At 45.3% G+C, this 71,831-nt stretch overlaps 2 protein-coding genes and 2 long non-coding RNA genes across 11 annotated transcripts in view; 3 read left to right on the top strand and 1 right to left on the bottom strand.

Annotated features, from left to right (window-relative positions):
- ZNF516 (zinc finger protein 516) overlaps positions 1-4,960 on the bottom strand; it is a 135,507-nt gene extending 130,547 nt beyond the window's left edge. For 2 of the 6 annotated variants that reach the window (XM_023224785.2, XM_023224793.2), the window contains exon 1: positions 1,150-1,225. The gene's annotated coding sequence lies outside the window, so the exon portion shown is untranslated. Of the gene's footprint in view, positions 1-878; positions 970-1,149; positions 1,226-1,664; positions 2,469-4,398; positions 4,514-4,844 lie in introns of those variants that run through there. The other 4 variants (XM_023224788.2, XM_023224787.2, XM_023224792.3 and 1 more) reach the window with 4 other exon arrangements.
- LOC113225018 lies at positions 1,324-3,618 on the top strand. Of its 3 annotated transcripts, none has more exons than XR_004228578.1 (3): positions 1,324-1,385; positions 1,873-2,030; positions 2,452-3,618. It is a non-coding gene; the product is annotated as an uncharacterized LOC113225018 (long non-coding RNA). The 3 variants fall into 3 exon arrangements; XR_004228577.1 differs by lacking the exon at positions 1,324-1,385 and having other exon boundaries at positions 1,408-2,030; positions 2,452-2,998; positions 3,519-3,563; XR_004228576.1 differs by lacking the exon at positions 1,324-1,385 and having other exon boundaries at positions 1,408-2,030.
- Positions 4,961-5,230: 270 nt separating the features above from the next.
- ZNF516-DT lies at positions 5,231-6,382 on the top strand. Its single transcript, XM_023224784.2, is given in 5 exon segments — positions 5,231-5,487; positions 5,984-6,062; positions 6,065-6,229; positions 6,232-6,291; positions 6,294-6,382. Coding segments are annotated over 5 exon segments (471 nt in total). The 5' UTR covers positions 5,231-5,409.
- A 22,056-nt stretch (positions 6,383-28,438) lies between these two features.
- Positions 28,439-52,074, top strand: LOC111551034. The gene is made up of 3 exons (XR_002734248.2): positions 28,439-28,467; positions 41,179-41,259; positions 51,214-52,074. It is a non-coding gene; the product is annotated as an uncharacterized LOC111551034 (long non-coding RNA).
- Positions 52,075-71,831: the final 19,757 nt, after the last annotated feature.

Below are 71,831 nucleotides of genomic sequence, written 5' to 3'. Positions count from 1 at the left end.
CTCCAATTTTACTAAGAGGGGGTTCTCAGACCCACGCACAATAGTGGTGTGTGGTATATTTAATTCTGGCTGGTCTGTGTAAATATAAGTAACAGTTACTTGACGACATAATCAAAGAATGCAAGTGAAAATGAAGCTGGAACAAATGACAAAATGAGCTCTTTTTATTTTACACGGTAGTAGCCAGTATCCTATCAAATAACAGGCATGCCTAGCTCTTTTAAGTAACACATCCCTAAACCAAAATACTTCAATCATATTAATAGGGTGGTTTTTAAAATAAGCTGAAAACGCTCCTTTTGGGAGGCTAGCCACCTTTGCATCTACTCGAGTCATTATCTTTAATAGTATTGAGTCCATAGCCCCATGGTGAACGTACATCACTCAGCTTTTAAATCACCTTCAATCAAGATTCGAGCCTGCATGGCAGGTTGACAGGGGCAATGCCTTTCTGCCGTATGTGTAAGTAGGATCCCCACTAAAGTTCCTTTTGTGACTTGCTGGTTAAGTCAACACGGCGAGTGGACCGGAGGGTCCGAGGGCTCCGTCCTTTGTTACGCAGGGGACACCCCTGGAAGGCCAGCTCTACGCCCACGGGCACATCTGGGCTTTTCCAGGCAGTCCACAGAGCCATCCCCGGCCTCTTTACCGCCGAGACACTGTGAGGTCACACAGGCAGGACACAAAACACGCACGCAGCAGCCCCTCGCGAGGCGCCCCGAGCCCGGGTGCCCACCGCCAGCTCCCACCCCAAATCCGCTCGCGGGCGCAGGACCGGTTCAGGTGTGAACACTTATGTAATCGTCCTCGGGGCCACGCCTTTCCCACCGCCCCACCTCCGCCAGAACAAAGTGAAGTTTAAAATAGAAACCAATTACCTGGCCTCTGCCGTGCCTCGGCCCCCGGAGGCCAGTCCACACCGCCGCGCGGACCCCCGCCTGGCCCGCAGCCCCGCGCAGACCCCAGTTCCGGACCGGACCCGCCCCCCTCCCGGGCCCCGGCCCTCCACACCCCCATCCGCTCGCTCCCCCCTCACCCCGCGGCCTGCCCTTCCCCCCGCAGCCCCCTCTCCTCCTCCGGGCCTCGCTCCCGCCCCCGCCGGCTCCCCGCGCCCGCCCCGCTCGCCCCCGCCCCCCGGCCAGCACAGACCCCCGCCTTTGTTATGGTGCGAAGTTGGGCTGTGGGTCCGTCTCTTTCACTTCTTGGGTTACAGTGCAGCCGTGTGACGTCCGCTCCACATGACGGGGGCGGGGGGCGGGCGCCGGGGGGCGGGGGCGGCGGGCCAGGCCCTCCCCGTGCTTCTCCGCCCCTTCCCGCCCCGCCCACGGCCCGCCTCCTGGCAGCCCAGCAACAAGCGGCCACCGCCCCCACCCCGGGGCGGGCAGGTGAGTCCCCCCGCCCCGACCCGCCCCCAGCCCACACGGGCGCCCCGCGCTCCCGCCCCCGGCCCCTGGCCACGCGAGCCCCAGGACCCTCAGTAGCGCCCCAGCGCCGCTGCAGCTCAGACACACCGAAATAGGAATGATTTAATCCAACGACACCTCCCAGGGCTGCCTAGTCCCGGTTCCGCCAGCTCCTGAGATTGGGGAGGGGAATCAGGTGGAACTCGGATTGGGGGGCGGAAAAGGCCCGAGTGGGAGGGAACGCGCGGGGTCGGCTGCTACCTTGTAAGCGAGTTAGGTTCCTGCAGAAAGGAAAGACGAAGGTCGCCCACGGACCCTCGGATGACCTCGGCGCGGCCTGGTGGCCAGGAACAGCCGCGCGTGGACGAGGTCCCTTCCAGGGGTTCTCCCTGCAGGAGTCTCCAGGGAGGAAGTGGGCACGTGGGTCCTTAACCTCTCCATTGCATCATCCCCATCCCGGTGGGTACAGAAGCGCAGTAACCCCGCGATACTCCCGGAAGACACCGCGTCTCCAACATTTACACGGAGATGCTGCTCGGCTCAGGTCGGGTCCGTACGCTTCCCGAGGTGCGTACTACGAGAGCCACACACATCACTACCGATATTCCTGGGAAAGTCGGTGCCACAGTAAGTCAGCTGCAAGCGTGGGGTGGCCGGTGACGCGCTCTGCCCGTGAATACGCCCATTGTGCAGGGCCGACGCGGCCAGGGCGCAGCGTTCAGGAGGCGGGTGGGCAGCCGAACTTTCACTAGCCACGAGCGCTTCACCTTCTAGAATTTGCCAGGGACTAAGCATCAACTCCCAGTGAGAAAATAAAATGTGGAGTTGGAAGACACATGCTGCCCTTCACTTTTCTACGGAGTTCACATCAGTTTCAGCAATCCGCGTTCTCAGTTCGCTTTGCCCGGGCGAGTGAGCTCCATCACCTGGACCAAAAACGCACCAGGGCGCGCCTGCCCGGGACAACGAGGCCGAAGAAACCGCACGTTTCGAGTCCCCAGTTGCTGAGAAACAATCACAGCCCTCCTCTTTTCTTTCCCTTCTGCAGGTTCCGACCTGAATCCGAAAGTGCTTCTAAATCCCATGCTTCACAGAACGTTCGGAAGGGGAGGCGCTCCGTGGGGGCTGCTGCCTGCCCATGTAGCTGAACTGACTCGAATAAAAGGGTGTCCACGTCTACATCACACATCTGTGTAAATGCAGAAGCCTGCGGATGCGCGGGGCTGGCCAGACTTCACAGTGTGCAGACACATGGGCTCATGCACGCGCGCGCGCTCACACACACTCACACCCCAAATTACCTCCGGGATGGAGAAAGCCGCTGCGGATTGGCCAGCAGAGCCGTCACTCATGCCCAGGGGGCAGGGAGACTTCGCAAAGCTGTTTCCTTTTTTTTTTTTTTCTCTGCTCTCCTCCCTACTGTTTCATTTAATGGTAAAACAACAGCAGAGCTCTGAAAGTTAGCCATCTGCGCGGAGTTTGCCTTCTTTAAGGAGGGAGGCGTCAGACGATATCCATTTAAATATATTTTGTACTTCCACAAAGGATGGAAAGGGAAATTAACGAAGGGAGTGGAGGCGGAAAGGGAGCTCCGAGTAAGAAGGAGGGGTCATCCCGCGGGGGGTTGGGGGGGCGGGGGCTGAGGGCCAACGCCAGGGAAAGAGTTGTTCTCTACACCGAAAAGGGACTTTGACCTTCCATTGATCTCTCAGAATTAAAAAATGTTTCTTCACAGGTCGGATTGTAACAAACGCTCGTTCCTAATTTATGAACTCGTCGTTTTGATTTTATTATTTAAGCATGCGCCAGCAATCGTGTTTCCTTAAGAAAGAACTGACCTATTTTTGGCTGGAGATAAACGATCATGTTAACAGATGTTAATCTTGTAATCTGTTTTTCCTGTAAGCACTTTACCTACCCGGGTTTCAGACCTTAAAAATAACATCTTTTCCAAAAAGACCTGACGTCACAATTCACTCCCTGAAAAATCACACTCCCCCTCCAGTTTCTTCCCCTGCAATGATTTCAAAGACATTAAATCTTTTCCACTTTATAAATGCTGATCTGTTCTGCCTCTACTCCCACAGGCTCTTATTTGCATTTCAAATTCCACAGGTTACACCAGTCGCCTTTTCAAAAAAATGTAAACCAACAATGAAGCAGCAAATGGCTTTTTGTGCATCTGGATTAAATAAAGCACAGAATGAATATATTTGAAAAGAGGACTGCGCAAGTTGATCTTTGCACACCCAGAGACCCAGTGACTCCTTATCAGCGGAATGAGTAAGACACACAGCCCCCAGAGCTCCCTGTCTGATCCCGGTCTGCTGCGGGAAGCTTATTAACGCTGATAATAGATGGGGCTGACTTACAGACCCACATTTTTCGGGTAAAAGGCTAGTTCCCTCTGGTCCCTAATTGCGGGGGTCCACTGGCTTTCCTCACCGCACACATAAACTGCTGCTTTTAAATACCCCACTCGACTGCAGTTTAACAAACTTATTCATACAAAGTTTCTTTAAAACTTGAGGCGGTTTAATCTAAATACTGATCGTAACTATTCAGTCTGTTAGTTCTCCCTGGAAATGGCAGCGGAGGCGCCTCCCCCCCCCCCCCGCCCCACCACACACACCCCACCGCATTCTTCCTTCATACACCCGGGTTCATCTCGCCACCGAGGCCTCCCCCACCCGCACCCGGCTCCGAGGAGTCCCTGCCCACCCCTCTCTGAGTCGGTGCCAGACCCTCGCCCCCACCCCCACCCCCGCCCGAACTTCCCTTCCAGGACCTCTCACTTCTTTAACGTTAGGGTCACTTAGAAGCTCCCCGCAGACTGGCAAGCAGCCGGGGAGGGGGCCGTAAAAAACAAGGCCACCCCCCCTCCACGCAAATACGTCCCCTAGGCAGCAGCGCGCGGTGCCCACAGGCATCGATCCCATCCGCCAAACCCTTAATAATTGAAGCGGCTCCTCGAGCCCGCAGCCCCATCACCCACCTTCATTAGCCGGAGCGTTTTACTTTAAAGTAAGGCAATTTGCTCTTTGTCTCCTAATGGATGGAGAGCGCATCCGAGCTCCCCTCCTCCCGCGTCGCCTTTGACGAAGTGTACAAAGCCAGAGCCTCTTCCGCGCTCCCACCCCGGCCCCCACCCCGCCCCTCCACTGCGGTAAAAACCACCTCCCGGGCGCTCGCCCCGCCGCCCGAAGTTGCATCTTCCCCTATCCTGGAATTGCAGAGCAGAGCAACTACCCACAGGGAAAGCCAAGTAGCCCTCCCCGCGCCCGGGGGGGCCCCTCCCCGGCGCACCCCCCTCCCCGGCGCCTCCCCACCACCCCCAGCGGCGCACACCAGAGTCCGGGGCACGTCGGGGCTCCGGGCCCCGCGCCCACGGCCCGCCGGCGGCCCCTGCGGCGCAGCCCTCCCCCCGCCCGCGGCCCCTACCTTGGCGGGGAGGCGGCGGGCCTGGAGAGGAGGACGCGCACGCCCCGCGCATCTGAAGGTGAAGCCGAGCGCCCGCGGCGCGGAGCCGAGCGCTGCACTAGACCGACCGCGCCAGCTGCGCCCGGGCGCGGGGGACGCGCGAGGGCGCGCGGGGCCCACCACGCGCCCGGCCCCCTCCCCGCGCCGCCCGCGCGCGCCCTGGACGCGCTCGCCCTGCGGGGGCCTCGGCGCCGGCCGGGCTCGGGGGGCTGCGCAGCACGGAGAGGGGGCCGGGCGCCCACGGCCCGGCGCAGGCCGGAGGCTTCCCCCAGCCCGGGAATGGTCTGCCCTGTAGGAAACGCACACTCCACTATTGTCTCATCAGCACAAAGTTCTGCCACACTGCGGGGTCAGTCTGGAGGCTTGCAGTGACTCAGACACAGCCAATTCCTCCCCTAATAGCACTGAATCACGATTCCAGCGGCCAGTGGTCGCCCCTCGTCAAGGTCTAAGGCTGCGGCAGCCCCGGCTCCCGGAGGCCGTTTCCGCGCGCACACGCGCATCCATACGTACAGACGTGCTCGGGATGCGGGTCCCGCCGGCGGGCACCTGGGCACTGCGCCCCATTTGGACTGAAATGGGGACACCCCTTCGGGGGTCCCAGGTGCGTGTGCATTACACACGAAGTAGCGTGTGCGTGTCACTCAACTTCCTGGTAAATGCCTCTGGGGGTGTTCAGACGCAGGATCAATACATTAAGTCCTGAATCAAGGGTCACAGAGGTCCCGCTGGAAAGACTTCAAACAGCGGCTCTGCCACATGGCCATTTAAAAATGAAGGGGTTGTTTACTGGTAGCCTTCAAAGTTCAACTCTATTTTTCTGTTCTTAAAACTTCATTTCTTCACCTCACCTACTCCCCAGGGGCAGTAGTTAGTTGTAGGAAGTTGAGTCCGGGACTAGAAATCCTAATTTGACTCCAGAATGCTCTCCTGGTACAGGGCAGGGAGGGCTGGGGTGGGGGAGGGGAGGGAGGGCGCGCGGGGGCGGGGGAGGGGCGGGGCGGGTCGGAGCGAGCAAGGGCGAGCGCCCCTTCACCGCCGGTGACGTAGACCCGGGGAGCGGCGGCCTGCGGAGGGGTAACACTAGCTTCTCCCACCAGGCTCCTGGCCATATTGTTCTCCTTCCCCTCGTGATAACTCCGCAGTGGAGGTGGATTCCGTCCAAGACGCCCAACGTGGCTCGCGTAGCAGTCAGCGCTGCAATCCTGGCGGTTACCTCCGCGGCGGCGTCTCCCTTTGCGCCTCACACTCGCAGCCCGCGGCCCTCCCCAACTTAGGGCGTTTACAAAAGAAACTACTCCAGACGCGCTGCAAAGGGAGGCGCTTGTGCCCGAATGCTGGAGATCAGCCTCGGGGCCATTCTGCCTGTGTGATGTTTGGGGGGGGGTGTCGGGGTCGGGGGGCGGGGGGAGTCAGGCAGAAAGACAGGGAGAACCTCTGCGATGAAGGATCCGCGAGTCCTCAAATGTAAGCTCCGTGTGACTGACGATCTGCACTGATTTGGAGAGCAGGCGTGTTAAAGGTCACGGACAATTGTTGCTGGCTTCAGCATGAATGCCTAAGTGGGATGTATTCTTCAACAGTCACATTTAAGTCTGATTCACCGAAAGGTATTGACGTGCCCACCATTCATTTCAGTACACTGTGAAAATGCACAAAGAAAGTATCCCCAAATTCAATTAATTACAAAGCTATAAATGGCTTGTATACACATATTATTACATACATGTAGGTAGTAACAAAGATTAAAAATTGAAGACTTGACACTTTAATAGCTTTTTGGTAGGATTTTGGAATGAATATGAGTCAGTGCTATAAACCTACATTCATCTGCATTCTTGGGTCTATTTTTAAAAAGTACAATCTTGCACTAATAATTTCCATGTGTTGAAAATGGGCAAGGTAGATCATTGAATGGTGATCAAGACTTCCAAACCCCTCCACATAAAACTGTGAAATGTTCATGACTTGGTTCCTTTTTGTAGCCGGTTTAGGGCCCTGTCTTAAGTCACCCACGTGTGATTTCACTCAGGGCATTGTCTGTCTACAATAATATTGTGCTTTTAAACGATTTCCTTTCTTACACATTTATCTACAACGCATGCGAAATCTGAGAGCGTAATTTGATGGATGAGCAAGAGTTAAGTCCTGGTGTCTGGTGTGGCAGACCTAGAAAATGGCAGCTGGAGGGCCCGCATCATTTTGTTACAACTGAAACATGTTCACATTGATTGTACACAAGTCTCTCGTGGTTGTTCATTTGTCAATGCACTATTCCTAGCTCACTCCACACACGAAAAAAAAGGTGTAAAAATCAAATATTTAATACAAGTTTCCATACTATTCCTGTAACCATATTTAGCGTTGCCAACATTTCAACTGTCTTAATAGCTTCAAACACTTAAAGTAACCGTTAGGGAGTAAGGACACTGCCCCTGGAATGGCCCAGGAGAGCTTCTCCTATTTTGAAATGTTTAAGTAAATTATAGTATTTGGATGGAGCAAAGTCAGCAGTATTAATGGTTGAATATTAATGGTTGATTTGGGCTACTTGTTTTCTTTTAGTGATATGTGATATTTTACACATGTATGGAGTACATGTATTTGTAACAAGCGTAGAATGTGTAATGATTAAGTCGGGGTGCTTAGGGTACTCATCACCTGGGATATTTATTGTTTCTATGCGTTGGGAACATTTCAAGTTCTGTCTTCTATTTTGAAATACACAATCCATTGTTATTAATTGTAGTCACTCTAGTCTGCTACCAAGTATTAGAACTACTCATTCTATCTAACTGTATGTTTATACCCATTCACCAACCTCTTCATTTCCCCCTCCCACCCTCTATAATTTTATAACAGACAATAATTTTGGTTAATGAAATAAATGGGGGAAAAAAGCATTTTCCCTTGCTATTGTCTAATGAATTATTTGTTCAGCCTTTGGGACTCCACTACTTTCAACTTGTGATGAAATGGTGTTCAATGGTTATGGAGTGATTGAGGACATTTAGATTAGAAAGGTTCTTGAGGACTTCCATTAAAAAAAATAGCTCAGAGTAAAAACCAAAAAGAATTCCCCCCCCCCCCGCAAAAAAAAAGAAAAAACAAGGCCTTGAGTGCGTAAAAGCTGGAAGTGAAACTGCCTATACTATAGCATAAAATCTAAGACAAACTAAAAAATATGTATTAAATACTCATGCTCAAAAATTTAAGTGCTCTGATTAGACAGTTGGGTGTGCTACTCATTAGTAAATAATATTAATCCTATCTTTGTGTAAATTTATTAGGATTGTCTAAATTATATCTGAGAAAGAAGAATTATATTATGAAACTAAGTCAAGGAATAATCTTTTGTTTTCTGAACTAAAATTTAGAGATTTCAGAGTGGATTAGGGATAAATTTGATTTAAATTATCAAGAAGTATTCCTAGGTGAAGACGGGTTTAGGAGTACAGCTGTTCACTCCCTTTGTATTGTTTGGAATAGGTAACTAGTTTGTGTATAAATGGAAATTGGCTGTTTGTTTAATCACTGATGCTTTCAAAAATATTACACTCATCCTAATGTGTTGGGTTTGTTTGTTTGTTTGTTTTTCCTAAAATCTTTCCTTTTCATGGAACTAAAAAATTCAGAGAATACACTGCATTTGAACATGGAGGAGGGAAGAAACAGCGTATCGATACGGAATTTAACATAGGATAATCCCCTTCGTGGATGGTGTGGCAAAATTATGATTATATTTTAAATAGAGTCTTCTATGAAGTGGTTTCAGACTGCTTGAATCTAAAGTTAACAGAATATTTTAAATCTTAATTTAGGAAACTATCTCAGTTCTTGTACACATTTCTTAAAAACACACACACACGCACACAAAAGAAACCACTTCTAATGTGGTCTACACCCAGAGTCTTCCGTGTTTACCCTAAGATAGCTTCTTACCGAGCTTTCTCATGTGGAGTCTTTTATTTACAGGATAATTTCAGGTCAAACTGACGGTGACTGAGGTTTAATCATGATTGAGACTTGTACGTTGCTTGAAACACTTTTGTGAAAAATTTGTTCCTCCCTCTTCTGTATTCAGGTGTAAGGATGCCTTCAACAGATTCTATGCCTGAATTTTTAGTTTGCTGAATAATCCACAAAGCATCGCCTCAAGATTGGATGCAAAATGCACCCATGTGTGTGGGACAGAGAACGCCTTACTCGTTTTCCCAGTAGCAGAAATCTTAAGAACTTTCCCACGGAACCAGCATTGTTAACAATCTGTCCTTGTTTTCCACACAGAAAAAAAAAAAAAACAACCCTTGCTGACCCATACACTATTGTTATTGCAACATAGATTTTCCTCTTACTGATTTTTGTGCATATATTTTGAATAATGATAAAGACGACATGAACAAACACAAATCTTGGATCACAGAGTTAGGGTATTTTTGCAATGGCGGCGAAAGCATTGTAGAAAATGTACTAGCAGTTCAAGCAAGGCAGTCACATTTTCTCACCATTTGCAGTTTTTGGTAACTCCATCAGGACTTCACAGCAGGTAGACGACCCTCAAATCTGTTCTTAATTTCAACTTAAGTAAAAGACTCTCAGCAACAGCTGGCTTCACAATTGCTGATACAGAATTCCACAGATGTGGTTGAGAACGGTTTGAAGAATAAAAGGAACTAGGCCACAGAGCAGAATTCATTTAAGGAAAGACAAATTCAATAAAGATTCCTCTTTTGAAAGATTGCCCATGTTACGGAAGAGAAGGACTTGTTTTTCTTATTACCTTTTCTTACAATCCTACAGTATGTTAATTACTTAGCAGACAGGTTGTGACCTGTTAACACCACACTTTCTTACAACAGCAAAACCATTGACTTTCTCTGCCCCCAAAGCTCATTATGGCTCACCATGCATAACTGATTACATGTGCATGTTTATGCAAACTTTTCTAACGGAACTGAAAATGAAATAAGGGAACCAGCAATACCTCCTTTGCTGTGGGCAGGCTAGGTACACTTGTAATGAAACTGAGTAGGGAAGACCTTTGCGTGAGATCTCATTTGACACGTACATGATACAGTTCGAAGAAAGGCCGACTTGGCATTCAGGGGGTTCGCTGGTGTAAGAAACAGAACCAAAAGAAAAGAAGTGGTCAGCATATGAATGAGTTGTCATCATTAAGGAATAAAGACACTTTGTTGATGGAGAGGTCAGCCACAATTTTGGCGGGGGTTGGGGGGGTCTTTTTAATACACATAATATAAAATTAACCATTGTAGCCTTTTTTTTTTTTTCTTTTCTTTTTTTTTTTTGAGACGGAGTCTCTCTCCCTCTGTCGCCAGGTTGCCAGGTGTTTTGAGACGGAGTCTCGCTCTGTTGCCAGGCTGGAGTGCAATGCAGTGGTGCCATCTGGGCTCACTGCAACCTGCCTTCCGTATTCAAGCTATTCTCCTGTCTCTGCCTTCCGAGTAGCTGGGACTACAGGCGTGTGCCTCCATGCCCGGCTAATTTTTAGTATAGCGTCCTCAAGCTCATCCATGCTGTAGCATGTAGCTGGGTATAATTTTGCCTATCTTAAAGACACATTGATTGTACACGCAGGAGATAACGTTTAGAAAAAAAATGATTAATAGAGTGACTATAGGCCAGGCACAGTGGCTCACACCTATAATCACAGCACTTTGGAAGGTCGAGGCGGGCGGATCATGAGGTCGGGAGATCGAGACCATCCTGGCTAACACAGTGAAACTCCGTATCTACCAAAAATACATAAAATTAGCCGGGCATGGTGGCGGGCGCCTGTGGTCCCAGCTACTCGGGAGGCTGAGGCAGGAGAATTGCTTGAACCAGGGAGACAGAGGTTGCAGTGAGCGAGATCACACCACTGCACTCCAGCCTGGGTAACAGGGCAAGGCTCCATCTCAAAAAAAAAAAAGAGGAGGAGGAAAGATGTAACGCCCAGGCATACTAAAAATCAGAAAACTAAAATTACAATCAATATAAAGGAACAGAGTGGTTGACAGGTCAGGCACTTGAGATGGGTTCATGAACGTGGCCGAGCACCAACACACCCCCAGGCTTCCTGGCCCTAAAGAAAAACCTTCATTGAGAAATTTATCTTTGTGGGGACTGAACTAGGACAGGTGTGGGTCCTGGGCATGACTGAAACATTCCATTTTAGGATAGATGGAGGTGGTTTGGTGTGCCCCAAACAGATGTTAAACCAATGGCATTAAGTTAAACTTGGGGGATCCAAATGGAATTTTTGTAAAGAGACAGTTTGATCATGCTAATTGAGTGAGTAAACAGTACAGATTCTCACGCTTTTGTGCACTTTTGTTTTTCTATTTTTATTTATTTTTTATTTTTTGAGACGGAGTCTCGCCCTGTCACCCAGGCTGGAGTGCAATGGCCGGATCTCAGCTCACTGCAAGCTCCGCCTCCCGGGTTCACGCCATTCTCCAGCCTCAGCCTCCCGAGTAGCTGGGACTACAGGCACCCGCCACCTCGCCCGGCTAGTTTTTTTGCATTTTTTAGTAGAGACGGGGTTTCACCGTGTCAGCCAGGATGGTCTCCATCTCCTGACCTCGTGATCCGCCCGTCTCGGCCTCCCAAAGTGCTGGGATTACAGGCTTGAGCCACCGCGCCCGGCCGCACTTTTGTTTTTCATGGCAGCATTATAGTGACAAAAGGAAAATGTGGGGAAGTGATACGAGACGGCTAAAACATTTTATACACTGAAAATCTTAAAAAAGCGTTTCAGGCAGGCAGTCAGCATTTACAAAATCACAGAAGTTTAAGACACTTCCACATCTTAATTTTTCACATCTGCGCATTTACTTATTTATTCCACATTTACTATGTAAGCCAGGCACTAGATCAAGTGCTCATTTTAAAAGCTGTATGTATTACGTGCTTATTATGGAGGGAATCTTCCTAAGAGCTTACATTTTATGTCACTTAATATATCACAATAACCCATGAGGTAGGCGCCACTATTGTCCCATTTGGCAGATGCTGACGGAGAGACCCAGAGTTCACAGCCCCGCCCACCTCCCAGAGCTGGCGAATGTCAGCCACGGATTCAGAAAGAGCCTTGACCATGCCGCCAACCCATACATCCACCTACACTGGGCTGTACGCAGCCGCAACACCACAGCCCTGGCTATTTTAAAGATAATTTTCTAGATGGGCAGAGCCAAATACGTGTTTTCTCACAATGTTTAGGAACTTGTCACACACTCTCATGTCCAGTTCTCGTTCTGCTTACTGGTCATTTGCACTTGGGTAAGCTACGCAACTTCTGGTTCTGTTGACGTCATCACACACTTTGGCATTTGCCATTTATCACGGAGTGTTGTTAGTCTTCCACACACCTAATGTGTTACATATTTGTGCAAGAATACCTACTCACTAGCTGGTGGAGACAGAATCTCCATGAAAATGTTTCATTTGGTTTCTCAAAGGAGTTGAGCTGGCTTTTAAAAATATATAAAATACAAAAGAAAAGCTTCAGCAGTGGGAGGAATGAGGTCAGGAATAATAAGAGTGGAAAAACAGAAAAATCAGGATCAATTTCAGCTCAATCAGTCTTAACACCAGCACACGTGGATACATGTCTAGTCACCCTTTGAACTGTCAGAAGCGGCAGAATTTTCCCCTGAGCTTCCTAGTACCCAAAGCAAAGAGGAAAGCACTATCTTTACAAGATTTGTGCTGTCTGTGAAATGAGAGTGTAACGGACTGTCTTCACAACCACAGTGTCACCAAATAAATTCTGAGAGTGTGCCGCACAATGATTTGGAGACAAAAACTATCAACCCATAATTTAATGAGAATTTATAGCAATTACTTTATCTGCAAAGTGGGAATCACACAGAGTTATTTTTAATGAGAAAAATTTAAATGTGAAAATCACTTAAAACTGTTTTCGTACTATACTATATGAGCAAATGTAAGTTATTTTCTTAATAGCACAGGTCCCCTCCCCAAATAGCTGTTGATGTAATCAATAGTATAAAACTATGTGTTAATTTAAGATGTTTTAAAATATCTGAAGGCATAAAAAAGTTATCTCTAATTGTGCTAATACTCTTGAAATGGAAGTCATTTCTAGAGCCGTTCCTTTCTCCCGCAGATTTTAAAATTGTGTTTGTTTTCAGAATGTCCTTGGTATGGTCATGCCTAGCAGAATCTGAGATTCACACCTCAAAGTGTGAATGTTTACAAACTGTTTTCACTCAAGACTCAGTCATGCTCTTCCCCTGTGACTGCAGCCTGCCTCCTCCTCCCAAGGCACCCTGTCTACTCCGAGGCAGGGCCCCTGGAGAGCAGTGCTTGGGTTTCAACAGACAGGAGTCCAGAGGCTTCCTGGTACAGAACTCGTCAGCACTTTGCTTTTTCCCCGTTAAATTCCAAAGCTAACCAGCCCTGCACCTCTGGAAGACAGCGGGAGGCCTCTGGACAGGCTCCTTGGTGTGCAGAAACTTCTGGGGTGTGGACTTCAAGGCATTTGAGTGAGATGCAGCGTGTGCAGGACCTGGATGGGCAGTCTCACTTCTTTATTTCCTACAGCTTAAGCCCTTTGGCTTCTAGAAAGCCTTTCTTTAAAATAAATACAGAAAAGATGTGTTACACTGTGAGTTACAATACAATACAATCATCCATTAAGTACCAAACTCTGTTCAAACAAAGTTCATGGATGGACTGACAAATTTACAAAAGCAAGGAAATCCAAAGAGGAGGGGCTGCCACTCAGCCCGGGATCTCCCTGTAGCGCTGGGCAGGCTGCTTGTGAAAGTGGGCCAACAGAAAAGCTGCAGGACGGTTGTTTTTCTTCCCTCTCGTTCGCTCCTGAGTTTTAATACCTCAGTAAATTCAGGGCATTAGCAAAAGTGAAAAGGAATCCTTAAGCACAGCTAATTTTCTATACGTTTCTTTATTTCCAGAAAATCAATTACCCCATCCTTACATGGTGGGGAAAACAATATTCCACCGCCCCACCCTTCCCCCACATCTCACCAGCCCACCCCTCCCCCACATCTCAATTTTTTTTTTTTTGAACTTGCAATTGAGCTTATCCGGTTTTTTTATATTGGGGCTTCGCCTCACTGGAGCAGAGAAGAAATTTTAGGCAAACTAATAATAAACTTCTATAAGAAAATTCTACGTCTTGTATTCTTTAGGAAACCTTCTTTGATAATACGATTTTACCAACATTTCCACTTGTAGAAAACATTTCTTTAGAGCGATACAAAAAAGTCTAATAGGCCATATTTGTGAAGTATTATATAGACAATTGCTAAACTATTCTCACCTTTTCAATGCTAGGAAATTTCATCTTATTTTTAAATACAATAGTGTGCACACATACTCCTATATTAAAAACTTTGATAAAACTTTGTTTCAAATTACCAATGCCACAAAAAGAATTTCAAAAACTGAAGTTGGCTTTGTAAGGACCCGTAACAATATTATTTTCATTTTATATAACATCCTTCTTTCCCACCATGAGACGTTACTGTGCAATATTACATCACCCTTTCTTTATTATTTTCATTTTATATAATGTCCTTCTTTCCCACCATGAGACATTACTGTGCAATATTACCTCACCCTTTCTTGTTATCCAAAATTGCAAGGCAGTTTAATAGTGCGAATATCCTATTCATTTCAGTACCTCTTTGCTCTTGACGAACCTAGGCAGAGAATAAAGCTAACACTGCTCATCCATATAAGGGGACTGGAAAAAGCCTGGTTATCTAGCGTGCTAAAAATATATATATATATAGAAACCAAGTAAAAAACAAATTCTGATTGGAAATGTTTGAAATACTGCACCAAAAAGTGATTTCCAAAACGCGATGTCCACATACGGACAGTTATACATCTACACAATCGTTTCTCTCTTTCGTGTATGAAGATGCCCATTTTCAAAGACAACATGCAGACAGTGCCATAGATGTGAAGGTGGGAACAATAAATTATCAATGATTATTTACAAGACAAAAAACATATAAAATGAGTGTATTAATTTTTGAAATGTCTAATCTTCCAGCGACCGGAGTAGTGGTGTTTGTGTGAGTTTATGTGTCCTCATACCCGCTGTGCAGAACAGGGGATCACAATATTCCTTTTGAAATAGGAAAGGAGGGTCTATTTTGTGGACTCATAATAATCACATGTGCTATTCTGAAGTGTTTTCTTATTCATTCTCTTTAACTCTGCTCACAACAGCAAAACGGAATGGTTCAGAATTATTCACACCATTTACAAGTTTAAAACTCATGGCAAAGTTGTTCTGTTTCTTACATGTCACAGTCAATTGGTTTTGAATGGTTTTGAATCCATACATGGTTTTAAAAATTATGTGTCTCAGAGTATAGTTCTTAAAATCTATCTTCCCCCTCGATGTACTATAAGGAGCTTTCCTACAGGCTTTATGAGTTTCACCCTGCTGTATGATGCAATCAAGGCAGAACAGTGTCTTCAGCAATGATGTATAATTTCTAAATCCCCTGATATATGGCCACTGGGAAATTTTAGTAAGAATGAGGATTCTCTAACCAAGATTTTCTTGTGAAACGTATCAGTGATAAACTGCAAATCTGTGACAATTCCTGGATGGACTCAGCTTAATCGACCAACGTCAATTGCATGCATGATTATAACTTTAACAGTCTCCAAATAATGAATCATGTTAAACAATATTTAAGAGGCTAAGGGAACACAAGGAACATTGTGCGTGGTGCCAGTAAAACCACCAGTCATATAACCTAAAGTGTTAATTTTGATATGGTCATGGCACTTGGCATTATCACAATGATAATATTAGACACATAAGATGAGCAGAGACCAGTCGTTCATTCATTCAACTGATATGAGTATTTGTTGAATTCATATTCCCTGCAAGTCATGGCACTAGGCCCGAGTCTTCTTCAGTGCAGACAGTGTCTCAGCCAGCAAGGAGCTTACCAGGCCTGCACAGATTTTGTACTAGGCCAGGGGACTTTGCCAAGCATTGGATTTTGACTGGAACCCCAGGCACAGGTCCCACAGCACTGTCCCTGCCTCTGACCAATTGGCTGAAATATCTGCTGTGGACCCTGTGGGTCGCTCCTTCCTCCATCCTGCATGGTGTCCACTGTGCATGGCCAGTGGCTGCAGGAATGTGGACTAAAACCCCAGCCTGCAAAAGGAGGAGGCAAGATTGATCTAAGCCAATGCGGTTGTCCCAGCCCTGGACTCCCGGCCCCTGCCCTGCCGGCATTTGGAGTAGATACGTCCACATGATGTAATTATGGCAATGGGACAGCAGGGAAAGTTGGCTGGGGTGGGACAGGGGGCTTCTAGCAAGGGGTCTTCTTGTGGAGAAAAGGAATCCCACGTGGGGAAATGGTGACTGGCTAGTCCTGGGGCCAGTCACCGGGAGTAGCCATAATGTGGAGCAGGACGCCAGTGGCTGTGCCACCCCAGGGGAGAGGGGAGCCCGGGGAGCCAGCCAGGAGGCAGAGGAAAAAGAGGGGAGGAAAATGTGGTTCTGAAGCCACCAATGTCACCCAGCTTGGAACAGAAAACCTCCATTGGACTTTAACGTATTTTCCTTATTGTTTTAGCCATTTTGTTCATGGACTTCCATTTCTTTTCATTGAAAACAACCTAAACCTGTGCTGAAATGGTGGTTTGCTTTGCTCTCTTCCTCACCAGTCTGTGAACCCAGTGAGTGGCAGGGACAGTGCAGGCGGAGAGGGCAGTGTGCGATGGTCAGAGGGAGCCGAGGTCAGATCACCGAGGGGCTAGGGCTGACAGTGAAGAGGCAACATGGCCGGAAGCACGGCCAGGGGTCACAGACGGCCTCTGAGCAAGAGAAGACACAGACCCATGTGTTTTTAAAGACTGCTCTGTCCTTTGAAACAGATATGTTGTAACAGTTGCTTTCTCCTCTCACTGAGGAGAAGGGTGTGGTGGCAGAGTCAGGAAGTCAGATCATCAACCTGCAGGTCAAAATCCTGAGTTATCTCACAGACAGGTGGAGAAAAGGCTGTCTCTGGAGGAGACTGGGGAGGCACAAGGAAGAGCCGCTGGGAATCAGGGAGGTCGGGAGAGACATTCACCGGGAGACCTGACTCTTTGTTTTTTTTTTGTTTTGTTTTTTTGTTTTTTTTTGAGGCGGAGTCTCGCTCTGTCGCCCAGACTGGAGTGCAGTGGCCGGATCTCAGCTCACTGCAAGCTCCGCCTCCGGGTTTACGCCATTCTCCTGCCTCAGCCTCCCGAGTAGCTGGGACGACAGGCGCCCGCCACCTCGCCCGGCTAGTTTTTGTATTTTTAGTAGAGACGGGGTTTCACCGTGTTAGCCAGGATGGTCTCGATCTCCTGACCTCGTGATCCGCCCGTCTCGGCCTCCCAAAGTGCTGGGATTACAGGCTTGAGCCACCGCGCCCGGCCAGAGACCTGACTCTTATCACCTTTTCCTCGAAGACCCTTGGAAGACGTGCCCACGAGTGTCAGATGCCACAGACGGGGCAGTTGGGGAGCGAACAGCAGCGCTTCCGTTCAATCCACCAACAAGGACATGGCAGGGGCTGCAGGCGAGTAGCTTCAAAGGGAGCTTCAAACAGAGCAGCCACCAGAGCCCTGCCATGGAGAAAGCGGGTGGTGGGGTCAGCGGACCCTCAGAGCTATACTTCCAAGGGTCTTGGGATGATGGACTTCTGTCTCCTATTATGGTTGTTTTAAGATGGGAGAGATGAACACAGACACAAAGGCATCAGCAGAGATGAAGAAGATGGATGATTTTAGAGAAGGAAGACAGCACTGCAGATGGTAGCGGGACCCCTGGATCCCCACACTCAGCTCTTCCTGCTCCTCCTTGGCAGAGCCACCTGACTGACCACAGTGTGCAAAACACTATGACTCATGGGGCGAGGAGCCGATGTCGCTCCCATGAGTGAGTTTTCAGAGAGCACTGGCCAGTGTTTGGGTGAGCCGGGCTCCCCCGCCATGAGCAGGTGTCTCCTCCGTTCATAGGATCCTTCCTTGAAAGGCCCGTTCTGAATACTGTGGAAGCAGAAGTGAACTTGCCCTTGCGCTGCTGCAGGGACCTGTCCTAGCAACCATCCTTCTGTCCTTGCAGGCCTGAGACTGGTCTGCATGCCATTCCAGACAGGAGCGGCCCCAGCGGCCCCTCCGTACCTGCGACCTGGAGGAGGGAAAGCCCCTCAAGGTGCAGGATTGCAACAGTTGCCTTTCCTTTCGCCAAGTTTTGTTTGAGCAACCTCAGGGCCTAGAGTTCTTCTTCTGAACTCCAGACTAGAGGAAGCTGGGAATAACTTATATATTTTTAAAAAAGAAAACAGAAAAAAATAGTAGTGAGGAAAGAAACCAGGAAAACATTGCCCCATTTAAATAGGTGTTGGCTGTGAAACTATAACTATCTAGGATGGCAATCCCCCATAGTCTGAAAATAAGAAGAGGAAGAAAAGACACAATAAGGTTTTTTATTTTTGTTGGATGGAAAACAGGAAAAGTTTGTTAATACTGGACATTGACAGAAAGTCCGAATATATGAGTTTAAAAATTATGAGTAACAGCTAGGAAAAATAAGAAGAAAAGTTTATTAAAAACTTGAAGGAAGCATGGCAAATAGAAGCACAGTTGCAGAATAAGTTAAAGCACATTGGTGATAAATGAGAAGGCTCAAAGACTGGCTTTAAAATCTAGTTATATGCTCTGCATGAGAGACAACCCTGAAACAAAACAAGAAGGGTGAATACGAAAGGAGAGACACGAGGCAATATTAACAAATACAAATAAAACATAATAGTATAAACCACAGGCAAAACAGAATTCGTGATGAAAAGAAATAAGACAGCTCATGTTGATTAAATTAAAAGAAGATTAAAGTTATGTCCATTTATTTAGCTAATATTATAGCTTCAAAGCATATAGAGACCAGGCACCATGGTTTAATCTGTAATCCCAGCACTTTGTGAGGCCAAGTGGGGTGGATCAGTTGAGCCCAGGAGTTCAAGACCAGCCTGGGCAATGTGGCAAAATCCCAAAAAATATAAAAAATATAAAACTTAGCTAGGCATGGTGGCACGTGCCTGTGGTCCCCAGCTACTTGAGAAGCTAAGGTGGGAGGATCACCTGAGGCTGGGAGTTTGAGGCTACAGTAAGCCATGATCACACCACCACACTCCAGCCTAGGCAACAGAATGAAACTTGTCTCAAAAAACCCCAAAACAAAACCATATAAAGCTAATAAATATCAAGAAAAAAGTGGACAAATCATCAATTATATTGATGGACTCTAACATCTAACAGAAATAATGGATCAAGTATGCAAAAATAGGTGGGAATAACAATGAGTAAGCTTCAGCTAATAACACACAGAATACTATTGCTAATGAACAGAGAATACAGCCTCCTTGCAAATACATATGAAGCAGTTACTTAAATGAAGACCCTGAGAACTTACTGACAAATTCCCAGGTGCAGAAACCATGAAGGCATTGTTCTAAACCACAAGACAAATAACTAGGAATTAACAATAAGAAAATAGCAAACCCTTCACTAAAAAAAGAGTAATTAAAAAATTGATGGGCCGGGCGCGGTGGCTCAAGCCTGTAATCCCAGCACTTTGGGAGGCCGAGGCGGGCAGATCACGAGGTCAGGAGATCGAGACCATCCTGGCTAACACGGTGAAACCCCGTCTCTACTAAAAAATACAAAAAAAACTAGCCGGGCGAGGCGATGGGCACCTGTAGTCCCAGCTACTCGGGAGGCTGAGGCAGGAGAATGGCGTGAACCCAGGAGGTGGAGCTTGCAGTGAGCCGAGATCGCGCCACTGCACTCCAGCCTGGGCAACAGAGCGAGACTCTGTCTCAAAAAAAAAAAAAAAAAAAATTGAGGCCCTGAACCTGAAATAAAAAGTGGAAAGAAGGCCGGGCGTGGTGGCTCAAGCCTGTAATCCCAGCACTTTGGGAGGCCGAGGCGGGCGGATCACAAGGTCAGGAGATCGAGACCATCCTGGCTAACATGGTGAAACCCCGTCTCTACTAAAAAATACAAAAAACTAGCCGGGCGAGGTGGCGGCGCCTGTAGTCCCAGCTACTCGGGAGGCTGAGGCAGGAGAATGGCGTGAACCCGGGAGGCGGAGCTTGCAGTGAGCTGAGATCTGGCCAGTGCACTCCAGCTTGGGTGACAGAGCAAGACTCCGTCTCAAAAAAAAAAAAAAAGGAGAAAGAAAAAAACAGAGCAAAAACTTAAAATACCTTACTTTTGAAAATACCTATTTACCTACAAATTTAAAAATTTTAAGAGAAAAAAGTTAATCAGAAATTAGAAAGTATTTAGAGAAAAAATAAATGAGGGATCCAGGTATCAAATATATGGGGTCTGCCAAAGCAAAACCCAGAAAAGTCTTAAACAAAAATTCATTATAAAATACATGAATGAGGGTTTCAACTCAGGAAGTTAATAACAGAAGTTGATGTCAACAGAAGTTATCAACAGTTATCCACATTTATTTTCAAACACAATTTAATGAAGTAAATAGAAATAATAATCATTCAGTTGAACAATAAAATCTAAAGCTATTTATTTTAGTAAGTAAATTATCAGATAAACTTTGCCAAGTCTAAACAATTGAACAAAATAGAATAAACATAATAAGTCAGTAGGAATAAATAATATAAAAATATTTTTATATTATAAAAGAATAATGTATTTATACCAACATGCTTAAAAACAAATGTTTCTAAAATTATTTTAAGAAATATAAACTACTGGCTGGGCATGGTGGCTCATGCCTATAATCCCAGCACTTTGGGAGGCCAAGGCGGGTGGATCACGAGGTCAGGAGATTGAGACCATCTTGGCCAACGTAGTGAAACCCAGTCTCTATTAAAACACAAAAAATTAGCTGGGCGTGGTGGTGCATGCCTGTAATCCCAGCTACTTGGGAGGCTGAGGCAAGGGAATCGCTTGAACCCGGGAGGTAGAGGTTGCAGTGAGCTGAGATCGTGCCACTGCACTCTAGCCTGGCGACAGAGCGAGACTACGTCAAAAAAAAAAAAAAAAAAAAAAAAAAAAAAGGAAGGAAGGAAGGAAGGAACGAAGGAAGGAAGATAAACTACCAAAATTGACTTGAAGAATAAGGCCGGGCTCAGTGGCTCACACTTGTCATCCCAGCACTTTGGGAGGCTGAGGCAGTTTGATCACTTGAGGTCAGGAGTTCGAGACCAGCCTGGCCAACATGCTGAAACCCTATTTCTACTAAAATACAAAAATTAGCTGGGTGTGGTGGTGGGTGCCTATAATCCCAGCTGCTCGGGAGGCTGAGGCTGGGAGAATCACTTGAACCCGGGAGTCAGAGGTTGCAGTGAGCCGAGATAGCGCCACTGCGCTCCAGCCTGGGCGACAGACCAAGACTACATCTTAAAAAACAACAACAACAAAAGGCCAGGCGCAGTGGCTCAAGCCTGTAATCCCAGCACTTTGGGAGGCTGGAGGCGGGCGGATCACGAGGTCAGGAGATCGAGACCATCCTGGCTAACATGGTGAAACCCCGTCTCTACTAAAAATACAAAAAAAATTAGCCAGGCATGGTGGCAGGCGCCTATAGTCCCAGCTACTCGGGAGGCTAAGGCAGGAGAATGGCATAAACCCGGGAGGTGGAGCTTGCAGTGAGCCGAGATCGTGCCACTGCACTCCAGCCTGGACGACAGAGCAAGACTCCATCTCAAAAACAATAACAACAAAAAAAGTAATGACCTTAAGTAAACAAATAATTATAGGAAAAAAATTGAAAATCTAGTTAGGCCTGGCCAGACACGGTGGCTCAAGCCTGTAATCCCAGCACTTTGGGAGGCTGAGGTGGGTGCATCATTTAAGGTCAGGAGTTTGACACCAGCCTGGCCAACATGGTGAAACCCCACCTCTACTAAAAATACAAAAATTAGCTGGGTGTGGTGGTATGCACCTGTAGTCCCACCTAGTTGGGAGGCTGAGGCAGGAGAATCTTTGAACCAGGGAGGCAGAGATTGCCGTGAGCAGAGATTGTGCCATTGCACTCCAGCCTGGGTGACAAGAGTGAGACTCTGTCTCTCAAGAAAAGAAAAAAAAAGAAAATATAGTTAGGTCCTGAATCTTAAAAGACATCAGATTAAATGATTGTATGCAGTTGGATAATTTAAACTTTTTAAAATTATAGCAATAATACATGCCCATTTTAATTAATGCAAACATACGTAAGTAAAAGCATACCTCAGAAACATTGCAGGTTCATCTCTGGACCATCCTAATAAGGCAAATATCAAAAAAATGAGTCACACAAATGTTTTTAGTTCCCAGTGTATATAAAGTTATGTTTACACTATACTGTAGTCTATTAAATATGCAATAGCATAGTGTCTAAAAAACTAATGTACATATTTTAATTAAAAATTACTTTGTTACTAAAAAGTGCTAACAATCATCTGAACCTTCAGTGAGTCGTGATCTTTTTGCTGGTAGAGGGTCTTGCCTGGAGGCTGACGGCAGCTGACTGATCAGGGTGGCAGTTGCCAACGGTTGCGATGGCTGTGACAATTTCTTAAAATAAGACAACAATGAAGTTCGCCACAAAAATTGACTCTTCCTTTTGTGAAGGACTTCTCTGTAGCATGCAATGCTCTTTGATAGTATTTTACCCACCTAGAACTACTTTCAAAATTAAGTCAATTTTCTCAAACTCTGACCCAGCTTTATCAACTAACTTTCTGGAATATTCTAAATCCTTTGTTGTTATTTCAACAATTTCACGGCATCTTCAGCAGAAGTAGATTCCATCTCAAGAAACCATCTTCTTTGTTCATTCAAAAGAAGCAACTCCTTATCTGTTTAATTTATACCATGAGATGGCAGCAATTTCGTCCCAGCTTCAGGTTCCACTTCTCATTGGAGTTTTCTCGTTATTTCTACCATGTCTGTAGTTACTTCCTCCACTGAAGTCTTGAACCTGAAGTTAATTCCCACCCTCCAAGTCATGCATGAGGGTTGGAATTAACTTCTTTCAAACTTCTGTTAATATTTTGACCTCCTTCCATGAATCACGAGTATTCTAGAATGGGGAATCCTTTCCAGAAGGTTTTCAAATTACCTTGCCCAAATCCATCACATATATTACTACCTATGGCAGCTATGGCCTTATGTATTTCTTTTTTTTTTTTTTTTTTTTTCTGAGACGGAGTCTCACTCTGTCGCCCAGGCTGGAGTGCAGTGGCGTGATCTCCGCTCACTGCAAGCTCTGCCTCCCGGGTTCATGCCACTCTCCTGCCTTAGCCTCCGGAGTAGCTGGAACCACAGGCACCTGCCACCACACCCAGATAATTTTTTGTATTTTTAGTAGAGATGGCGTTTCACCGTGTTCGCCAGGATGGTCTCGATCTCCTGACCTTGTGATCCGTCTGCCTTGGCCTCCCAAAGTGCTGGGATTACAGGCGTGAGCCACCACGCCTGGCCCCCAGAATGTATTTCTTAAATAACAAGAATTGAAAGTTGAAATTACTCCTTCATCAATGAGCTACAGAATGAATGCATGTCAGCAGGCATGAGAATAACATTAGTCTCTTTGTACATCACCATCAGAGCTCTTTGGTGACCAGGTACATTGTCAATGAACAGTAATATATTGAAATAAATCATTTTTTCTGAGTGGTAAATCTTAACAGTGGGCTTAAAATATTCAGTAAATGACACTGTAAACAGATGTGCCGTCATCCAGGCTTTGTTGTTCCATTTCTAGAGCACAGGCAGAGTAGATTTCCCATGGTTCTTAGGGGCCCTAGGGTTTTCAGGATGGTAAATGAGCACTGGCTTCAAGTGAAAGTCAGCAGCTGCACTGGCCCCTACTAAGAGAGTCAGCCTGTCCCTCAAAGCTTTGATGCCAGGAATTGACTTCTCTTTAGCTATGAATGTCCCACATGGCATGTTTTTTCTTTTTCTTCTTTTTTTTTTTTTTTTTTTTTTTTGTCGCCCAGGCTGGAGTGCAGTGGCACGATCTCTGCTCACTGCAAGCTCCACCTCCCAGGTTCATGCCATTCTCCTGCCTCAGCCTCCCAAGTAGCTGGGACTACAGGCGCCCGCCAACGCGCCCAGCTAATTTTTTGTATTTTTAGTAAAGACGAGGTTTCACCATGTTAGCCAGGATGGTCTCGATCTCCTGACCTCGTGATCCACCCACCTCAGCCTCCCAAAGTGCTGGGATTACAGGCATGAGCCACCGTGCCCGGCCCATCTTTTTTCAATATAAAGCTGTTCTGTCCACACTGAAAATCTGCTGTTTAGTGGAGCCACTTTCATAAATTATCTCAGCCAGATCTTCTGGGTAACTTGCTGCAGCTTCTCCATCTGCACGCGCTGCTTCGCCTTGTGGAGGTGGCCTCTTTCCTTAACCCTAGTGAACCAATCTCTGCAGGCTTCCAGCTTTTATTCTGCAGCTTCCTCACCTCTCTCAGCCTTCGCAGAGGTGAAGACAGTTAGGTCCTTGCTCTGTAACAGGCTTTAGCTTAAGGGAATGCTCTGACTGGCTTGATCTTCTATCTAGACCACTCAAGCTTTCTCCATATCAGCAGTGAGGCTGCTTTCCTATCATTCATGTGTTTACTGGAGTCGCACTTTAAATTTGCTGCAAGAACTTTTCCTTTGCATTCATGATTTGTCTAACCATTCAGCACTACAGGCCTACCTTTAGATCTTTCTGGGCTTTGGGCATGCCTTTCTTACTAAGCTTAATCATTCCTAGCTTCTGATTTAAAAGCAGAGATGTAGCCAGGTACAGTGGTTCATGCCTGTAATCCTAGCACTTTGAGAGGCTGAGGCAGAAGGATCACTTGAAACCAGGAGTTTGAGACCAGCCTGGGCAACATGGCAAGATTCTGTCTCTACGAAAAGAAAACAAAATTTAATTAGCCAGACATGGCGGTCACCGCCTGTAGTCCCAGCTACTCAGAAGACTGAGGTGCAAAGATTGCTTGAGCCCAGGAGATTGAGGCTGCAGTGAGCTGGGATCGTGCCACTGTACTCCAGTCTGGGAAACACAGTGACATCATGTCTCAAAAAAGTAAATACATAGTCAGTAAAAATATTTATGTGATCACGTGAACACTCAGAGGCCATTGCAGAGTTACTAATTGGCCTAAGTTCAATATTGTTGTGTTTCGGAGAATAGGGAGGCCAGAGGAGTGGAGGGACGGGCCTGCCATTGGAGCGGTCAGAGCAAACCCAACATCTGTCCCTCACGTTTGCCAGCCTATATGGGCATGGTTGGTGAAGCCCCTAAACAATGACCATAACCACAAACCTCACTGATCACAGGTGACCATAATAACGGACATAACAGAATGCAAAACTTTGAAACACTGTGAGAATTACCAAAATGTGACACAGAGACACAAAGTGAGCACCTCTGTTAGAAAAATGGCGCTGATAGACTTGCTCAATGCAGGATTGCCACAAGCCTCCATTTGTAAAAACAAAAACACAAAAACACAGCAAAGTGCAATAAAACAAGGTATTACCTGCATGTAGACAACGAAGAGAGAATGCCTCACCCCCTGCTTCATCCTAATCCCGATGCCTGGGACTATGAACTACAGATCTTTTCCTGTGGGTGTGAAACTACATGTATCTATGTAAAATTTACAAAAATGGATCTCATGACATTTTGCTTTGCAACTTTTTCACTTTAACCACATACAATGATGTCATGCCATATTAAAATATGATAGATTTGTAGTACTGAATTGTATGAATGTTCTGTCATACACTGTAGAATATTTAGCTTCAGTTTTTCCCTTGCTTCAGTGAAATAACATGTATAGACAATTTTGTTTTTTTTTTTTTTTGAGACGGAGTTTCACTCTTGTTGCCCAGGCTGGAGTACAATGGCATAATCTCAGCTCACTGCAACCTTCACCTCCCAGGTTCAAGAGATTCTCCTGCCTCAGCCTCCTGAGTAGCTGGGATTACAGGCGCCCGCCATCATGCCCAGCTAAATTTTTGTATTTTTAGTAGAGACGGGGTTTCACCATGTTGGCCAGGCTGGTCTTGAGCTCCTGACCTCAAGTGATCCACCCGCCTCAGCCTTCCAGAGTGCTGGGATTACAGATGTGAGCCACCACGCCTGGCCCAGTATCTGACTAGATATTTTCCAAAGGAAATATGCAAATGGCCAACAAGCTCATAATACATGCTCAAAAGCATTAGCCTTCAGGGAGATACAAATAAAAACCACAATGAGATACCACTTCACACCCACTAGGCTGGCTGGAGTCAAAAGGCAGATAATAATAAGGATTGACAAGGATGTGGTGAAATGGGAAGCCTCATATACTGCTGTTGGGAATGGAAAATGATGCAGCCACTTGGAAGATAGACAGGGTCCCCGAAAGGTTCAACATGGAGTTACCAGGTGACCCAGAAATTCTGCTTCTAGGTATACACCTAATATAAATGAAAACACGCATTCACACAAAAACTGGTACACAGGTCAGTGCCCGGTGTCTCACGCCTGTAATCCCAGCACTTTGGGAAGCCCAGGTGGGCGGATCACAAGGTCAGGAGATTGAGGCCATCCTGGCTAACATGGTGAAACCCAGTCTCTACTAAAAATATAAAAAATTAGCCAGGCGTGGTGGCGGCACCTGTAGTCCCAGCTACTTGGGAGGCTGAGGCAGGAGAATGGCGTGAACCCAGGAGGCGGAGCTTACAGTGAGCTGAGATGGCGCCACTGCACTCCAGCCTGGGCGACAGAGTGAGACTCCGTCTCAGGAAAAAAAAAAAAAAAAAACTGGTACACAGATGTTCACAGCAGCATGATTCATAATAGCCAAAAAGTGAAAACAAGTCAAATGTCCATCCACTGATGAACGGATAAAGAAAATGTGGTATAATTGATGGAACACTACTCAGCCATGAAAAGGGGTAAAGGACACGCGCCACCACACGGATGAGCTTCTAAGAACAGTATGCTGAGTGGAAGAAGCCAGGCATGAAAGAATGTGTCGTGTCTGAGTCCGTTCATATGAAATGTCCTGAACAGGCAGATCCAGAGGGGCCAGAAAAGTCCGTTCATATGAAATGTCCTGAACAGGCCGATCCAGAGGGGCCAGAAAGTGGATTCGTGGTTGACTGGAGTTGAGGACCTTTGGCGGGGAAATGAGAGTGACAACTGATGGATATGTGGTTTCTTTTCGGGGTGTTGAAAATATTTTGGTACTGGAGAGAGGCCATGGTTACATGACATTGTGTATATGCAAAAAGCCATTGAATTGTACACTTCCAATGGGTGCACTCTATGGTAGGTAAAGTTATACCTTAAAAAAGCTGTTGTTTTAAATGACAGGGCTGTTAAATACACACACACACACACACACACACACACACACACACACATACGTCAAGTGGTCGGAAAGACAGTGTATCTTCCTAGATACCCAGGAGGAGAGAGACGGAAGGGCTGGCTTCTTGCCCTGACTTTGCCATTTACCAGCTGTGTGATTTTTCGTAAGTTCTTTAACTTCTCTGGGCTTTAGATAGCTCATCTGGAAAACGAGAGGCTGGAACTAAATAAATCCTCCCACATAAGACCATGTAAGAGTTCTATGATCTAGGTTTAAAGTGGAGCTGTATCTGCTCATATGGAAATACGAGCATAACTATGAAAATAGTACATATTGTACCTATTTATTTTTAAGATCTATAACAATATATAAATTGTGACTGTCTTATATGATGGGTGTTTCAGGTTTTGTTTTTATCCTTACATGCTTCCTAATTCTTTCATAGCAAGCATATTTTATGTTATACTTGGAAAAGCCTTATAAAAACCAAAAAACAGTGTTGTATCGCATAGGTTAAAATGTGATAGCCGGATAGAAATACAAGCCTGTTAAATCTATAAATACAGATGCGAGACATTTGTAATTCCCCCGTGATGTATGGAGATACTTGAAATCCCTCCGTGTTTTTAAAATTGGGATTTTTTTTGTTTGTTTTTGGATGGAGTCTCACTCTGTTGCCCAGACTGGAGTGCCGTGGCACAATCTCAGCTCACACTGCAAGCTCCGCCTCCCTGGTTCAAGGGATTCTCCTGCCTCAGCCTTCGGAGTAGCTGGGGCTATAGGCGCCCAACACCACTCCTGGCTAATTTTTCTGTTTTTTAGTAGAGACGGGGTTTCACCATATTGGCCAGGCTGGTCTTGAACTCCTGACCTCGTGATTGGCCCACCTTGGCCTCCCAAAGTGCTGGGATTACAGGTGTGAGCCACGATGCCCAGCCACAATTGGGATTCTTCCATATGAATGAAGTTCTCTGTTTAAAGGTGATCTTTGTTTTCAAATTGAATGTGGTCCTTGGCACATAGTTTTGATTTGTATAATGTATGTGCATGTGCTGAGTTAACTCACTTAGACATCAAGGTAGCGAGGGGGCCTCTGGTGCCTCTTTCCCAATAAAAGGGAAATGGAGAAATACTGAGTCTCGCAATTTCATATGCAAAGCTCCGTTACTTACAATGAGTCTGGACTGAGAACAAGACGAAAGGTATGGTGAGTAAGTTATACTATGCAATCAGTAATTTTTCTATGAAGGAGGTGATAGAACGGTGAAGACTTTCTTTTTATTTTAGGATTCCAAACTCGGAAGGTAAGATTTACAAGAGCACTTCGATTAAATTTTAAAAAAGCCTTTCTTTAACTGAAGTAATTTTAGTGAATATATTTGAAGTGGCATTGTATCTCTATGAGCACGAAACAAAGGTCATGTATGTTAAAAAGTGAATACAAACATAATGGAAGATCTTACATATAAGGGTGGGTTTTGGGGGGACCTCAAAAATCCATCCACATGCGTCCCTCCAGGTGTTTGCTTGTTATGACTGGAAAGGGATCTGGAGGTCATGGTGGACCTCAGAAACCCCTGAGCAAATAAATGTGGCTGTGGCTGCCTTTTACGCTAGGAGACAAACTGCCCCTTCCAGTGTGAAGGGGCCCAAGATAAACACTCGTCCCTTTGCCTGTTACCCTGCACAATTGGAGGCAAGCAACAGGATTCTAAGTATGTTGGTTATTTCTGCAACTCGAACACATAGAGATGGAATTGGAGATGGATATGTTGTGTTAGCAGCACCCCTTTTTTTTGCCTGGCGTCTTGTCTTTGTTATTTAAATATCCTGTTGTGTACTTATAAAGACAGGAAGTGAGTTATACAAAACCTTACAACAGTATTGAGTGTCAGACAAGCAGATGTGCCTGGTGTTTGGGGAGTTCATACACATTCAGCTTTTTGAAAATGTTCAACAGTACCACATTTTCTCTGGGAGAAACATTCTCAATATTTCCAAGAAGCATGGCAGCGCTGCCTAAATATTCTCCGGTTAATCACAGGCGCTTGGGCCTGGAACAGCAGACTTTAATTATTGAGCTCTCTGCTTTATTTGTGTTTCTTTCAGAAAACTAAAATCTTGTCTTGCACGGTCAGAGGAGGAGAGGTGGGATTCATGTCCTCTGTCTATTCCCTGGTGCATTGTTCCTGCCTGGGCTCCGCAGGGCTTGATGCTGATCAGCAGCTCTGTGCACACAGGACAGGGATCCTCTTTCCGGGCACACGGCCGCCGGGGGTCCGGCCGAAACTGCAGCCCCGGGTGCAGGGCTCCCGCCCCCCACTCGGCAGAGAACCGTGGAGAGAGCTCCTTCCTCTCTCGGGGAAGGGTCGGCACCCCGTTCCCATCTGGGCATTTTTTGTTGTTGCTCACCCCTTCACATTTCCTTGTTGTATGTTGCATTTAAGATTTTAAAAATCTATACATTTGCCTACGTTAGGTAGTAAAAAAGAATTCTGATTTACAGTAGAAAACATGTTTGTAACACCCCAAGGACTTAGCTTCTCAACTCTTGTGTTCATAAAATAAACCGGTTAAGATATAGTACAATGGCGTTTTAAGAGAGATTATAACAATTATTAATTTTATTGACAACATTGAAAAGGAGACTCCCCATTGCTAGCATAGTAAAGCAGCCCCTTTAATGGTTTCAAATGCAACGCTGAACTCTGGGATGGGAATTGGAGAGGAGTTTGAAGAAGAGTGTCGAGCGTTCCCATTAGTTTCTGAGCTGGCTCTAAAGGCCAGATAAAGAATGAGTCTTTCCTGCGGTGAAAGCTCCTCGGCTCCCTCCCTCTCCTTCTGGTGGACGGGAGCAGATAGGTTCCATTTTCTGCTTCTAAAATGATCCGGAGCCTCGTGATGCTTTATCTCTACAACCAACGCCACATTGTAATTGCGAGCCCCTATTTTTACACAATGAACGTAGCTCTAGCTGAAACAAATAACACATTCTCTTTAAAGTTTCTCAGAAGGATCTCGAATTTGACAAAATGTAGAAGGATATAAACTCAGATGTTTGGGGGAAAATGTACTGCATTTTGCTTTTATGTTTTTCAGGCTGACAATTTGCATATATTCATTCATTAGTTTGTTAACTTTATTTAAGACCTACACATTTTAAAAGTCATGTTAAAATTAGAAAGTCATTCAAATGTACCATTTCAGAATAAAATCAAGAGCAACCTAATTTCTTGTCACTGTTTCAGCTTCATTTTTCCTTTGTTTTTTGTTCGACTGTAAGAACTGTTATTTTGAAATCAGTGTGCACATTTTTGAGCAAATCATTCTAAGTAGCTATTTGTATAAAACTTAAACTTAATAAGCTTCGGGGCAGCATTGTTCGGTGTCTGGATTGCAAGGTGCCCACCCTTTTCAAGTGGCATTAGTGAATCCCAGCTTAAAAAGCTTAATGAACAAGCACATCCCACTCAGGAGGCAGCCTTGTTAAAAACTACAATTTGGTCCAAAGGCAGCCTTTTCATTTATTTGATTTGCTGATTTCTCAGAATTTAGGTAAACTATTGCTGGTCCTACTGATTTATGTTAGCATCACTTGAAAACATCATTTGGCCAGCTATGCTTTAAACATGTTAGCTTGATCTCTGTTTCTGGGTTTTTCTCGAACACTGAAAAAAATCAATGGTCCTTTGGCTACTTGAAGCCTTATTCTTTATTTCTCTTAAATAACATGAAACTTCAGGCATGCATTGCAGTACCATAATATGTGTGAATGTGTATGTATATATTTATAGATGTTGTATTTGTAGCTATAGTTGGATTTTAATAACATTCTCTTCCAGTTATGATTCTTTGGTTATCATGTGCTGTAGGATTCCTACCCTTAGTGGTAATGTGATAACAAATGGATTCCTAAAGTAGTATTTAATGGCCTTTGGGTTTGATACAGCAACTGTTCTTATGTTTATTCACGGGCTTTGTAACAAAACACAGTCCAGTTTATTCCTAGCACCGTCATATGCCCTAGGAAATAATAGCTCCTGACATTTGTAGGATTAAAATATAGGATTAATGATCAGCTTTTAATGTGCAAATTAAGTATTCAGTCTGAGAGTATTCAGCCTTCCTGTTACCCATCTTATTTATCCCAAATTCCCTGTTGAAATAAGTGCCAGGTAGAGAGTTTCCACCTCAGTCGGCAGGAATCACACTGGTACAAAACTTTTAGACTTTTAGGGTAAAATAAAAAAAAAATAAGGAAGAATACTGTGGAAAGTAGCATATTTATATTTCCACTGAAATGCCATCAAGATTTCAGAGCAGTTAACCATTAACTTTAAAAACTGCCAAGGCCTGAATCTCAACCTAAAAAATAAAAAAGCTGACAGCTGAGCAGAGCTTCCTCGTCCGTGTTGAGTCCTATCCACTTAAATGGGGAGAAAAGGAGAAATTTACGGCTTTCATGTTCTCGTAAGAGAAAATCGTCGTCTTGTTCTCAGTAAAACTGGGAAAGGTGCCTTTTTTCTGAAAACTATGGCATAGCTGTCTGCCTTCTTTAAAGGCTTAATAACGTTCTTTGTCAGTCTTCACTCATGGCAACCTATTTAGAGGCTACTTATATGCACCAAATTATATGGTTAAAAACCATTGCATATCTTCGTAACTAGAAAAAGCATTTTTAAATATAATGTTTCAAAGACTTTTCTATTGTCTATGCCACAAGGGGGGACATTTAATTTGCAACAGTTATCTGCACAGCAATAACGAGTTTCAGGACTGACATTTCTCCAGCAAAATGAAGTTCCTTTATTTACAAATTTGTTTCATTTTGAAATAACCTCCTTCCTGCCATTTTGGTGGGTTTTAGGTTTTGGGAGTTGACTGATTTATGATAGCATACAAGATTGATTGGCGAGGCTTTATTTTTCATTGGTATCATGTTTGAAATTATTCTTCGGTCTCAGTAACATAGGTTGACTGGGCACATGCATTCCGGAACAGCAGCCCTCACGGAGGCCTTCAAGAGCCACACACAGAAGTAAGAGCGTGGCTCACACTTGCCATGGGTGCGTTCATGAGACGCACACTGTCATGCACACACTCCACTTCAGCAACTCACAACGCTTCTCCATCATTCTTTATGTCATAGCATGCAGGCTAACCGGAAAAGTACAATTCAACTACTGGGGAACTTTGGTCCTAACAAACTGCTTCTAAATGGCTCCCGGGAGATTTCTTTTGTTATTTCAAATATAACAATGCCAATTTAAAAGAATACCTCTGATTTCTAACAATCCAAAGCAATATATTGACCCTTTGAGAAACTTAAACCACATATAAATGAACCTTACAGATTTTATTTTCAGTGCATTTAGATAGCCATGGGCAGCAGAGGTTTTGGAGAGAAGCGGGTTTTAAATGAATACGGCCTCGCAAAGAGTATAGAAGACTATAAACACGATGACGCACACACAGGCTTTCAGACAACATCCTTGATTTCAACCAGTGAAAATCCTAGGAAACTTTTTAACAAAGACTAAACTCTTTTAAATGAGCATTCAGCCAGAGCTCCATGTGTGTATCACGGGGCAGGCAGATTTGGGGGAGTGGGAGCGTGGAGAGGTTGAGTGAAGGTTAGGGTGAGTACTGTGTGCACGGAAGGCCGGGCCTCCTCGCCCTGCTGCAGCCACCTCCTTTCATGCTAAATGAGCCGCCTCTTCAGACACAGAAGCGTCTGTGACCAAGTGGGAACTTCGTTCCCCGCACAGCAGCAGCGAAGTGCTCCTGGGCCGGCCTAGGGAGGTCTGTGTGCTTCTCCGCCACTACGTTTTCCCGTTTGTTCTGAAAGGAAGCAAAGCAGCCATTCCTGAAATGCTGTGCCTAGGTGCCTGGGAGCGCGGGCATCACAGGCCACATCCAAGAGACCACATCATACATAAAGCGCTTCAGAGAAATGCTTGCTCATTCGATAGACACCATTTAAAAATTGTATTATTTACAATAATACAAATAATTATGTTATAACATCCATAATGACAAAAACTGGCAAAGTTACGAAGCATTTATTTTCCTCTCTCTCTCTTGCTTGCTTCTTTCTTCATTTTTTTCTCTCTTCTTTCTTTTCTTTCTCTTTCCTTTTTCCTCCTCTTCTTTCTTTTCTTCCTTCCTTTCTTTTTTGCCTCTTTCTTTTTCTTTTTTCTTTCTTTCTCTTTCTTCTTTCTTTCATTCTTTATTTCTTCCTTTTCTTTTTATTTTCTGAGATGAAGTCTCACTCTGTCACCCAGGCTGAAGTGCAGTGGCCTGATTAGGGGTTACGGCAGCCTTGAACACCTGGGCTCAAGCGATCTTCCCACCTTAGTCTCCTAAGCAGCTGCAATTGCAGATACACAGCACCACACCTGGCTAATTAAAACAAATTTTTTTTTTTGCAGAGATAGAGTCTTGCTATGTTGCCCAGACTGGTCTCAAACTCTGGACTCAAGTTATCCTCCTACCTTAACCTCCCAAAGTCCTGGGATTATAAGAGTGAGCCACTGTACCAGGCTGGTATTTTTCTTTTCTTTTTTTCTTTTTTGAGACAGAATCTCGCTCTATCACCCACGCTGGAGTGCAGTCGCACAATCTCAGCTCACTGAAACCTCCGCCTCCCTGGTTCAAGCAATTCTCTTGTCTCAGCCTCCTGAGTAGCTGGGACTACAGGCCGCATGCCACCACGCCCGGCTAATTTTTTTTGTTTGTTTTTTGTTTTTGTTTTGTTTTGAGACGGAGTCTCGCTCTGTCGCCCAGGCTGGAGTGCAGTGGCACAATCTTGGCTCACTGCAAGCTCCGCCTCCCAGGTTCATGCCATTCTCCTGCCTCAGCCTCCCAAGTAGCTGGGACTACAGGTGCCCACCACCACGCCCGGCTAATTTTTTGTATTTTTAGTAGAGACGGGGTTTCACTGTGTTAGCCAGGATGTCTCAATCTCCTGACCTTGTGATCCACCCACCTCGGCCTCCCAAAGTGTTGGGATTACAGGCGTGAGCCACCATGCCAGGCTCCCCAATTTTTGTATTTTTAATAGAGACGGGGTTTGACCATATTGGTCAGGCTGGGGGTATTCTTATTTTCTATAGTACATATCTTATATAAGAAAACTAAAGTAGCGATGGGATTTACCTAGTCTACCAGGTTGCTAAGAAACAGGTGTTTAAATTGTGCAATGTTGTGTAGAGGACTATTTGGCAAATATTGGTAACTTCAGCAATCCCTTTGGAATCTGACTTCCCAAGCTCCAGCTGATGCCCACCTGCCCTAACATTATGGTATCTCATCACAACCATGCAGAGCAGTTTCTATTGAAGTTTCTTTTCTGAATACATCTCCAGGGGTGCCAATTTTGCACTAGCGAAAGCCCCATAATGCTTGGGGAGGTTAATATTTTTAAAAGGCCATTTCTTTCAGACAATACCCAGGTTTGAAATCTGGGTTGAGGATGTTGATCAGGACAAACCCACAAAGTCTTCATACTGAGAAGGAAAGATTTGCTTGAAAGAATGAACTAAATATTTTAAAATTAGAAAAGGAAAATTAAGTTGACTTTAACATTTTCTTGACTGATTTTTGTTACCTGGAAATAACTTCTAAGGGAAGTTAAAACACTTTAGTTCGTTTAAAGTTAAGTGGAAAATGGGGGTAGAAAACAATCTTCAGGAATGAGAAAAATGCTATTTAAAACAAAAAAACTACACTATTTATAACTCTATTGAATAACTATCAAAAACATTCAGAGATTGTCGAGACTAACTGGCAAATTAATAATATTTTTAAACTAACTGAGAAGACTGATAAAAGGCACCTGAAACTATTCCACCAGCATGCTGTTGCTGCGAGGTTGTTCGAGACAGCTTTGGGGTTTGCAAACCTTAAATCAAGTAGAATTGAAAAGTTGACAGACACACAGAAATCCACACACACGGCTGAGTTCAATCATGTTTTGCAAGAAAAGTGACTGAGATATGTCACAAAAAGTAGGCAAGGAGGATAGATACAAGTTCACACATTGGACCATGGTCAGTTTCGATTTACCAAAGTCACAAAATAATGAACACTTTATATGTTTCCATATGATTTTTGCATTTAGAAAATGTTTGTAAACTGCCTATCTAAAAAAAAAAAAATCAGACTTTCTTTAAATGAAAATTTCCATTTACTTCTTCATCACATAGTTGTGTTTTCTAATTTATCTATGGTTCTTTAACCAAGATCAAATATACCATTAAAAATAAATAAAAATAAAGGACATAAATGATACCTACAAAAGCAAAACATAGAAGCCTATTTATCGGGTACTCAGAGGGTTGAATAGGCAATTTTCTTATTTTAGAAACCATAAAAAGAACGGTGTGTTAATTAATTTATTAATTCTTGGGTGAAACTGCCTCAGCGAGTAGCCGTGTGCCAGTGCCAGTGAGGCACCAATTATTATTCGCCCCACACATGACAATATGGAGAGTGCTATCGGAGAGAACGCCAGGGCTTTTCACCCAGTCCTTGCTGCTGTTGGACTCTCAGTTGTTTGCTCTGTTTTCTTTATTTAGCCATAAGACCATGATCTGGGGTTTAGGACAGCAATATTTTTACAAAAGGCGCACTAAACCTCCCACATCTGCACAGCTCTCCTGTCGATCTGATCTGCACCCAACGCCGTGTTTTCCTGAGAGTAATATGTCTGCTGTGTCTTTAAAAGAACCACTGTGTCAGCTTTCATCTAGCTGTTTGCACTTTTACCTGTAATCTGATTGTGGGGAGAAAAGGAGAACTTGGGTATCCCTCCCTGGCACCCTGTTACCAATAGCATTTGTTTAGTTAGTAATTCTATCTCGGCCGGGACTTTTCCCATTCGCTGGGTTTGTTGCACTCTGTGTACATAGCTGCATCTCCATGGCAATGGAAAAACATGATGCTGGAGATTCAAACGGGGGCGGGCGAGGGAGTGGAGGAAACACTACCCTCAGGTCCCAGCCTCCCGGGAGGGGCTGGGCTAATTTATATGTCAAGTTAAGGGATGTTGGGACTCAGAGATCAAAGAAGGTCAAAACTGGGCTCTTGGAATGGGAGATATTTATTGTGTTTAATATAAATACAAATGTGTCCAAGAAGAGAACTTGAAACCTTAAAAGGCATGTAGATTGTGATTGGTAAACATAAATAACACATCTGAAAATGGGTAGATTGCTAAAATTAACAGGCACTTTTAAAAGCCGTCTTAATTTAAATCAGGATAAATTAAGACAGTGACAACCTCAATTGAAATTGAAAATACAAATCACTTGAAAACGTTGATTAAGATTTCTAACTAGACTTCAGAAATGTCTTGTAATACCTTCTGACTATAAATGCACTTTAGACATTTCTGGTTTCACTCCCCAGCTACATACGTTTTGTTACTAAGAGCATTTGTTTCATACCATTAACAATATAGCACTAGTTTGACAAATTGTGGTATAGGGGTGTGAGTGCCTGACGGAGAAAGGGGCTTTGTCTTTTGGGGGGCCCATTAGTGAAACAATTAATAAGCCTATAGCAAAACTGATATGATGGGAAATGACTTCTATTCAGTTAACTCGATTATTAGTGCTAATTGGGGCCAGGTGAAGCATGGATAATTGAAATTCACAGATAATCCAAAAACCTCTATTTAACCAATAACTTCAAACTTCTTCCCCATCAAACCAATTACCAGAGGAGCTAACAAATAGAAAAAATGGATTAAATTGAATTTCACTTCCCCCAAAGATTACTACTATGATGTCTTTTTATTGATTAATTCAGAGCAAGAGTCAAAGATTAACTATATTTTAGAGACTAAATTACAGATAGTCCCCAACAATTAAAAAGAAAAGAGTATATTCCAAAGGTTTGTTTCTAAGTCAGTTACTTCAGTTACTTGAAGCTCAGAGTGCTTTTTCTCATAGAACAAAGCAGTCGATTGGGGTTGGGTACCAAGGTAACACACAGAGGTCAGCCAGTAACCCAGTGACACTGGAAATATATTTAAGATTCTCAGCTCCTTAGTCAAGCTCCTTTGAATCCTAAATCCCTACCCTCCAACCCCTAAATTTCTCTGAGCCTTACATCTATTTTTTTCACTGAAGTAAAACTCACATAGCATAAAATAAAAAGTGTACAATTCAGTGGCATTTAGTGCATTCCCAGTGTTATGTAACCATCACCTCTAGTTTCAAAACACTGTCCTCATGCAGAAAGGAAAGCCCTCTCGGATCCATTAGCAACCATTCCCCATCCCCGACTCCTCCAGACCCTGGTCCCCTCAGATCTGCTTTCTGTCTCTATGGATCTGCCTATTCTGGACATTTCATACAACTGGGCTCATAACAATCTATGGTTATTTTGTGCCTGACGTCCTCCACGCAGCGTAAGGCTTTCGAGGTTTATCCACGCTGTGGCATGTGCCAGTGTTCCCTCCTTTTCATGAGTGAGTAATATTCCATTGTGGAGATACAGCACACTTTACTTATCCATTCACCCGCAGAGGGATGCTTGCGTTGTTTCCATATTGTGACTACTGTGAATGCTGCTGCTATTAAACCTGATTTTGACCCTGTGGTGGCCTAAGGAGCTCATCAGGGTGAACTGGAGGGGGTGTGCCCCAGCTCTGGTGTCTGGTCAGGCAAACCCTCACCCCTTGAGAGAGGGGTCAGTGGGAGACACCTCTCAAATCTCCATAATGAGGGACATTTCAGGCTGGGACAACATGGTGGAGGAAGGACGTCTTCAGAGAGGAAGTGCACATAAGGGCCAAGGACCCTAGAAAGACCGGTGGGGCCTGTAGAGAGCATGCACATCCCTCAGATTGAAGCTGGTTTGAGGCTGGGCACAGTGGCTCACGCCTGTAATCCCAGCACTTTTGGGAGGTCAAGGTGGGCAGATCACCTGAGGTCAGGAGTTCGAGACCAGCCTGACTAACAAGGTGAAACCCCGTCTCTACTAAAAATACAAAAATTAGCTGGGCGTGGTGGCACACACCTGTAGTCCCAGTTACTCAGGAAGCTGAGGCAGAAGAATTGCTTGAACTGGGGAAGTGGAGGTTGCAGCAGGCCGAGCTTACACCACTGCACTCCAGCCTGGGTGACAGAGCAAGACCCTGTCTCAAAAAAAGAAAAAAAAAAAAAAAAAAGCTGGGCTGAGTGCAGAATCAGTCCAATCCAGGGAGAAATCTGGCACATACTCTTGGCCAGCTCCTGCTTTTCTGAAAACATAGGTGCCAGAAGAGCATCCGGTAGCAGCTGCCAAGTTCAATACTAAGACTCCACTCCACAGGTGATTCTGTCACCCCATTGTGGGTATCCTGGAGGTCCAGAAAACTCACATCTCTTGACAAAGTCCTCCTGTGGTAAGTCTGCAACTCCTCTGCACCCAGCCCCTCTGCTGACACCCCCTCTGCACCCTGCATCTTTGCCAAGTGGGGAGAGATGCATTCCAGAACTCCAGTGGCAGGATCTGCCCTTGCCGGGATCACGCACACTTGGCATTTTCCAATACCTACTGTTGCCTGATGTTTCGTATAATACAGTAGGATGAGCAACACAATTTCTGGTTTAGTAATCTGGTACAAATGTATGTGTTTCATGCATACATGTTATGTGTGTCTATATGTAAACACAGAGATACATACATGTTTATGTATACAGATGTATGTCAGCGAATACCTAAATATATAATCGTATGAAACAAGCGCTATTTATCCGTTCCATAAACTTCATATCAATTCAATGAATAAAATGTGTTCAAAATCCAGTCATCCCAACACATTAACATTTAATTTTTCCATATTTTCTGTCTGCCACTGAATATTAAAAGTTTTGCTTTTTTTACTATTTCACCTTTTTTCTAGGTAGTCCATAATTTTAAAACAGTAAATATGGCACCACTTTGTTTTCACAGCTTTCCAGACAGGACTGGCAAGGCAAGGACACTCCTTAGGGGACCCTGTCTCATAAAGTCAGATTATGTGGGATGACTCAGGGATGCAGGAGCTAAAAACAGTGTCCCTTTAAAAATGTGCATGCCTTTCAAATGGAATAAGTAAAGTACTTGCAGATGCAAATGGTTTCAAGTTTCACTGGGGACCCAGCGAGAGCGGCTGTTCTCAAAGTTGCCAGGCAGTGTGGAAACGCCCGCTGAGGGGCACACAGCGAGGCGCCCACTGGCTCTGTGTCCTTGGGGAAGCCCCCTTCTGCGGTCCCCTTCATTGTCTGCGTGACAAAGTGGACGTGGAACTCCCCATCTGCTGCCCAGGGCGGGTGAGGACCCTGCACACACACACACACACACACACACACACACACACACGGTGTGTTTGTGAGCTGTGCAGAGTGGGGTCTCCCTGGCAATGGCCACAGCCTCCAGGGGCACTGACACCTCCCGTCTAACTGGTAGACAGTTTCTGCCGCTTCCAGTTTGGGGACTGGAGAAGGAAGCGTGTCTGGATGGCTACTAAGGTAAATACGGAATCGGCAGCGCGTCCTCCCTTTCTTCTCTCCCTTCCCACGCACCTGCCTGGCTCTCTGGCTCTCCCGCCATGGCCGGAGTGAATGAGAGCTGCAAAGTCCATATGTGAACAGCTGTGGGCAAAGTCGTGCAACACTGCTCATGGGACTTACTCCGCATCTAAGCCACTGAACTTCAGCTGGACCCCAAATGGCCTTGGTCACGTTTTGTTTCTGTTTTGTCATTTCCGGCTGAATCTCCCACAATCTCAGCCCTGCTCTCCTTGCCCTGACTTCTCCTCCCCACAGCTTCTTTGCAGATAACATCCTGGCCGCATTATGCAACTGGATCCATATTATCCGGGAGAAACTTACCCTCCTTTGATCTCTAAATCTTCCTTTTCCTTCTGGTTTTGGAGAAAGAGGAGCTCTTTTCCATCAACAAGGTCAACCTCTTCCTGTTTCTTTTCTTCATTCTTCGTTATTTTCCGCTCCTCAGTTTTGGATTCTTCTCTCAGTCAACAACTATATCCGAATTCTTCCGGCTGTAACCAACAAATGAAAGGCCTCGTGCACCGAGGCTGCCCCCGCGTGCGCCCTCCCACCCCCCAGCTGTGTGGCCTCAGCCTGGAGCACAGCCCGTTGCTACCTTCCTGCACTCCGTGGGGGAGACGGGCGGTGCACACTACCCAGAAGTGGAATGTGCATTTCACAGCAAATGACCAATTTAAGGAGAAAATTAAAGCAGAAAAGGGGGTGAGAATGGCAGACGCGTGTGTGGGTACCACAGCGTACACGCTGGGATTTCTGAGTTTATTTTCCTGAGGCCCGTGTGTTGGTGCGCATGCGCGTGCATCCCCCCCCCCCAACCTGAAATCGTGGTACGACCTGTTTCCCGGCAGTAGAGCCATGGGTGAATTTACTGTCTTCTCTGTGTCTTTCTGTATTTACATGCTTTCTGTGACGAAGAACATCATCATACATACCACTACTTCTTTTTTTTTCTTTTTTTTTTTTTTTGAAGGAGTCTCGGTCTGTGGCCCAGGCTGGAGTGCGGTGGCGCCATCTTGGCTCTCTGCAAGCTCCACCTCCCGGGTTCCCGCCATTCTCCTGCCTCAGCCTCCTGAGTAGCTGGGACCACAGGCGCCGCCACCGCGCCTGGCTAACTTTTTGTATTTTAGTAGAGACGGAGTTTCACCGTGTTAGCCAGGATGGTCTCGATCTCCTGACCTCGTGATCGGCCCGCCTCGGCCTCCCAAAGTGCTGGGATTATAGGCGTGAGCTACCGCGCCCGGCCACATATCACCGCTTCTATTGTGTGTTCACTCCACACCAAGCCTGAGTAAGGACTTTCTGTGCACGTTCTCATTTCATGCTTATGACCCGCTGAGAATTAAGATCATTTTGACCCCTGTCTTACAGATGAGGAAGCTGAGGCCTGGTGCTCCTAAAGGGCTTGGTCAAGAGGCGGAGGTGGAGGTGGTGGAAGGCTGTTCCCCTGCGGTGAGTGCTCACACGGTCAGCTGTGATTTGCATGCAGGGGCACGCAGGCCAGTGCTCTCAGGAGCCACACTTGAAGAATGGCAGGACCCAGGGTGGGCAGAAGAAAAAGGTGAACTGAGGAATAGTTGCAACAGAGGCCTCGGCCGACCCCACGGAGGGCTCTGAATCTGGGAGCCCTGAGAGTCGCTCCATCTGAGGCAGGGGGCCAGGTGTTGCACCCATGCACTGGTCACTCGCTGGGGATGGGCTGTGTCCAGGGAGGGTGTGTCCAGTGCTTGGGTGAGCTTCCCTTCAAGAAGGGCGGTTCCTGGAGAGTCCCCAGATAGGGGCTGTCAATAGTCGACACTTTCTGCAGCTGGCGGGACAGCGCTTGGTTGAGGGGGACTCTGGGTGGCCCACTACAGTGTCTACCACAAATGCCTACCTGCTCTCCAGGACACATTCAGATCTCACCTTCCCCAGGAGATCTTAGATTCCCACTGATCAGAACGCGCCTGGGATGCTCTCTTCCTATGTCCCTCAAGCTTGCTTGACTGCCTGAGGCATGACAGCTGCTGTGGGTTTGAAAGGATCTGCCACTAAACTGTGATTTCCTGGGGAAGCAATAACCGCCTTGGGGACATCACTGACTCCCAAATGCTTAAGGATAAAAGGCCAAAGACCTGCCCCTTTGGGGACATCACTGACTTCAAAACGGTTAAGGGTAAAAGGCAAAAGACCTGCTTCTGTGGCCAGGCAGCATGCCGTGGGTGTCACTTGTACCTGGCTTGGGAAATGTCTGGGGATGACTTTGGGCTGCAGTTGGTGTTCCTGGAAGGCCACAAGACATGGCTGCTCTTCCAGATTTGGTGTGGGTGAGTTTGCTGGGAGTGCTGGCTCTTTGGAGTTCACACTGCTTGGAGGGTTCTGTCCCCCAGTGTAACTCACCCAAACTCACAAAGGCAGCAAATGGCAGCTCCAAGACTTAGCCCCAAGGAGGTGGACATCAGAAGTCATTTGATGAGGAAAGGACTCAGGTGTGGCCATACCTGGCTGTCTGTGGGTGAGGGCCTGGGCAGTTGGGTCCTGAGCAGATGGGTCCTGGGCAGATGGCTCCTGAGTAGGTGGAGTAGGTCTTGGGCAACTAGGTCTTGGGCAGGTGGAGTGGGTCTTCAGCAGGTACATCCTGGGTAGGTGGGTTCTTCTGGGCAGGAGGGTTGGGTTCTGGGCAGGTCGATTCTGAGTGGTTGGATTCTGGAATCGATGGATCCTAGGCAGGTGGGTCCTGGGCAGGTGGGTCTGGGCAGGTGGATTCTGGAATAGGTGGGTTCTGGGCAGGTGGATTCTCAGCAGCCAGATTCTGAGAAGGTGGGTTCAAGGGAGCTAGATTCTGGGCAGCTGGGTCCTGGGCAGGCGGGTCATGGGCAGGTGGATTCTGGGTGGGTGGGTTCTGGGCAGGTGGATTCTGGTCAGGTAAGTTTTGGACAGGTGGGATCCTGGGCAGGTGGGTCCTGGGTGAATGGGTCCTGGGCAGGTGAGTTCCAGGCAGATGGCTCTTAGGTAGGTGGATTCTGGGAAGGTGGATTCTGGGCAGGTGTGTCCTAGGCAGGGGAGTTCTGGGCAAGTGAGTGTTAGACAGGTGGGTCCTGGGCAGGGGAGTTTTAGACAGGTGGGTCCTGGGCAGGTGAATTTTAGACAAGTAAGTCTTGGCCAGGTGGATTCTGGGCAGGAGAGTTTTAGACAGGTGGGTCTTGGCCAGGTGGATTCTGGGTGGGTGGGCCCACAGATGACAGGCCTTTAGAAGGGCCGAGGGGGAAGGGGAATGGAGAGGCTTACAATTGTCATCCAAGTTTCATCCTTTTATGGTTTGAGACAAATTGCTTCTCAAAGCCTGGTGTATATAGTTGATTAAAATAAAACCTTTCCCACACAAGACAAAAGAACAAAGCTTGGGAAGTGGATGCTCACAGTTTGTTGGAGGCGGCACAGTGCTGTTGTTGGAACCGTGTGCTCTGGGCAGGCTGCCTGTGTTTGAACACTGCCTCTGCTGCTTCCCACCTGCAGGACCAGTGGCCGGGCCACAGTTTTCTCCTCTGCAAATAGGGAGAGTGGCAGGACCTACTTCATAGGCTGTGTGAGGCTTAAGTGAGTTCATATTTTTAAAGCATGTGGAATAGAGCATGATACAGTGCTACATAGAGATTCAATAAATGGATTTGGTTGAAAGACATATGAGAAAGCACTTTGAAAAGAATCAAAAACTGATCTAATAACTTGATCTGTGATGTGGGAAAATCATTGCATCCTGCCATGTCAGCGTATTTAACTGTGAACTGGGCATAGAGTTGCAGTTACTGAAAGCATGCCCATGTATTTGTTGGTGTTCTTTAAAGAATATTATACTGCTTTGATAATGGAACTTTGTAGTTGAAAGGGGTTGCCCAGAGGTCATTTGCTCCCTAAAATCTTAGCAAGGGGCCGGGCACAGTGGCTCACATTTGCAATCCCAGCACTTTGGGAGACTGAGGCAGGCAGATCATGAGGTCTGGAGATCAAGATTATCCTGGCTAACATGGTGAAACCCCCTCTCTACTGAAAATACAAAACAAAATTAGCCAGGTGTGGTGGCGGGCGCCTGTACTCCCAGCTACTCAGGAGGCTGAGGCAGGAGAATGGCGTGAACCCGGGAGGCGGAGTTTGCAGTGAGCTGAGATCGTGCCACTGTACTCCAGCCTGGGTGACAGAGGGAGACTCCATCTCAAAACAAACAAACAAAAAAATAAAAATAAAAAAAAATGTAGCAAGGAAGGTAAGCAGACTACAATGGAACTAATACATAATATTGTAAATCGGAAAGGATATTCGTATTCAAACCACGTCCCTCTGCCCTGGTGAAAGTGAGATGGCTTCAAATGGCTTTGCAGCTACCTTCACATGGAGGTGGTCTGGAGGTACAGGCAGTGTCTGCAGGCACAGGGTTTTAACCCTTTCCAGAACCTCTCTTCTCCCATCACTGTAAGCCATGTGCTTGTTTAGAAAGCAGGGCATTTGTATGACATTGAGTAGCTTGCAGAACCTGTTTTTTCCCATCCCAATTGATAGTGTTCCAGAATGTACATTATTTTAATGGCATACGATTGTTGCTGGAGCCATGGAGTTTTTACAGTGGGATGATCAATGTTGCTCCCTTCTTAATTTGTGATATTTGATTGAATGCATTTATAATATTTTTTCTTTTTCTTTTTTTTTGTTTTTTGAGACGGAGTCTCGCTCTGTCACCCAGGCTGGTGGTGCGATCTCGGCTCACTGCAAGCTCCACCTCCCGGGTTCACGCCATTCTCCTGCCTCAGCCTCCCGAGTAGCTGGGACTACAGGCACCAGCCACCTTGCCTGGCTAATTTTTTGTATTTTTAGTAGAGACGGGGTTTCACCCTGTTCACCGGGATGGTCTCCATCTCCTGACCTCGTGATTCACCCGCCTCAGCCTCCCAAAGTGCTGGGATTACAGGTGTGAGCCACCGCGCCCGGCCGATACATTTATAATATTAAAGATTCATAATATCTTGCAGGAGAACACAAATATCTAAGTGTACATTTGTGACCTTTGTAAAATCCACAAAAAAGCAACATTAAAATTTAATGTAAACCATCCCAAATGATGGGTTTTGCTTTTTTTGTTTGTTTGTTTTTTGAGACAGAGTCCCGCTCTGTCTCACATGCTGGAGTGTAATGGCACAATCTCAACTCACTGTAACCTCCTCTTCCTGGGTTCCAGCAGTTCTCCCACCTCAGCCTCGCTAGTAGATGGGATTACAGATGCGTGCCATCACACCCAGCTAATTTTTTGTATTTTTAATAGAGATTGAGTTTCACCATGTTTTTGGCCAGGCTGGTCTCGAACTCCTGACCTCAAGTGATCCGCCCGTCTCGGCCTCCCAAAATGCTGGGATTACAGGTGTGAGCCACAGTGCTTGGCACCCAAATGAAGGTTTTTAGAGCAATATCTGTGTCATCACATTGGCCACGGATATTGGTTTTGATTACTGGTTCACCTGTTAGGGGTCCCTGCTGGGATGCAATCAGTGTGACATTCTAATTGGCATTATAGATGGAACTGTCTACAATGGTTACCCTATGATGTTCAACAAATATGCCCAAAGGCAGTAAAGATTCAACTACTGACCAAGGACTTAGGCCGCATTTACTCAGCGTTGGGGGTGGGAATGCACCGTCAATGGGAATAACATCCCCCTTTCGAAGAGCCGCCCATTGAGGAGAGGTGACAGACACACACAGGAGGTTGAGGAACGCCATCCTGCAAGCTCCAGGAAGAGCAGGAGCTGTGCAGAAGCAGAGGCAGAAAGACGCTTGGGCTAGTCAAGCGGCTGAGTCCCAGTGACTGTAGCTACAGATGTCATTGATGATGATGGTGATGACGACATGAAGGCAGGCCTGTGGGGTGCGGGAGCTTGGCTGGCAGGACTTGTTTCCCTGGCTTGGCGGGTTGCTCGGGGGGAAAAGAAGGTGAGCGCTAAGTGGAAATGCGAAAGATAATGGGGTTCTGCCAGGCAGAGCCCAAGAAAAGCCCCGGCAGGTGGGTGTCTCAGTTCCTTCTCTTTCATTTCTGTCCCAGGACGGTTCCTCTCCCCTTCCCATGCCTTCCCTTCTTTAGTCGGTGTGGAGCCCCCATTCATGAATAAAAGTACCCAGTGTCTCTTCCATGCCACACACTGTGTGTTTCATAGGTATACAAAAAATTTCATTTCATCCTCAGATGTGCTGGGCAGGCTCTGTTGACATTTCAGCAAACCAGCCAAAAATTAAAATATCATTTGTTTAACCTCCTTCCTCCAGCACCCATGTGCCCATCATGAAATATATGCCCACACGCCTCTGCCCTGCTTCCGTGAAATTGTGTGCTCCAATTTTTGGAGTGATATGGTCACTCCAAGAAATGACCATATCCTAAAATCAACTTTAATATAGACCAAAAACTCATTGAAACATCAAGATGATTATAATAATGAGCAATCTCATATAGGGTTTTTCCAAACAAATTTGTCCAAGTGTAGATTTAGAGTGTATGAATTGCGTGTGCGTTAATCCTACGTCAAGTGAAATTTAGTCACCAGTTCCCCCTATTTTCATCTGACTCCTTTTCTAGGAACTACTATAGCATATAATCTAGGAGTTGAAAAGAAATAATAGTGCATGAAGAATACAGTTCCCAAAATGAATAGACGGATCTGTCATTTTCAATATAGTGTATTTAGAAGAATAGATGGTTTGACTTTTAACCATTTTGGTATCTTATTTCTCTAAACACTGGCAGAACAAAGAGTCTTCATTGGCAGAGGAGAGCATCTCACTTGAAAATTCTCTAAAAACAGTGTTCTCTACTTATGTAGATCTAGTCGCTTCTGTGAAACTCCCTGACGCTGGGTGGTATCTGGTCAGAAGATGCCTCACGGGGGTGAGCCAGTGGAATTTCTCGCAGAATGAGGCCGTCCTCATCAGTTGAAGCAAAATCTCCGCTTGCCGAGTGCTTCTGTTTTCTCTGAGTTTGCGTTCAGAGCAATTTTTAAACGCACTGGAGGAAGCCAGGCAGAAAGTGAGGCCCAGCAGCAAGGAATGCGATGGAATGCAACTCTGAGCTGCCAGGATGTTCTTTCCTTTTTACAATTTTAACTTCAACTTTTATAGACTTGCTACCCTTTAGGCTCCCATAACATATTATTTTCCTTTTAGTAAAGAAATTATTTCATCGTCTTATGATGGCTAGTTCCTTACACTCCACCGTGCACTGCTGGAAGGTATGACTGTGTCTTCTTCCCTATCTGCCAGCCCAGCTGGGTTACCTTCATGCAGGAGGCACCATCTGCGGGACGGGTGCTCCTCCTCCCTGGTATTTACTCCAATCCCATTTCCAACCTGAGGACCTTTGTTCCAGGGACACCTCACTGGGATGCATTTTGCTCATTTGTTTTCTTGTATTTATTTATTTATTTTTTTTATTTTGGAGGTGGAGTCTTCACTCTGTCACCCAGGCTGGAGTGCAGTGGTGCAATCTTGGCTGACGGCAACCTCCACCTCCCAGGTTCAAACAATTCTCCTGCCTCAGCCTCCCAAGTAGCTGGGATTACAGGTGCCTACTACCATACCCAGCTAATTTTTGTATTTTTAGTTGAAACAGGGTTTCACCATGTTGACCAGGCTGGTCTCAAACTCCTGACCTCAGGTGATCTGCCCGTCTTGGCCTCCCAAAGTGCTCGGATTACAAGCATGAGCCACTGTGCCGGCCTGTTTTCTTTTCTTTTTTGGAGACGGAGTCTCGCTCTGTCACCCAGGCTGGAGTGCAGTGGCGCCATCTTGGCTCATTGCAATCTCCGCCTCCCAGGTTCACGCCATTCTCCTGCCTCAGCCTCCCTAGTAGCTGGGACTACAGGCGCCTGCCACCATGCCCGGCTAATTTTTTTAAAATTTTTTTAGTAGAGACAGCGTTTCACCGTGTCAGCCAGGGTGGTCTCGATTTGACCTCATGATCCGCCTGCCTCGGCCTCCCAAAGTGCTGGGATTGCAGGCATGAGCCACTGCACCCAGCCTCTGCGCCTTTATTTCAATACATATTTACTTTGGTTAAGGCAGGCTGCTAGAAAACGTCCTGAGACCTAAAACCCAGAATAAAGCCTATTTGGAAACCCGCTGACTCAATACACCATTCTCTTGCCACCAATTCCACAGCATTCCCCTGTCCCCCGATTGGCCTGACAGGTGTGATCTCTGTTCGGCCTCCTGGGTCCCATCCCACAGGATGTCAGAGTTCTGAGTGCCTGGGAGGTCGTCCACACCCAGCCTTTGCTTCTCCTCTTTGTCCTGTGTTTTCTTTCCCATTAGCCCTTCTAAAGACGGGGTAGGGAGGGAAATTAAAGTGAGGTTGGGGAATATCTATGGATTCACTATTTCCAGACCCTAATTAACAGGTCATTTAGGACTTTTTGTCCACTCTAAGCTTACCAGGCTCCAGGACCCTGATGCCAGCTTCCCATCACATGAGCCAATCCCTTAAAATAAATCTGCCTCTCTCCATATATTTTCATTCCATGAGTACTGTTTCCCTGGAGTACCCTGGCTAGTACGAGGTAGAATTAGACAGTATTTGTCTTTTGTGACCAGCTTTGTTCACGGAACAGAATATTTTCAAGATTCATCTAAGGTGTAGCCGGTATGAATATGTCATTACGTGGGTATCACATATTGTTTATAGATTCTTCAGGGTGGACGTTTGGATTCCTTCCACCTTTCAGCTATTATGAATTGTCTCTTCTTTATCTAAGTCAATCTGGTGGTGGAAGGCATAGGTCACCCAGTCCAGCCTGCAGTTGTGTTTGTTCTACAGTTTTTACAAACAAACCTCAATGAATGACCAGTACTTTAAATGGGAGATTTTACATCTAAATCCCACATCTGGCTCCTCTCAGAGATGAGGCAGTGCCTGACCAGGCCTGCCCTTCCTCGGGGCCACGCTGGGTCCCCGCTTTTGCCAGTGGTCCCTGGCTGCTTCTCATGTGGACCACACCCCTGAACCAGGAGGATTTGTATTTACCAAACTCAGCTGCCTCCTGCCCCTGGGGACTCAGCCTGGAGTGGAGGTGGGTAGGGGTGCTCACCAGGCAGTCATCTCTTCTCAGAGGTTGGAGGTCATACTCATAATTAAATATCTTTAATGTTATTTGGCTTAGAGCTTAATGTAGTATTTTCTTCCTTTCCTCTTCCTTTTTTATTACGAAATACTACTTTTCCAAAATCCCCATCATGGTTTAAAAATTCATGTATCATGTAAGGACCACAGTTGGGATTCTAAAATGCAGATGAAACCTATGAATCTCCATGGACTTTTGAAATTCCACCACTCGGCGTTGCCTCCTTCCTGTTGCTCCAGCTCTTGGCATCCCTATCCAGCCAAACAGCTGTCCCTAAAAGTCTGAATGTACCGGGCAGGGAGAGTGCCATGCGTTGGCTGCCCGAGGTGACGCCTTGGGTGCAATTGTGCAACTGTGTGTGCTGGTGTGGAACCCCTCGGCAAATACCTGCTGCTGAGGACTGGGTGTGTGCATGAGTGCGTGTGCACGGGTGTGTGCATGAGTGCGTGTGCACACATCTTTCCATGAGAAACTTTCCCCAAAGCGTAGAGCCCTGTTTTGGACCAGGGAAAGGGAGGGCTGAGTGGCGTGTGTTGCTTTCTTGGGGGTCCTCTGGCTGCCTGGATGGCTCTCCACAAAAGAAGTGGGTTTGTGAGAGGCAGGAGGGGGAGAGACACTGGTTTCCCTGTATTACTTGAAGAAAAAGGAAAACTCCTCACTAGAAGAATGACAGCTGTTGATATCAACAAGTGTTTTTGATAAAATCTATCCTCCTAGCCCAATAGAAAGAAGGTGAGCATTTTGGTAGGAAATGCCTTTTGGAGAAAGAAGTTATCACACACGTGTTTGGATTACTTTATACAAACATTCACTGATGTACTTGCTTGTTTTTAAATTGTGGTATGATATAAAACCATTCCACCACAATCCCCTTCTCTTAGCCCCTCTCATCTACCCTCGTCCACTTACTGTGGCTATGGAAGTGTCTATTCTAGATGTTTCATCTGTGGGTGATGGCTAACGTTAAGTGTCAACTTGGTTGGGCTACAGTGTCCAGATATTTGGTAAACATTATTATTGTGGACGTTTCCGTGAAGGTATTTTTTGGATGAGATTAACATTTCAATCAGTAGACTTGGAGTAAAGCAAATTAATCTCCACAGTGCAGATGAGCCTCATCCAATCAGTTCACAGCTTGAGAGAAAAAGCTGGTCTCCCTGGAGGGACCTCTGCAGTTCTTCCCAGGGTCCCCAGCCCGTCCACCTGCCCCAGTCAATCATGGCCTTGCCTTCCTCCACAGTCAGTTGAGCCCATTCCTTCAAACAAATCTCCTGGCCAGGCCGGTGTCTCATGCCTGTAGTCCCAGCACTTTGGGAGGCCGAGGCGGGCAGATCACGAGGTCAGGAGATCGAGACCATCCTGGCTAACACGGTGGAACCCCGTCTCCACTAAAAACACAAAAAACTTAGCCGGGCGTGGTGGTGGGTGCCTGTGGTCCCAGCTACTTGGGAGGCTGAGGCAGGAGAAGGGCGTGAACCCGGGAGGTGGAGCTTGCAGTGAGCCGAGGTCGTGCCACTGCACTCCAGCCTGGGCGAAAGAGCGAGACTCTGTCTCAAAATAAATAAATAAATAAATAAATAAATAAATAAATAAATAAATAATAAAAAACAAATACCCCGTCTCTGTATATTTTCATTCTGTGGGTTCTGTGTCGCTGGAGAACCCTAGCTAGTACAAGATGGAATTGGACCGTATTTGTCTTTTGTGATGAGCTTTGCTCACAGAACAGAGTCTTTTCAAGATTCATCCAAGGTGTAGCCTGTATCAGTATGTCATTACATGGGTATCACATGTTGTTTATAGGTTCGTCAGGGAGGACATTTGTGTTCCTTCCACATTTCGGTTCTTACGAATCTAGTGCTGCTTCCACCATTAGTGCACAGGTTCCTGTCTCAGTCCCTGTTGTCAATTCGTTGGGTGAGGTGCTTCCTAAAGAGACCTGGTTCTTCTGAGTCGTCCCCACAGCCCCTTGCCCTAGTTTCCATGTGAGGTTCCAGTCGGGTAAACAATGGGGCTCTGGCTCAGATGCTCACTTGACGGTCACCCTGGCCAGCACGTTGGCTTTAATTACATGGATTGATTTGTGAATTGTCATCTCACCATTTTAGCAATTGTAAATATCGGCAGTGCTGTGTTTCCCTTTACCGCTCTCTTTTGTGGGAAATCAACTGATCAATGTGTTCTCAAGGTCTGGTTTTTGCCAAAGTATCACATTTTTTCTGATAGAAATTTACTGTCCCCTTGGCAAGAATCCATGTTATTGGAACATTTCCAGGAAGCCCTTTGGTGGCACGCGAGACCTGGCTCCGTGGCCACTGGACAGATCTCCTGAAGCAGAAGTTTTCCGTGACTCCTGGAACATCACCTTCTCTACGGGGAGCCAAGAACTCCCAGGAAGGGGCGGGCCTTGGAATGCACAAGCCACATCTCTGTCCGCTCTGGGGTGACACTAAGAGAAAGAAGAAGGCAGCAGCTCTCATCTCAATGTGTGTTCATCCCATTCATCACTAGGAGCCTCCGTTTCAGTGCGTTCGGTGATCAGGAGATGATTGTATCTTTGATCAAAGGTGTTTGTATCTTTCCTAATGTACTGACATTCACGGGCTGCACATCTGGCAGAAGGGGAGAGAGCAAGACCTCTGGGACGTTGTTATCTTGGCTGGAGTCCAGATCCCATTCTGATGTCTTCAGTAGATGACTTAACTTCTTCAGCCTCAGTTTCCTCTTTGTGACATTGGAGAGATGCTGTTACCCACCTCTTAAGGATGTTATAAAATACCAGCACGTAAGAGCTGCTTTAAACTACGAAGAACTTTGTAAATGGTGGTATGGTTTTATTTAATAGGAAAAGAATATGAGCAGGAAAAACTATATTCATTTTTAAGATATAAAATGTGTGGAAAATTACAGTGAATAGATTTTATAACACATCCTCTTTCTCTGTATGCACTGCAGATTTTCACATAATTTTAAAAAAATCACCGTATGTCTGGAAATCTTGCCTTAAAGTAGGTCTTTTTAAAAAGATACTATTAGGTTGAACCACATAAAATTACCACTCGTTCAGTCAAAAATGGTCAAATATAAGCAATTTCATGTGGTTTGTCTGGATGTTTTTTCTCAAAAAAAGTTTTAGTTGGAGATTGTATTCCTTAAAAAAATTGACATCAAATAAATGATATGTTCATGATTAAAACAGTATGCCATAAAAACAAAGCTGCAATAATTATTGTGCCTACACTAATTTTAAATAGTCAAATTATGCTCCATGTCATTGCATTTTAGAGCTGAGAAGCACCTAAGAGATCATTAATCTAACATTATTTTTAAGATATGGAAATTGAGTCTCAAAGAGGTTAATCACACATCCAGGACCAGAACTCATATTTCCTGATTTCCAATTCAGTACTTTCCCCCCCATTCTATACGGCCACGCTATACAACATGCATATGGAACAGCCTGATTGTACAAGAGCCCTAGTGTTTTGTCAAATTTGCATAAAAAAAGATTCTAAGAAATCACAGTTCTACTATAGCGTAAATAAGACCTAAATGAAAATATTAGCTGTTGAAATATTAAACATGTACTTAATGCTTTTGCTCACCTCTTTACACTTCAGGGCAAATATATATGACAAGAGATTTGGTCCAGCTGTTTCATGGATGGTCTTCAAGTACCTTCCCGGGACTCTGCCTCCCAAGTCCCTGAAGCAACTTGGCCCCATCCACCCCACCACCAAAAATGTGAGGAAAAAAATATGTGGTCAGGTGTGGTGGCTCATGCCTGTAATCCCAGCACTTTGGGACACCAAGGTGGCCGGATCATGAGATCAGGGGTTTGAGACCAGCCTGGCCAACATGGTGAAATCCTGTCTCTACTAAAAATACAAAAATTAGTAGGTATGGTGGCACAAGCCTATAGTCTCAGTTACTCAGGAGGCTGAGGCAGGAGAATCACTTGAACCTGGGAGGTGGAGGTTTCAGTGAGCCTAGACTGTGCCATTGCACTCCAGCCTGGGCAACAGAGCAAGACTCTCTCTCAGAAAAAAAAAAAAAAAAAGTATCCTGGTCTTTTGCATAATGTGCACTTTCCATCTAGCGCTGATCACGGTCACGTTCCTACAGGCAAGGAGGCGCCAGAAGGACATGTGTAGGAGAGACAGTGAGCGTGTGCCACTCAGAGCTTAGGAAGTGCTGGTCGTTGAATTGAAATCCGAACATGTTGATCTCATTCTTACGTTTGTAGGGGGAGTCCCAAATTATCAGCAACCCATCACTCTCAGGCAAAATCCAAACTGCTGGGCTGTCCCCTTGGACTGATTTATGTGCTGGTTTTGGGGAACAGCTATCCTCTGCACAGTGGACACCAAGCTCTGTTAAGCTGACTTCTAACGTGCTTTGAGGTAGGTTGCCTTGGTGAGTTCTCTGTCCTCCCAGAGTTGGAGAAACCCTCCAAGGCGAGTTAAACTGGTTGGGTGATTGGCCCCAAACTGGAGGACCGGAGGGTTAAATAACAGAAGTTATGCTGGAGTCTGGCTTGGAGGGTTTGGCTTCATGATGTGCAGACTTTTTTTTTTGAGATGGAGTCTCTCTCTTGTCACCCAGGCTGGAGTGTAATGGCACGATCTTGGCTCACTGCAACCTCCATTTCCCAGGTTCAAGCAATTCCCCTGTCTCAGCCTCCTAGGTAGCTGGGATTACAGGCACCTGCCTCAGCACCTGGCTAATTTTTGTATTTTTAGTAGAGACAGAGTTTCACCATGTTGGCCAGGCTGGTCTCGAACTCCTGACCTCAGGTGATCCACCCTCCTGGGCGTCCCAAAGTACTGGGATTACAGGCGTGAGTCACTGTGCCCGGACTATGTGCAGAATTTCAAGTGGCATCATGGCTGTGGTCATGACAGAGACACACAGACTGGGAAAATCAGTCCCTTCGTTACCTGCTACCTCCTCAAGGCCCCACAGCTCTGTTGATTTGTTAGAGCATTTGACCATGTTTTGAGGATATAGCTCTGTTTCATTTCTTTGGCTGGGAGGCTCCTTCGGGCAGGCAGAGTGCATTTTTTCTCTTTGGGTCCCCTGTTCCTATTACATAGGAGACATTCGTTGAAACTTTGTGGAATGAGGGAATGGATGAATGAATGTGTATGTGCTCCGACTAGGACTTTGTTTGATGAATAGGCAGGGTGGACTTATGTAATATGATTTGAGTGGCATCATCTGCCACCAATTTGTGGAATGACGTTATTAAACATTCATCTGGTTGGATGAAAGGCTTCTTCCTGGCTGGCATGGCTTTTGAAATGTAGCACCCTGCAGGGGTAGAGCAGGGCAAACCTCTGAAGTCCTTACCACCCATTAGCAGCTGAGTGTGAACTGGTTCATCAGCTCCCTTCCCTCCTGGCGGCTCCCTGAGAGCAGGCCTGGAGGGTCCTGTGGGTCTGGGCTGGTGCAGAAGAGGCAGGGGGATTTCGGGGCTGGGTGGGCTAAGTGTCAGGAAAAGACCTTTGGAGAGAAGAAGCGAGGAGCTTAGAGGGGAAGGGCGCTCCAACAAACTCCTCCTAGCTTTTCCGGGAAAGCTGCCCTGGGGCCTCTGATAGGTGAGCTGGGACCTAAGATGCAGGCCACCCCCAAGATCGGGGGGTTCCTTTATGTGTGTGTGTGTGTGTGTGCGTGTGTGTGTGTGTACTTTTGCTTTTCTACTTACTCTTCTTAAAGAAATTACCCATAAGCTGCCTAACAGTGCCCGGTCTACATAACACTCAATAAATGTTGAAAAACAGCAAAATGTGGAAAGCATGGTGTTGCAAACCAACCCAGACTCTCTCAAGAGTCAATAGGATGACGCTGGGTCAGTAGCTTCCTCTCTTGAGTTCTTCAGCATCAGTTGCTGATCAGACCATGGCTCTGATGGAGGCTCGTGTGCACGCATGCATGTGCATGCAGGAAAGCGTGTGTGTGTGTGGGAGGTGTGCGTGCGGCGCATGGTGGGGGTGTGCGTGCATGTGTATCTGTGTGTGTGCACACGGGTGCATGTGTGTGTAGGGGGAGTCACTGTGAGTTGGGCTATTTAAATATTTAAGGAAATGATCAGTATCAGGGCAATGTTGTGGAATAGTTAAATGTGATTCAAGAAAACTGTTTTAAGAAAGAAATAAATGATGCTATGACAACCCGAGAGTTAAAAAGAGACCTGCATCTGGAAACAAGGGGTAATGTGCCAGGTTTTGGCAAGTTGTGTCCCAGCCCCTCTGTTGGAAGACCTCAGTCACTGCAAACTGCTTTGGGGGCAGCTCAACCAAGGCACGTCCACAGCGCAACATGCCCCACACAAGTCCAACAGCCCAGCACTCCTTTCCAACACATAGGCCTGTTTGCCGCAGAAGGCACGCAACTCACACATGCTCCATTTCCATTTTGCAACCTCACATCCGTAGGTTTTTCTAACTTTGTTATGTCCAACAAATGGCATCTTTTGTGGCACATGATAAAAAGAACTAGGTTAAGCTGAAATCGTGTAGCCACTTCCCATGGCCTGGTGAGGAAATCAGAGTGTGTTTTGCTTTGTATTCCGTTCCCACCTCAAAGGCGGGATTAAAATAGCACTGCTTGTCACGTCTCATTATGGAAATCGGTGTGGCCCTCACAGGGGCGCAGTCAGTTGGGACTAGGAGCTGCTCTGAAGGTATGACCTGCCTGCGGTCCAAGACCACAACCTGCCATTTCAGAGCAGGGAAGACCAGCCAAATCTCCCACCAGCCTGAATCGTATTCACAAAAACAAAAAAGGAGGCAGAGGGTCACGGGTTTCCCCACTCCGTAAACTGCTGGGGAAGAGAATGGATTTCACAAATGACTCGCTTTGTTTGCTTTCTATTATCACATTGCACGGGCAGAAAGAGGCATGTTTTCTTCTGTTTTAAAATGTGCAAGAACCAGGGACACAGATCCCTGTTTCAAGAACATCTTCCAGATGGAAACGATTAGAATGCTCCCTCCTTACTTTCTTCATGCCCATCTCTTCTAATACGTTGGCTCTTCCTTGCCGGAAGTCAAGGAGCAAGCAGGAAGGAAGTGCACGCCTCTGCATTTGTTCTCTTAATTGTCACAAGTAATTGGATTTTGGGAGAAAGACAGGAAAGGTCGAGGTGAGACTACCTTATGTGAGGAGGCAGGAAGAGTTGTCCCAGGATGTTGCATTGCTCTGTTTTGTTTCTTTTTTTCTTTTTCTTTCTTTCTTTTTTTTTTTTTAGAGCTCTGAGGGTCAATCTGATTCTTCTGTATTTTTTTTTTCCTTTTTTGGGGAGCTTTGTTTGGGGTTTTCCACGCTGTCATTATTACTAACAATGAACCAGGGGAAGAGGCGTAGGGAGAAAAAGGTTTACTGGAAATAATTACGAGGCTGCTGGACAAACCAGGAGACAGGATGGTATTGAATTTTATTTTATTCTGTCTCCTCGCACTTGAGTCTCAAGTAGGCTTCCCATAACGATGCAATTAATCTTGACGTATAAAGACTGACCAGAATTCTAAACCTTAGGAAAACACACCTCAGCAAAATTCTACATGATGTTAACATAAAAAGCATCAGACAAGAAGGGAATTTAAATTATTAAAAATAATTCTAATGTCATTTCACCGGGGTCATCCATACCACTGCGTTTCTTGAGCCTTCATTACCTAATGCTACTGCGAGAGAGAAGAGCCTCTGAAAGCGATGTCTGCTTCGGGGTTGTCTCTCCATTTATTTCTTCCACTCCCGTCTTCAAGGCTCTTCCAAGAATGGACCTCACAGTCTCCTTCAGTCATTCACTCAAAGACGTAACCATCCTCTGGGCTAGGAAATGCATCCTTGCAGCTGTCTAAGCAGCTCTCAAGCTGTTTACTCTCCACTCTTCTGACCTCTCTTCAGAATGACATTTCTCAGAGAGCAAAGTCCCCCTCATTTGCCTGGGAAGTCTGCGATGCATTATCTAATACAGCTCATCCTCTAATAGATACTGATAGAAATCGATTTAAACCTTTACAGCCCCTATTAATTATACACTTGAGATTTCAATAGCTGGTGAACGAAAACGTCACTAATATCCTGTAATCAGGCAGAGCGAGACAGCGTGGTAGAAACTGTAAATGTGTATCAAGCCAGGTACATGGAAGAAATCATCCAACATGTGTGCACAAAGGGTAAAACCGTGAGTGTGTGTGTGAGCGAGGCCAGCTGTGAAGCTCTGACCTGCCTCCGTACCACTCCGGCTGCAGCTTAACGTGGTAACCAAGAGACCAAGGCCCATGAGGTTTCTTAAGAGACAGGTAGAACCCCAGACTGGGAGTTTCTTAGACATTAAAGGGCATCTTTTCTTCTTCTTCTTCTTCTTCTTTTTTTTTTTTTTTTTTTTGAGATGGAGTTTCGCTCTTGTTGCCCAGGCTGGAGTGCAATGGTGCGATCTCGGCTCACTGCAACCTCCGCCTCCCGGGTTCAAGCAATTCTCCTGCCTCAGCCTCCCGAGTAGCTGGGACTACAGGGATGCACCACCAAGCCTGGCTAATTTTGTTTTTGTTTTTTTTTCTTAGTAGAGACAGGGTTTTTCCATGTTGGTCAAGCTGGTCTCGAACTCCCGACCTCAGGTGATCCACCTGTCTCGGCCTCCCAAAGTGCTGGGATTGCAGGCGTGAGCCACCGTGCCTGGCCAAGGGCACCTTTTCTTAAAGCTTAATGCAGTTCATCCTTAGATTTGAGAGAATCCTGTGTGCAGCATGTGCTGAGGCTTCCCAGAAAGATGCGTGGTCTGAAGTCACAAAACCTGTACCACCAGTGGTACGCCTGGACGGTTCGTGTCTCTCCATTCTCCCTGTACGGAGGGTCGCGTTAGTAGGTCTTCGTCCTCAGGCAGGGGCCGGGTTGGAATGATGTCATCAGTGGGCCGTGCAGGGTCTCCTCCCAAATGAACACAGCTCCTGGTTTCCTTTTATCACCATCCCCTCCTGACACTGGCAGCCATGCTCCTGAGTGCCTTTTTGTTCCCGTGTTTTCTGGAGAAGTGTATGGTTTTGTGTTGGAGTGGTTTTTATCAGTGTAAATGGTATCGGGTTGCACATTTTATTCTGCTTCCTGTTGCATTCACTCGGGATTGTGCCCGTGGAGTCCACCCCTTCTGAGCGTGTACACGTATGACTTGTCGCTTGCTAGGAGTGCCCCGGTACTGATCCTTTCCAAAACAACCCCTCTGTCCTTCCAGGGTGGACACGCAGGGTGCTTCTGACTCCCTGCTACCAAAGGCACTCGGGTAAATACCCTTGGTCCATGAACAGCCTCGTGGAGGCCTCTGTGGAGATGCGTGTGCGCCGCTCTGAAACACGCCTCCGGTCATGGGGTGGGTGTGTGCTTCACATACCTCGGAAGGCTGGTGGTGCGTCAGGGTGGTGCCACCAGCTGCCCACTCGGAAACAGACCCGGGCAGGTCCAAGATCACGTATCCTACATAAAGGAGGCTTCCTCGGGCAGTGAGAAAACCTCAAGCCATCCCTGAGCCTTCTGTCCTATCCCATGTGGCCTTTTGTTCTTGTAGCAATCACAGTAACAATCCAAGATTGATCTGGGATTTGATTTGGGATTTTACGTAATATTTGAACCTCAAGCCATTCCTGAGCCTTCTGTCCTATCCCATGTGACCTTTTCTTCTTGTAGCAATCACAGTAACAATCCAAGATTGATTTGGGATTTGATTTGGGATTTTATGTAATATTTGGCAGAGAAAACCCCCTCATGACACTTCTTTCAGGTGGACTTACTATTTCACGAACATTGATTTTTTCCATAAGTTCCTTAGGTGAATCCGACTTGAATGTTGATTGATATTGCGCTGAATTTGTAGACTAATTTGAGGACAATTGAAGCCATTGAGAAAACTAAGTTATCCCATGCAAGATGGGATTTGTTCAGATCATTTACCTCTTTATTCTTTTTTTACTTTTTAACTTTTCATTTTGAAATAATTTCCAACCTTACTAAAAAGTTGCAAAAGTAGAACAAAAAGGTTTCTGATGTGCCCTTCACCCAGCTTCCCCAAATGTCAGCGGCTTAAATGCAGCTGAGGGATCAAAATCAGGGCATCAGCACTGATGCGATGCTCTTCCCGAATCCACAGGCAGCGTTCACATTTCACCAGCTGTCCCATTCATACCTTCTTCTGGTCCCAGACCCGATCCAGGACCACACATTGCCCTTAGTGGTCATGGCTTCTCCATCTGGGATGCTTTCTCGGTGTTTCTTTGCCTTTCATGGATTTAACACCACTGACAGATATACTAACTGAAGAAACGATGGCTGGCCCATTATTTTGTAGGATGGCTCTCTTGGCGGGGGGGTTTCTGATGTTTATTCATGATGAAATTCAGGTTGTACATTCTTGACAAGATTACCGTGTAACTATGCTTGACCAGTAAAATAGAGAACGCCCAGGTATCACAAGACATACTCATACCAAAAATGTATTCACTGTTCATCTGAAATTCAGATGTAACTGGGCTTTCTATATTTTCCTTTGGCAAATCTGGGAAGCCTACACATATATGTGATTCTATGTCCTGCTCTGGGCATCATTTAAGGAGAATATAATTTTGACATCTCTCATCTAGTTTGATCAGTTGGTTAGGGTGATGTCTGCCACATTTCTTTAAAATTAATGCCTATTCTCTCTGTTTTATTAATAAGTGTATTGTGGAGAGACACTTTGGATTTAAATAAATATGCTGTATCTCATCATACTTTTGCCCACTAATTTACACTGGTTGATGATTTCTTGCCTGCAACAATTATTACAGTAGTGTTTGCAAAATGGGGACTTGATGTGGCTATCATGTCCTCTGTATTCATTAATTGGGATTCTACTATAAGGAAGAGCTGTGGATTCTCCTCCATTATATATTCAATTATATTTTATGTTGGTATGAAGGCATTATATATTTTATGTTGGTATGAAGGATATTAATGTTATTGAATGGGAAATAATCCATTACTGCCATTATTTATTAAATTGCAGTTTCTGAAATTGTTCCAGGTCTGGCCATGTGAGAGGGCTCCAGCATCCTTTGATGTGCCCTCGTTATTCTCCGAGCACTTCCCTACTTTCTGGCACTACAACCTGTTCCAGCCCCTCTTGGGCTCCACCTACCCAGCCCTGGAACCAGCCCTTTCTCTAAGAAGCCCCTGTTCCTTTCATTGAAGAATGGTGTTTAGAAACCAAGATCTAGCCTCAAGGATGCACTCTTCTTCAAGAATTTTCATTCTCATTATAAATTTTACTTTTTTTTTTTCTTTGAGACGGAGTCTTGCTCTGTCGCCCAGGCTGGAGTGCAGTGGTGCGATCTCAGTTCACTGCAAACTCTGCCTCCCAGGTTCATGCCATTCTCCTGCCTCAGCCTCCCACGTAGCTGGGACTACAGGTGCCCACCACCACGCCTGGCTAAATTTTTTTTTTTTTGTATTTTTAGTAGAGATAGGATTTCACCATGTTAGCCAGGATGGTCTTGATCTCCTGACCTTGTGATCCTCCCGCCTTGGTCTCCCAAAGTGCTGGGATTACAGGTGTGAGCCACCATGCTTGGCCTAAATTTTATTTTCAAACTTTTCATTTTTAGTTGTACATTGCAAGTATAGAGAAATACTATTTTATTTTATATTTCACAACATAATTAAAGCTTCTACCTTGTACTGATATCTAATATACTTGATTTTTAGATGGCCAGTCATACAAATGCAAATTAGGTCTTATTACTTTCCTCACACTAACACTTCTTTTTATTTTCTTTCATTATAATATTGACCAAGGTTGCTATATCTACATGGGGGGGGCATGGGGTTCTTCAACTTAAAGAGAACACACCTAAAGTTGTTTGTTTACGTTTAAATGCTTTAGATTTTTTATCTGAAACTTTGCTCAAATTTCTTCTATGATCTAGGTTGCTGAGATATCTTTTATTTTTAAGTCATAAATGACCATTGGCCCTCTTAAATAACTTTTCTTGCATTGTTAACTTTTTGAGAAGATCATCTAATTTTTTTGTTACAATCAGTTAATTGGAGAAAGACTTTGATTACTTTCCTGATATTCATCCATCTTTGCACTCCTGGAATAGCCCTTATTGGTAATGATGTATTCTTTTTTAGATATAATATTGTAATCTCTTGATTAATATTACTCTATATGTAGGATTTTTGAAACTGTACTTTCTTTTCTATGTTGCCTTTATCTTATTTTGAAATCAAGATGACACTAGCTTCATACAAATTAGCTAGGCAATTTTTTATTAAGTTTATATATTCTAATAAAAATTCTACAAGAGAAGACAACTATTTCTTAAAAGTTTGGCAAACCATGAAAACACGATTAGAACTAATAAACAAATTCAGCAATGTTGTGGGATATAAGATCAATGTACAAAATCAGTTGTATTTCTATATACAAGCAATAGGCAATCTGAAAATTAAACTTAAAACGATATCATTTGCAAAGGCATCAACAAGAATAACATACTTAGGAATACATTTAAAAATGCAAGTGCAAGACTTACACATTGAAAACTACAAATTATTGTTGAAAATAAAGTTTAAAAGACCTAAAAATATGGCAAGACATCCTATGTCCATGGACAGAAAGACTTGATGTTAAAATGGAAAGACTCTCAAAAGTCATCCACAGACTTACTGCAGTCCCTGTCAGGACACTGCTGACATTTTGCAGAAGTTGGCAAGCTGATCTGAAAATCTGTATGAAAATGAAAGGGACCCAGAATAGTCAAAACAGTCTTGAAAAAGAACAAAATTGGAAGACTCATATTTCCTGATGTTAAAACTTACTACAAGGCTAAGGTAATCAATACAGTGTGGTACTGGCATAACGAAAGACACATGGATGAATGGAATAGAACTGAGAGTCCAAAAACAAAACCTAACATTTATGGTCAATTGATTTTTGACCAAAGAGTTAATATAATTCAATGGCTAAAGAATAAATTTTTCAACAAATGGTGCTGAGACCAGTGGATATTTGCTGGCAAAAGAATGAAGTTAGACCCCTATCTCACACTATACACAAGAGTTAACTCAAAGTGGGTCATAGACCTAAATAAATGTAAAAGCTAAACCTATAAAACTCTGCAGAGAAAACAAATAAATCTTTGTGAAGTTGGGTTAGGCACTGATTTCTCAGCTACAACACCAGTATCACAAGTGACCAAAGAGAGATTGATAAATTGGACTTTATCAAAATTTAAAAAACTTTAGTACTTCAAAAAAGATGCCATCCTAAAAATGAAAAGACAACACACAGACTGGGGGAACATATTGGTAAATCATATATTTTATAAGTGAATTGTATCCAAAACATATAACGGGTCCGGGCGTGGTGGTTCACGCCTGTTATCCCAGCACTTTGGGAGGCCGAGGCGGGCGGATCACGAGGTCAGGAGATCGAGACCATCCTGGCTAACACGGTGAAACTCCGTCTCTACTAAAAATACAAAAAGTTAGCCAGGTGTGGCGGCGGGCGCCTGTGGTCCCAGCTACTGGAGAGGCTGAGGCAGGAGAATGGCGGGAACCCGGGAGGAGGAGCTTGCAGTGAGCCAAGATGGCGCCACCACACTCCAGCCTGGGCCACAGAGCGAGACTCCGTCTCAAAAACAAACAAAAATATATATTGAACTCTTACAACTCAATAATAGAAAGACAACCAATTTAAACATTGTGGGCAAAGGATATACGTAGACATTTCTTCTTCTTTTTTTTTTTTTTTTTTTTTTTTTGAGACGGAGTCTCGCTCTGTCCCCCAGGCTGGAGTGCAGTGGCCGGATCTCAGCTCACTGCAAGCTCCGCCTCCCGGGTTCCCGCCATTCTCCTGCCTCAGCCTCCCGAGTAGCTGGGACCACAGGCACCGCCACCTCGCCCGGCTAGTTTTTTGTATTTTTAGTATAGACGGGGTTTCACCGTGTTAGCCAGGATGGTGTCGATCTCCTGACCTCGTGATCCGCCCACCTCAGCTTCCCAAAGTGCTGGGATAACAGGCATGAGCCACGGCGCCTGGCCCTACATAGACATTTCTTTAAGACAGATGTATCAACAGCCAACAAGTGCATGAAAAGAAGCTGACCATTATTAGTCACTAGAGAAATGCAAATAAAAACCCTAATGAATTCGGTCGACATGGGTTTTTGCGCCTGTAAACCCAGATACTTGGGAGACTGAAGAGAGAGGATGACTTGAGCCCAGGAGTTTAAAGCTGCAGTGAGCTCCGATTGGGTCACTGTACTCCAGCCTGGGCAGCAGTGAGACCCTGACTTAACAACAAAAACAAAAACAAAAACAAACCCAAAAGACCCCACCATAATGAAATACTACTTTATACCTACCAGAATGGCTATGATGAAATAAATAGACAATAATGAGTGTTGGCAAGGATGTGAAGATTTTGGTAGGGATAAAAATGGTGCAGCCAATTCGGAAAACACATCAGCAGTTTCTCAAAATGTTAAACATAGGGTTATTAGATGACCCAGCAATTGTATTCCTAGGTATATACTAAAGAGAATTAAAAAAAAAAAAAAAAAAAAAAAAACAAAGAAAAACATGTTCACACAAAAACTTATACACAAATACTCATAAAAGCATTGCTCATAATAGCCAAAAGGTGAAAAGAATCCAAATGTCCATCACCCAATGAATGGGCAATGAACGTATAACGTGGTGTATCCACATGATGGAATGCTATTTGGCAATAAAGATGAATGGATTGCTGATACATGCTACAGTGTGGACTAACCTTGAAGACACTGCACCAAGTGATAGAAGCCAGACACAAAGGACCCACATTGTGCTCAGCGTGGTGGGTCACACTTGTAATCCCAACACTTTGGGACACGGAGGAGGGAGAATTGCTGAAGTCCAGTAGTTTGAAACCAGCCTGGGTAACGTAATGACACCTTGTCCATACAAAAAATTTCAAAATTAACCCCACACGGTGGCACACACCTGTAGTCCCAGCTACTCAGGAGCCTGGGAGTTTGATGTTGCAGTGAGCTGTGATTGCACCACTGCACTCCAGCCTGGGTGACAGACCCTGTCTCTTAAACACACACACACACACACACACGCACACACACAAATAAAGTCTGATGCTATTTGTATGAAATGTTCACAATAGACAAATCTGTTGACACAAAAAGTCATAAGTGGTTGTGCAAGGCTGGGGTGGCGAGGAGAGGTTGGGGAGGGAAATGGGAAGTGACTGCTAAAGTTACACAACTGGAAATATACGACAGCCGTTGAGTGGTAGGCATTAAGTGAGCGAACTTTGTGGCATGTAAATTACATCTCATAAGAGCTGTACTGTTTGGTAGCACTCCTTTGTAAAGCTATCTATGGCTGAGATGTTTTGAAAACATGAGATCTTTAATGCTCATTTCAATTTTTTAAACACCTTTTGGTCTATTTATTTTCCATGTTTCTCCCTGTGTGAAATTTGGCATTTTTTCTTTATACGGCTTTTCAAAGTTATTAGCAGTTGTTCACAGTGGCCTTTTTAATACGATGGGCCGGAAGACATTCCCCTATTTCTTTGTGCATCTTGAGCTCTGGGTCATCTCTCTTCCTGTCTTCCTCTGTCTGGCTAGAAATCTCACTCATTAATTTGTTTCAATAACCAGCCTTTGCCTTTTAAATCTCCTCTAGTGTTTTTGTTGTCTGTTTCATTGAATTACATCTTCATTTTCATTGTTTTCTCTTTTATTTAGTTTTGCTGTGTTGTTCCCTTTTCAGCTTCTTAAATTAAATAATTGGCTTATTAAGTGTAATTTCATTTCCTCATAAATGTATTTGAGGCTAGCAATTCCATCCCACCTAAGCACTGCTTTTGTGATGTCTCACATTTTTTTGTTGTATAGTGGTTTCATTATCACCTAGTTTTAAACATTAATTGACTTTGTTTTTAATCCAAGAGTTACTCAGTAGTATGTTTTGTTGTTTTGCAAGCAAAGGGACTTTAAACAACGATCACTGTTATAGAAATTTATTTTTGTTGCAGTATTGTTAGAGAGCCGCACCTGAATGATACTGATCCTCTGTGGCTTAACGCATGGCCTATTTCTGCAAATGTCTCGCATGTGTGTTCACAAACACGTGCACTCTCTTAGGTATGAGTTCTTCTTATCTCTGATAGCTCAAGCATATGAATCATATTGTTTGGATCTTTGACATCCATGCTGAGCTTTTGTCTTCTTGCTCGGTCCGTTTTTGAAAAAGATGTACTAACGTCTCCAGCTACAATTATTGATTTAACTATTTCTCCCTGCCGTACTGTCGCCCGTGGCTCGGTGTGCGTTGAGGCTGTCACTGAAGTTCATGAAGGACATCACTTCTAGCTCTCTGACTGCCTTCATCAGTATGTAATGTCTCCTTTGGCCTCATGGTATTCTTTAGCCTTATATTCTCCTTTGTCTGATATTAAGATTACTACACCAACTTTCTTTAGGTTCATAATTGCTTAATATAAACTTTCATTTCTTTTACTTTTAACATTTTTTTTCGTTTTGCCTTCCATGAGTTTCTTTAATATTCTTGTTTTTAACTCCAGGTTGACAGTATCTGTCTTTCAGTTGGTGGATTTAACCTATTTGTACTTATATTTACTCATATTTTAAAAACTTACTTCTGGTAGCTTATTACATTTTTAATTTACTGAACTTCTCATTTCTTCCTTTTTGTTTTTGTTCCTGATTTTGATTGTATAGGTCAAGTTTTCTTCTGCTAGTTTAGAAGTTGTTTTTATACTTGTTATCCTTATCTTAAGATATAGTCTTGTGTTTACTTATCCCTATTGACTTCTCGAACTTATTAATATCTGCATTTTTTTCCTAAGAGGAAAAGTACTTTGTCATATTGTCATCTGCCTAAATTTAATCTTTTGATACTGCCCAGAATTTAAATTCTGGGTTCTCTTGAATAATGAATATTACCAAAGTATTTGGTTTTCACTAATTCTCTATTTCTTATAGCAATTTTCAGGGTTCTGTTTCTTTCTCCTTTTTTTTTTTTTTTTTTTTTTTGATACAGGGTCTTATTCTACTGCAGCCCAGGCTGGATTGCAGTGGCACACTCAACGCTCATTGTAGCCTCCACCTCCCAGGCTCGGTTGATCCTTCTGCCTCAGCCTCCCAGGTAGCTGGGACTACAGGCACACACCACCACACCCAACTAATTATTTTTTATTCTTTATAGAGACTGTGTTTCCTCATGTTGCCCATGCTGGTCTCAAACTCCTAGGCTCAACTGATCCACCCGCCTCAGCTTCCCAAAGTGCTGGGATTATGGCTGTGAGCCACCCCACCTGCTGTGCTTCTCTTATTTTTATCGCTTTCTCCCAAAATGTTTTCTCACAAAAAATGAATCTTTGTATGACAAACCATTTGAGAGCCATGTGAGAGAGTACATTTATTATACCTTCAAATTCGAATGACAGTTTGTCTAGAAATAATATTCTAGGTTCAAATTTCTTTTCCTTCAATTATTTAAAAATATGGCTATGCTGTTTTGCATTCAGTGTGTCTGTTGGAAATTGAATGGTGGTTTGGGTCTTGTTCCTTTGCAGGTGAGCTGCTCTTTACTTATGAAAGCTCTTGGAATATTTTCTTTGTATTTGATTATGTTAAATTAACTACAACATGTCTAGGTGTGGGTTTTTCCTTACCCCCTGCCCTGTCTTTTTGACTCTATCAGTCTTTTTTACTCTCAGAAATATATCTTCATTAGTTTACAAAATTTTCTCCTCTTGGATTTTATTTGTCACTCTTCCTGGGATTCCTATCATCCCAATGTTGGCACTTCGTTTTGTTTGTTTGTTTGTTTGTTTGTTTTTGTCTGTTTTGTTTTTGGGGAGGGAGTCTCACTCTGTTGCTCAGGCTGGAGTGCAGTGGCACAGTCTCAGTTCACTGCAGCCTCTGTCCCCTGGGTTCAAGCGATTCTCCTGCCTCAGCCTCCTGAGTAGCTGGGATTACAGGCGTGAGTCACTATACCCTGCAGATGTTGGCATTTCTATCCTCATTTCCCTTAGCCTTTCTTTTCTCTTTTCTATCTCTATCCTTTCCTTTTGCCTTATGGGAGAATTCCTCAATCTGATCTTTGGACTTTTTCATCCACGCTTCAGCTGTTTCCACCTCACTTTCAGCCTACTCATGGCTTTATGTTGTTATCATTTGTGGTTTTTGAAAATGTAGTTCTCAATTACAACAATATTTTTAAATGTATCAAAATAATAAATGCAGAATGTAGTTTCCCAGTACATGAAAGTTTGTCATATTAAAAGTTTTGAGCCAGGTGCGGTGGCCCATGCCTGTAATCCCAGCACTTTGGGAGGCCGAGGCGAGTGGATCACTTGAGGTCAGGAGTTCAAGACCAGCCTGACCAACATGGTGAAACCCTGTCTCTACTAAAAGTACAAAATTAGCTGGGCGTGGTGGTGTGCACCTGTAATCCCAGCTACTTGGGAGGCTGAGGCAGGAGAATTGCTTAAACCTGGGAGGCGGAGGTTGCAGTGAGCCAAGATCACCTCACTGCACTCCAGCCTGGGCTGCAGAGTGAGATTTTGTCAAATAAATAAATAAATAAATAAATAAGTTTTGAAGTGAGAAATTGACAAGCGAGACAGCCTGACATCCGGTATTACACTGGTTTTAGAATCGGTCTTTGCCCCCATTATACTATCTCTCTCAGGACTTTTTGGTTGCAGGTGACAGAAACTCCATTTGCACTAGCTTACGTTAAGACAAGAGGAGGGAGAATGTGGTCAAGTGACCCCGGGAGTGATGGGGAACACAGGCGGAGTTTCTCCCTGCTCTGGATAGCAGATCTGCTGGCTCCCAGCTTATGATCTGTGAAGGGAATGTCTTCCCCTGGGGCTTCAATTTGAAGAATCCCGAAGAGGACCCTGACGGCCCCTCGTGGTCCGCGTGCCCCTTCTTGCACAACCATGATGGTCCTATCCACGGACGCCTTCTCTTGGGTTCTGTGGTTGGATGGGGAGGAATCATCCATCCTCTGTAGTGGGAGGGGAGGGAGGACACACCAAGAGCCGCGAAAGGAGCAGAAGCCGGACTGGTGCCTCTTACATGTCACTGCAGTCTCGGGGGGGCCGCCAGGGAAAACACCTGACATCCTGTTCTCTAGTAATGGCGTGGCTGGAGTCATTCATGCACCAAATAATTCACCCATTTAAAGTGTACAATCCAACAGTGATCGGTATACTCAGAGTTCTACAACTCTCCCCACAGTAATTTTGGAACATTTCTATCATCCCTAGCAACAAATACTATATCTTTTTTATTTTTATTTTTTGTGAGACAGAGTCTTGCTTTGTCACCTAGGCTGGAGTGCAATGGCGTGATCTCCACTCACTGCAACCTCCGCCTCCCCGGTTCAAGCAATTCTCCTGCCTCAGCCTCCCGAGTAGCTAGCTGGGACTATAGGTGTGTGCCACCACGCCTGGCTAATTTTTGTATTTTTGTAGAGACAGGGTTTCACCATGTTGGCCAGGATGGTTTTGATCTCCTGGCCTCGTGATCCGCCCACCTAGGCCTCCCAAAGTGCTGAGACTACAGGTGTGAGCCACCACGCCCGGCCAGCAAATGCTGTATCTTACTAGCACTTTCCATTTCCCTCCAACCTTCTAATGGTTTCTTTTCCACAATAATCTAAATGTTTAAGGAACTGGTTTGCTAACTCATTTCTTAATGACAAGAATTAAGCCAGCACAGCCTGGTTTCTCACATTCTTTCCCTACGAAGTCATTCATCATTTATCCTTTTAAGGGACTTCCTTCATCTCTGTGCCTCGGGCTCACTTCCTGACCATGAGGATCAGCTCCCCTCACAAAAGGCGAGTGGGGAGTACCTGCCATTAAACCTCTGTCACTACAGGAGAGAGATGCCATGGATGGATGATTTTCTCACTGATTCTTAACATTAGTTCATTGGGCAAATATTCAGCTTCCAGATAAGTGGCGGCCCGTGGCCTGGGCTTGGTCCTGTTTCCCCTGGAAGCACTGCTGGGAAACCAAGCCCAGCCTTGTAGGGCTTCCTCCTGCTGCCACCCACGCCGTGATCAGCCTCCTCTTCCCGCCGCAGCCCCGTCACTGCACCGGTTTCATCGGTCACACGTCCAGCTGCTCTTCCGTGGCCTCTGCACCTCTGCACAGGCTGCGGCCTCTGAGGGCCGCCCAGCCGTCATCCTTCTCATCCCTCCCATGATCGTGGCCCTGAGGTCACCTTCCCATTGGCAATGAACAGTCCCATTGTCACTCCCCATGGGTGTGCCTACCGGAAGCTGCTCGTGGGCAGCAGGGGAACTGTTCAAGCTGGTTTTTCCAGCCCCTACCACAGCGCTGGGTGTGTAGGTGGACAAGAAAGTCATTAAGTATGTAAATTAGGAAGTGCATGAACACCTGAGCACACGTGTGAGACTTTGGTGGGGTGAATGCCACTCCAAATGTGTGTCAAACATGATGGGACTGAATGAAAATGAAAGTGGGTCAAGGAGATATTGAGAATAAAATGAGCAACTTTTCCTCATTATGTAGTCACTGCATAATTAAACAATAAAAAAAATTACAAAAGAGTAATAAAATGAGAATATAACAACAACAATGATAATAGCTAACATGCATCAGGCACTTTCTATGCCCCAGCCCAGCTCTAAACACTTTATATTCATTACTGTTTTTCATCTTCACAAATGCAATTATCATCCCAACTTGACAAGAGAAGCTGTTGGAAAGCATGTGGTGCGCATGTGTGTGCATTGTGTGTTTGTGTGTGGCAGCATCTAGAAGGGTCGTCAGTCATGGTAATCTCTGTATAGCCCTGAGATAAGCTTGTGCTCAAAGTGCCTGTCTCAAAGTAAGCTAAAAAGGAACTACAGAGTCAGAGAAAATTGAAAAGAATCATGATTTTAAAAATTGCTCCCAAAGGAATAGAAATCATTCTACCATAAAGACACATGCAGGTGGATATTCATCACAGCACTGTTCACAATAGTAAAGCCGTGGAACCCACCTAGATGCCCATCTGTGTGTCAAATATCATGGGAATGAATGAAATGAAAGTGGGTCAAGGAGATATTCAGAATAAAATAAGTAACTTTTCCTCATTATGTAGTCATTGCATAATTAAACAATGAAAAAGACCATACTACAAAAAAGTAACCTTTATCCAGTAGACTGGATAAAGAGAATGTGGTACATAGACACCCTAGAATACTAGGCAGTCATGAAAAGGAATGAGATCATGTCCTTTGCAGCAACATGGTTGGAGCTGGAGGCCATTATCCTAAGTGAACTAATGCAGGAACAGAAAACGAAATACTGCATGTACTCATGAGTGAGAAGTAAACATCCAGCACATGAACACAAAGAAGGGGACAACAGACACTGGGGCCTCCTTAATGGTGGAGGGTGGGAGGAGGGAGAGGATCAGAAACCGACCCACTCATTACCTGGGTGATGAAGTCATCTGTACACCACACCCCCATGACATGCAGTTTACCTACACCACAAACCTGCACATGTGCTCCTGAACCTAAAAGTTAAAAGAAACCTTCTCTTAGCGAGTAGTGATGGCTTCATTTAAATTAGCTGGGGACTAGAAAGAGGCAATGATTTATCCTCACTGTGAAGGGTCCTGGCCATGTGTAATGAATGGGCCCTGTGAGTGTGTGTGCGGCTCCCTGACAGTGTGTGTGTCCACACTGCTGGGTTCCTAACCCTGAGATGCCCTGATGGCATTTGGAGTGGGGGGTACGGAGGTGGTTCCCCCTCAGAGGCAGAGGGCTGGGTGTCAGGTTCAGAGTTAACAGTTTAGCTGAATGGGAAGTAAACTGTGTGTCACCAAGTCGCATTTTGCTTGTGTGTAACTCGGCGTTTCTGTAACTGCAGGTACTGGGCTGGTTGCCGTAGCCTCACTCCTGGGTACTAGGGAGGATGAGGAGGCCCCCACGGGGCCTTCTCTCTCTCCGCAGCCACATTGCCGGCTCTCCCTCCATGGACCCAGCATTCATCCTGTCCATTCTGTTGGCCACAGGGCATTTTTGTTTGGTTGATTTTTATTTTCTCAAGGACGGGAGGTGGCACTCCAGACTGCAGCATCAGTGTTTCCTCCTAAAAAATATATATATATATATAACAAGGGACGATCGTTGTCTTCAATATCCAGTTTCTTAACCTTTTTCTTAGCATCCTAACCTGTGAGAAGAAGAACTGTGTGAAAAATTCTGGAGCTTTCCTCTCCCAGGGACAACTGGAGGCCTTGAGGATTGAAAGAGAAAGTGTTGGAACCCCTGCCCTCAGCTGCTTCCTGAGGAGCCTCTCGGGCTTGTCAGCCAAGTGCTAGTCCTGAAGAGAAAAGAAGGTATCCCCAGGCGCCCCGCCCATCCCTTCAGCAGGGACTGTGGTGCCCTGTGCTCTCCATCGTCCTCCAGCCTCTGGTCCTCCAGCCTCTGGGACCCAGCTCCAGCCCTCCTGCATCGCACTGGCCTTGCATAAATGTCTCAGAAGCAGGCAAGAGGCTTTGGCCACTTCTGAGACCTGTGACCCTCTTCCGAACAGGGCGTGGAGAACGCTTTCCCGACTGTGGGCGAGTTTGCAGGTGTGCTGTGATGGGTCTGTAGCGATGACCCCAGGCCGCTCCTGCTGAGGACACCCGGGACGCAGAAGCACGAGCTGGGCGACACCGGCCACCCGAGGGCTTGGCTGCTGTGTGACTGGACACGAGAAAGGGCGCGGGCCTGAGCGTGCAGTCCGTGGGAAGGGACTCTCCCTGGGCAAGGCCTGGAGAAACGTCCTTGCTGAATAAATGACGC

This window comes from Piliocolobus tephrosceles, chromosome 18 (genome assembly GCF_002776525.5).
Source record: "Piliocolobus tephrosceles isolate RC106 chromosome 18, ASM277652v3, whole genome shotgun sequence".
NCBI classification, from domain to species: Eukaryota; Metazoa; Chordata; class Mammalia; order Primates; family Cercopithecidae; genus Piliocolobus; species Piliocolobus tephrosceles.
Note: the sequence above shows the minus strand (reverse complement) of the source record. Positions and strands in the feature narration are given on the sequence as shown.